This window comes from Helianthus annuus, chromosome 12, assembly GCF_002127325.2.
Source record: "Helianthus annuus cultivar XRQ/B chromosome 12, HanXRQr2.0-SUNRISE, whole genome shotgun sequence".
In the NCBI taxonomy this organism is placed as follows: domain Eukaryota; kingdom Viridiplantae; phylum Streptophyta; class Magnoliopsida; order Asterales; family Asteraceae; genus Helianthus; species Helianthus annuus.
In genome coordinates, this window is record NC_035444.2 from 19795207 (window position 1) to 19867295 (window position 72089).

General features: G+C 36.7%; 4 protein-coding genes and 2 long non-coding RNA genes across 6 annotated transcripts; 1 reads left to right on the plus strand and 5 right to left on the minus strand.

Moving 5' to 3' along the window:
- Positions 1–505: 505 nt before the first annotated feature.
- On the plus strand, positions 506–1834 carry LOC110892562. The gene is made up of 2 exons (XM_022139719.1): positions 506–751; positions 836–1834. The coding sequence occupies exons 1-2, from the start codon at positions 506–508 to the stop codon at positions 1832–1834; spliced, it is 1245 nt and encodes a 414-aa protein (XP_021995411.1).
- Positions 1835–19873: 18039 nt separating this feature from the next.
- Positions 19874–21004, minus strand: LOC110894316 (zinc-finger homeodomain protein 10). The gene has a single exon (XM_022141522.2). The coding sequence runs from the start codon at positions 20886–20888 to the stop codon at positions 20022–20024; it is 867 nt and encodes a 288-aa protein (XP_021997214.1). The 5' UTR covers positions 20889–21004; the 3' UTR covers positions 19874–20021.
- Positions 21005–35953: 14949 nt separating this feature from the next.
- Positions 35954–37141, minus strand: LOC110896470. Its single transcript, XR_002567930.2, has 3 exons — positions 37054–37141; positions 36451–36507; positions 35954–36008 (listed from the first exon to the last, which is right to left on the minus strand). It is a non-coding gene; the product is annotated as an uncharacterized LOC110896470 (long non-coding RNA).
- A 2934-nt stretch (positions 37142–40075) lies between these two features.
- LOC118485011 lies at positions 40076–41924 on the minus strand. Its single transcript, XM_035981211.1, has 2 exons — positions 40186–41924; positions 40076–40142 (listed from the first exon to the last, which is right to left on the minus strand). Exons 1-2 carry the CDS (start codon positions 41922–41924, stop codon positions 40076–40078), a joined length of 1806 nt encoding a protein of 601 aa, XP_035837104.1.
- Positions 41925–43104: 1180 nt separating this feature from the next.
- LOC110896469 lies at positions 43105–44397 on the minus strand. Its single transcript, XR_002567929.2, has 3 exons — positions 44266–44397; positions 43663–43719; positions 43105–43217 (listed from the first exon to the last, which is right to left on the minus strand). It is a non-coding gene; the product is annotated as an uncharacterized LOC110896469 (long non-coding RNA).
- Positions 44398–56592: 12195 nt separating this feature from the next.
- Positions 56593–58129, minus strand: LOC110892563. The gene is made up of 4 exons (XM_022139720.1): positions 57652–58129; positions 57545–57547; positions 57135–57371; positions 56593–56948 (listed from the first exon to the last, which is right to left on the minus strand). The coding sequence occupies exons 1-4, from the start codon at positions 58127–58129 to the stop codon at positions 56593–56595; spliced, it is 1074 nt and encodes a 357-aa protein (XP_021995412.1).
- Between the last annotated feature and the right edge of the window lie 13960 nt (positions 58130–72089).

Here is a 72089-nt window from a genome sequence, read left to right on the forward strand (position 1 = left end):
AGGGAGAAGAGGGGCAAAAAAGTAAATGCACCAAAGTAGGGCAAAAATACAAGCACCTTAAAAGACATACCAAGCCCACATGTCCTTGGGCAGTTCACATCTCAAGGAACACAGATAAGGATAAGTGGTGTGTGAAGACCATTCATAATGAACACAACTGTTTGACAACAAGGACCGTTTCTTTGTACACAATGAGTTCGATTGCCAGAGAGATCCAACCTATGATTGAAAGCAATCCAGACATGCCAATTCAAGCAATCCAAAGTCAACTGCTTCGGAAGCATCAACTTGAAGTATCACTACATAAGGTCTTCAGAGCCAATAGGATAGCAACTATGAAGATCTATGGTGATTACCAAGAACAGTATCACTGCTAAGGTCATACTGTGATGAACTTCTAAAAGCCAACCCAGGTAGTACAATTAAAATTGATGTGGAGCCATGTGGGAACTCAGCTAGTCCTACAAGGCAGTTTCGAAGGGTTTATTTTTGTTTTGCCTCTATGATGAGAGGATTTAAGATGATTGGAAGACCATTGCTGGGTGTGGATGGTTGTTTCATGAAAGGTCCATTTCCTGGACAGATCTTGAGTGCTGTTGGTATTGATGGGAACAATAGCATATATCCAGTTTGTTATGCCCTTGTTGAGGCAGAAACAACACAAACCTGGAAATGGTTTTTGCAACTGTTGAGAGATGACCTAGGGTGTACGGCTGAGTCTTGTTTCACCTTCATCAGTGACAGACAAAAGGTAATCAGTTCTTAAGTGTTAATTAATACATTGCAAATAACTTTGGTAGCAAAATATTGTGATTAATTGCATTTTGTATCACAGGGTCTGATTCCTGCTATGCTAGCTGTTTTTCCTAATGGTGAGCACAGATTTTGTTTGAGGCACATCCATGAGAACATGAAATCCAAGTGGCGTGGAGATCTTTACAAGAATTTGCTTTGGTCAGCCGGAAGGAAGACTTCTATTCCATACTTTAACAAAGCTATGGAAGAAATTAAGACAACAGAACGAGCTATGTATGACTGGCTGAATGAGATCCCATACACCGCTTGGTTAAGAGCATATTTTTCTGGAAGAGCTAAATGTGATATGTTGCTGAACAACATATGTGAGGTTTTTAATAGACAAATCGTAAGAGCAAGGGACAAGCCGATTATCACATACCTAGTGTTCATTCGGGAGTACATGACCAAGAGGATAGTGAATGTGAAGAAATTGCAAGCAAAGTGTATGGGGCCACTGACACCTCATGCCACTGAGGTCTTCGATGAGATCAAGAAACAGGCTGCTGAAATGTCTGTTTTAATGGTTGATTCAGACAAGTATCAAGTAACAGGTCTGAGATCACAGTGTGTTGTGAATGTTAAACATAAAACTTGTGCATGCAGGAAGTGGGATTTGACAGGGATGCCTTGCAAACATGCAGTTGCAGCCATATGGGATATGTCAAGGAATATCATTGATGCTGGCATACCAGAAGAGTGGGTGGATGATGTGTATTGGCTATCAACATGGAAGAAAGTCTATGACAATGTGATAGAGCCAATCAATGGGCCGGAGATGTGGACTCCTTCAGAGTGTCCAACAACACTTATCCCACCAAAGCATCATACACAAGTTGGAAGGCCAAAGAAGAAAAGAAAGAAGGCATTTGGTGAAAAAGAGCTTGAGAAGGAGTTCGACAAAGGAGGTAAAATGACCAGAAAGGGAACTACCATCAAGTGTGGTAAATGTGGGAACACGGGTCACAATGTCAGGAGCTGCAAAGGACAAGGGGGTGAACAATCCACTGCTTCACAGGAATCACACACTGCCACTTAAGGTGCACCAGTTTACAATCTTGATGAGTGATGGATGGTTTGTAAGTTTAGAGTATGTTTGTTTGTTTGTCAAGTTTGTTCAAGATAATGTTTGGTTTGTAACTTTAGACTATGTTTTATTTGTTTGTTTGTTCAAGACAATGTTTGGTTTGTCAAGTTTGTTCAAGACAATGTTTGGTTATGTTGTCAACTGTTTGGTTTACATATGGCTGCTTGTATTTTGCTTTACAATGTTTGGTTTGGTTTATTGTCATGGCTGCTTTATGTTTGGTTAGTATATGACTGCTATAGTACAAATAATTTGTTGAAACAGAATTTTGGCGGAAGGTGATTCGATTACATTGCAACATTTAGTACAAATAAGAGGTCCAAAATACAAACATACAACCAAACAAATCTAGCCTATTTCCAGTGGCAATCATCCAAACAAGACCAATCCGAATCAGAACCATGCTCCCCTTCATATGGGTCAAAGTACCAATCATCCTCTTCATCCCAATATGTGTAATCCCATGCATGTTCCAGCACTTCAGGGTCATAATCCTTTGTCGGATCTCCGAATATCTTTTCATAATCAGTTTCTTGCTCCATGTAAGGTCTGGGTATCTCAGAGTCTTGATCCTCAAAGTATACATAACTGTCTGGTTCTTCGGCTGCAACGACATCTTCATCCTTAGCAATATCTTTCTCATTCTCAACTTTATCATTCTCTTTGTCAGCCATACCTACAGAATTACAAGCAGGCTACAAACACAAACATATAAGAACTTGAAAAGGACCATTGCATAAACTTGAAAACACATAACTCAAATACAGTTACAGACAAAATACACAACCAAATCCAATTTCTCCACATTAAACTACTTAAGCAAAAAAAGTAGAACAATCAAGACCCAAGTAATCACAAAGTACATCTTCAGTTTGAACACATCACCATTCTTGTACCGAGCCAACTGTTCTTTGCACTTAGCCAACTCATCCTTATCTTTAATGCTTTGAATTAAAGCAGGCATTACCTCTCGACAAATCGGACATCCCTGTTCTTCACCAACATCAGCCCATCTGAGGAATCCACATCCTCCAACCTATTATAGGGCATCATAAGCAACAGAAGAAAGAAACTTGAGTTTCAATAACCATTAAACAAAAGAAACTTACACATCTAAGATACCATCGACCAGGATTAGCTTTGGATTGTGATTCTTTGAACACTGTTTTCGCACCACAAGGACATATGATGTCTGAAGCTTGACTTTTGGTCATGGTCTCCTTGGATCGCAACACAGATGAAGAAGATGAAGAAATGTTCAGCGAATTTGGGGGTCGATTGAAGAACACAATGAGAACAGGGGTTAGGCAGACAATTTAGGGTTTCAAGCTATTAAATGAGGAAGAGGAAGACGTTGGGGGGCAATTTGGACAATTCATCACTCACTAACGGAAACATTAACGGAAAAATGGCTCGGGGGGTAAAAATGAGACATAAGGGTGAACAGTGGGAGGTAAATTTGCAATTATTTCCTTAGGGGGGTAGACATGCCAATGACCCCTAACCTCAGGGGGTAAAATTGCAGTTTACTCTTTTATTAATTAATATACTAAATAACGAAATAAAAATAATATAAAATAAATAATAAATTAATTATCTTGTTATGAATTTTATTTTTTTCATGTTTTTAACATTTTAATAAAAAATAATTAAAATTATTAATTAAATAAATTATAAAAATTAGATATAGTTTAAATAAAAGGAAAAGTAGTTGATAAGATGGATAATGCGGTGAAGGTTTCGATGAGTTTAGTGTTGGAGGAAAAAGTGAGATTTGTAATGACGTATGCTAATGTGGCAAGTCTAGATTTTGGAACAACCCAACATTGTGGATGCTCCTAGCGAATAGGTTTTTTTTAAGGCAAATTCTATTAAGAAGACAGCGCGAAGCTGAAAGAGAACAAAAAAAAAAAAAACCCAAACAAAACAGAACATTAAGAAAAACAAGACATGGGAGACCAACACCATTTTTCCCAGCTAACCCCACTATAACTTGATCTGCTGGTAATCCAAAAGAAGAGCTGAGAAGTGCAGTCTTCAACAAAAGAATCAAGGGAGGTATTTTGCTTACGAAATGCCCAATTGTTTCGCGCCTTCCACAGAAACTACACCATAGAATAAAGGATAGTCACTTTCAACTTAAGTTGGTTCTTAGTGTCGCCTGGGTTATTCAGAAGATTGAAAAGCTCAGCCACATTGGCAGCCGTATACCATCTAACCCCGCTCCACCAAGATATCTGATTCCACACTTCCACTGCAAAAGGGCACTTCACGAACACGTGATCGGCATTTTCTTCCTCCATTCTGCATCGGGTGCATCAAGTATCTGAGATAGGGATGCCCCTTCTGACCAGATTCAAACAAACAGGAACTCTGTTTAAACTGAGCCTCCAGTTGAAACAAGCGACCTTAGACGACACCCATCTGACCCATTTGAAATTTTTCGTCTGCTCCACTTCTGGGATTTTTGAAAGCAGCAAAAGACGAGCCGCACTAACCGAAAACCCAACGTTTGACTCCTTACCCCCACTCCCACTTGTCGTTTCCCACCAAAAAGTTATAATGCCTCAGCATATCCACCAGATCCACTAGCTCAGCAAGAGCCGCATCCCCTATATTTTTTCTGTTCCACATCCAGTTGAAGGTGTTCAAGATGCCCCTGTCAATATCCAGCCTATCCGACACCCGATAGCTTTTAAGCGATTCCAACACACAGAGATTCGGAAAGAGATCTTAGCGAATAGGTGACGGACCAACATGATGCTTGGCTCAAAGTGTTAAAAAGGAGATATGGGAAGATTTTAGTAAAGATATTTGCTAGGCACAAACCAAAACGGGTCGAACAAGTAAAACGATAAGTAACCATGCTTTGGTGAAAAAACCAATGAAATTTTGAAATAGGACCCGACTCAAATGGGTAAGATGGTAAGTATGCACCTTTGGCCATAAAAAATACATGGTTAGTTGAAACGATAAATTGGTAAGCTATGAACGGGTCAAACAAATAGCTGGGTCAAATGGTGATGTCACCATTTGATTATGATATTTAGTACTGTTTTCTTATGTCTTATGCTAACAGGTAAGCATAGTATATGGGCTTGCATTGCCAAAAATTAGTAATAAGGAATTGCAAGGTATTTATAACGGGTCAACGTTTTGACCTGCACCAGGTATGTGTAAAGGATTATACCTTCAGTAAGGGCTTATGACCCGACTAAAAATGGTTGGGTCTTCCCTGATATTTGTACCACACTTTAGAGCAAATCATGTCCCCAATTAAGTAATCTAACTTTACATACTCACATTTTCAGTATCAATTAAAGCCAAGGATTGGTTTGTCTAACTTCTAATTGACTTAACACTTGACGAAATGACTTGGTCACTAAATATTCTAATGCAAGACTTTCCTCATTTAGCTAAGACAATTTTGAGGAATAACATCATCACATTCATTCATAATGCATGTTTGAGTATCAACATAAAGCATGAGATTTTAAGGAATTATAAAAATGACCTCATCATGACTTAAATCTAAACTTTTTACAATAGTCTTACCATGGTAACAAGGTTATCCCTAAATTCGACAACCTGATGAAATTTGATGAATAGGATACTAATGCTTACGATAAGCGATGAGCTGATTGCGAATACGACAATGCATTACTATTCATGTACGTCAGTTTTACTACACTTGAAGATATCAATGTATATGCAAACAAATTGAATGTTAGTGCATACAATTGAATTTCAAAATGGAAGCCCTTGGTAATTAAGAGTCTGAATAGTTTGCAAAAACCTCACCACCATGCAATGTGCTTGTAATCTCTATGGATGACCTCGTTTAGATTGATATTACCAATTTAAAAATGTCCATTAAGTACAATAGGAGATGTCTCTACCTTGAGAGATTAAGTCAACTAAAAAGTGCGTGTACATGTTATTAGTATTGTTTGTGTATCAGATATACAAATAGTGATCATCTAGGTTTTGTGGTGCGCTTTGTCATGTTAACGTTTACAAATCTTACATGATTTAATCACAATATGGAGAAAGTGTTTTAAAAGTTTGGATAATCATTTGTATTAAATACTCACATAATAAATTTATGAGTAAATTGCCAAAATCGTCCCAAAGGTTTAGGCATGTTTGCCAGTTTTATCAATGACAGATATCACCTTCTTTTCAAGAAACTTCACACAATCTTCTTGTACTAATAATCAAGTAACATTTACCACATTCCCCTCATCACTTTCCACCAAAGCAATATCACCACAACCACTTTCACCACCATGAGCCACAAACCCACTTCCCAAATCACCCTCAAAACATCCACAACAACCCTCTTCACAACCCTTTACCGGATCATCAAACTTCTCAAAGTTTCCCTCTTTTTCAATCTTTTCTTCAACCTTAATCGAAACCCTTGAATTCCCACTCGACCCAACTGAAAACAACTTGTCGATTAACAGAGACACGATGAGAGAAAATGAGATTGTAAAAACTAACTCTTGAACGAGCTCCATAGGTTTGAAATGGTAAAAGGGTTCGGCAAAATGGAAGATTTTATGGTGAATATTGTTTGTGTTTGGAACGATAAAAGGGAATTTTTGTTGCAACCCCTGTTCCCCTATACAAATATGCGAACGGGCGGCCGCGGCCAGTTTCGGTGGTATCTTGTATTGTCTAATTTTGGCAGCGGAAATTTCATCAGGACCGTAGTTAGGAAATATTGTTATCAAAGTAAAATACCACATTTTCATAATATTCAACACATGGGTTAAAACCCAAGTTTTAAGTACACAAAATTTTATAGGAATAAATCCCACGTTTATTTAATAAAAACATCTATTTCTTTTAGGTAACTTTATTGCCACTTTTCCAAGCCTTCGGTGCAGTCCAGATGGCTTTTATTTGGCTTTCACATTTTGTTACCTGAAACACGCTTAAAAATATTTTGTCAGTGGGAAATACTGGTGAGTGAATCCCAGTTCAATCAAGTTTAAATAAAAACCATTATACAGTATTGAGGGCAGTCTCGCAATTACATTTGTTTCCAAGTCATACCAATTACCACCCACGGTACTGTCAAACCCGACTTGTGGAAAAGTTACTCCTCGCAAGGCAGTAACTAATTTTGTATACAAAACCCCAACATACCGACGATAATTGTATCCTTACAAATACTCAATAACTGCTTAATATATAATTAATTGTGTGAGGTTTTGTAAAAACAATTTGCAAAAAGGAGATTACTCACATTGTTGTCTTGGGTTTTTAGTAAGGATTTCCTGGGAATAATCTATAATTTACACAAATGCGCATGTGTTAGTATAATAACCCATTTTAACATTAGTAATACCCTCCCCGAGACGGCATTCCAACGACTACGTGGGGCAGAACCATGACAGCCGTTACGGAACCCTAGATCAATCGGGCAGAGTATCTAATACGTATCCAGGGGTTATGATACTTACAACGGAGCAAAACCTCGTTATTTAGGGGGGGTATTATACCCGAGTATAGCTTCTACTATTAAGAAATTGAGAGAAAGAAAAGAAATTTGAGCGACGTAAACTGAAGGCCCGAGCTCCAGCTTTATAGGGGCTAAGTTCGGGTTTCTTGCGGCCCGCGTAAAATGAGACCAAGGACTACGCGGCCCGCGTAGTAGGTGGCCTAGGCTGTAGCTGATCCGGGTCACTTAGTAGGTTCAACACGTTGATAACACGTGTCGGCACCGGGTCTCGCCGCGTTTGACGATCGTTCGCGGCCCGTGTAAGCTAACGGGGTGGCTTACGCGCCCCGCGACAGCCCCAAAATTTTGATTTTTAATTAATCTTATTAATATCAAAGGTATTCAGGCCCGTTTTCATGTATGGGGGGTATTTTAGGACATATTGGGATATTTTAAAATATATTGAGGTGTCGAAAATATTTCGAGGGTGTCGGTTTACTTTAGGGTTGTTATATCCCCCCACCTTGTTTTTGAGCTCGTCCTGAGATCTACTGGAACAAGTGTGGATATTTCCTTTGCATTTCTGATTCAAGTTCCCATGTGTATTCTGGTCCTCTTTTGGAGTCCCACTTCACTTTGACTAGAACTAATCTCTTGTGCTTGAGATTTATAACCTTCCTGTCTTCAATCTGTAGAGGTCTTTCTACAAATTTGAGTTGTTCATTTACCTCTATATCCTTAAGAGGTACCACGAATGATTCATCAGCTAAGCATTTTTGAGATTAGATACATGAAATACATCATGTGTTCCTGCCATTTCTTCTGGCAGTTGTAGCTGATAGGCTATAGGTCCTATTTTTCTAATAATCTCAAAAGGTCCAACATACCTGGGACTTAGCTTTCCCCGTTTGATGAATCTTACCACTCCTTTCTAAGGAGAGATTTTTAACAATACCTTGTCACCTACCTGAAATTCTAACGGTTTCCGTCTGTTATCAGCGTAGCTTTTCTGTCGATCACGTGCTGCTTTCAGTCGTTCCTTGACTTGAGTGATCTTATCGGTTGTTTCTTGCACTATCTCAGGTCCAGATAGTTGCTTTTCCCCAATTTCTGCCCAACAGACTGGGGTTCGGCACTTTCGTCCATAAAATGCTTCGAATGGTGCAGCACTGATACTTGTGTGATAACTGTTATTATAAGAAAATTCTATTAAAGGTAAGTGATCGTCCCAATTACCTCTGAAATCAATTACACAAGCTCTAAGCATGTCTTCCATTGTCTGAATTGTCCTTTCGCTTTGTCCATCTGTTTGAGGATGATAAGTTGTGCTTAGATTCAACTTGGTTCCCATTGCCTTTTGGAAACTTGACCAAAAATGAGAGGTAAAACGACTGTCCTTATCAGAAACAATTGATAAAGGAATTCCATGTAGTGAAACTATTTCATTTACATACAATTTAGCTAACTGTTCCATACTGAAAGTTTCTTTCATTGGTAGAAAATGAGCTGACTTGGTTAGACTATCTACAATCACCCAGATTGTATCATTACCTTTCCTTGTTTTGTGTAATTTGGTAACAAAATCCATTGTTATCAATTCTCATTTCCAAACTGGCATTTCTAGTTGTTGTAATAAACCTGAGGGTTTCTGATGTTCAGCTTTGACTTGCGAACAGGTTAAACACTTAGAAACATAAGCTGCTATATCTTTCTTCATTCCTATCCACCAGAAATTTTTCCTTAAATCTTGGTACATCTTATCATTTCCTTGATGCATCGTATATTTGGACTTATGGGCTTCCTCTAATATACGATGACGCAGGTTCCCTAATTTAGGTATCCACATTCTCTTTTTATGAAATCTCCAATTTCCATCTGTTCCTTGTTCTAATTCCTTAATCATTCCTTTTAATTTTTCAGTATCATCCTTGATTACCGATTCTTGTGCTTTTCTAATTTGATCATTTAAATCTACTTGTAGATTTAATTTAAGAGAACGTACCATTTTTGGCTTTTCATAATATTTCCGGCTTAAAGCATCAGCCACTACATTGGCTTTCCCTGCATGATACTGGATATTACAATCATAATCACTAAGAATTTCCATCCAGCGTCTCTGTCTCACATTTAACTCTTTTTGCCCGAAAACATACCTTAAACTTTTATGATCAGTGAATATGGTGAACTTACTACCATAAAGGTAATGTCTCCAAATCTTAAAGGCAAAAATTATAGCTCCTAATTCCAAATCATGGGTTGAATAATTCTCTTCATGATTCTTAAGTTGTCTGGATGCGTAAGCTATAACCTTTTGACGTTGCATTAATACACATCCATAACCTAATTTAAAAGCGTTACAATAGACTACAAAGTCTTCAGTTACTTCTGGTAATGCTAATATGGGTGCATGGGTTAGTCTTTGCTTAAGAATTCTAAAAGCTTCTTCATGTTTTGGTTCGCATTCAAACTTAATGGATTTACAGGTTAGCTTGGTTAAGGGAATGACTATTCTAGAAAAGTCTCGAATAAATCTTCTATAATAACCGGCGAATCCTAAGAAACTTCTAACCTCGGTTGGTGATTCAGGGGTTTTCCATTTGGTAATCGCCTCGATTTTTGTTGGATCCACATGAATTCCTTCATGGTCGACTAAGTGTCCAAGAAACTGTACTTGCTCTAACCAAAACTCGCACTTTGAAAATTTAGCATAAAGCTTTTCCTTTCTTAATAGAGTTAGAAGTGCGTGCAAATGCTTTGCATGATCTTCTTTACTTTTAGAATAAATGAGAATATCATCTATGAAGACAATTATGAATTTATCCAAATATGGCTTACATATTCGGTTCATCATATTCATAAATGCAGCTGGGGCATTGGTTAAACCAAATGGCATGACAGTAAATTCATAATGGCCATATCTTGTTCTAAATGCGGTTTTAGGAATGTCCTCTTCCTGTACCTTTAATTGATGATATCCTGATCTTAAATCGATTTTAGAGAAGAATCGAGTTCCTTGCAATTGATCGAACAGATCATCGATTCTCGGTAATGGGTACCGGTTCTTAATCGTGACCGTGTTTAATTCACGGCAGTCAATGCACATACGCATTGATCCGTCCTTCTTTTTGACGAATAAAATAGGTGCTCCCCATGGCGATGAGCTTGGCTGTATGAATCCTTTCTCCAACAATTCGTCTATCTGTTTCTTCAGCTCCTGCATTTCAGCGGGTGCCAATCGGTAAGGTGCTTTGGCAATTGGTGCTGTTCCGGGTAGCAGATGGATTCTGAATTCGACTTCTCTGTCTGGTGGTAGTCCTGGCAATTCTTCTGGAAAAACATCTGAAAACTGGGACACTACTAGAACATCTTTCAGTTCTTTTCCTTTAGTGTTAGTGATTATAGAAATCAAATACACTATAGATCCTTTTCTTATATAACTTGCAGTTTTCATCATAGAGATGAATTTAGTGGATCTAGATGGTTTGTCACCTTTAATTGTGATCTTTTCACCCCTTGGTGAATTTACTTGGATTGACTTTTGATCACATAAAATACTGGCTTTATTGGCTATTAACAAATCCATTCCTTATATGACATCAAATCCTGCCAGATTCATTGGGTAAAGGTTTGCAATATACTTTTGATTTAAAATTTCTATTCTTGCTCCCTGCAAGATTTCAGAAATCCTAACCGTTTCCCCATTGGCTGTCTCTACTAGACAATCTTGTGTAAGTTTAGTTAATGATTGATTTAGAAGTTTACAAAACGAAGTATTAATAAAACTTTGGTTTGCACCAGAGTCAAATAATACTTTAGCAAAAACATCATTAACTACAAACGTACCGGCTATTACGTCCGGATTCATCTTGGCTTCATCTGCAGTCAGAACAAATGCTCTAGCATTTTTAGTGTTCTTGTTGTTTGTAGCTGGAGCTAGTCTCGGACAGTTCGGCTTGATGTGACCTTTTTCTCCACAATTGAAGCATAGTCCATTACTGGATTTTCTTCTGCAATCTTCTTCCTTGTGTCCTGGTGCCTTGTAGAAATTGCAGTGAGTGGAGCATTTTCCCGAATGCTTCTTCTTGCAGGCCTTGCAGTATGGTGCATAGGTAGAACCTATATTCCTACGGTTAGAATTCCCAGATCGGAATTCTTGGGTAAGCCTTTGAGCTAGGTTTCTCCTCTGGTCTTTTTCTCTAGTACGGATTAGTTCATCTATCAAGGTATTTACTAGTTTCTACAGCTTCTTCTATAGTTTGGGGTCTAGCTGCCTTGACTACATGTCTAATCTCTCCAATTAATCCCCAGATGTAACGGGAGATTAATACCAGTTCAGGTGATGCAAGGGTTGGTACTATTCTTGCTTATTCAAAGAATGTGGTAGTACAACCCTTACTATCTACCCCAGTCATCCTAAGGTTCAGAAACTTATTTGCTATCTGTTCTTTTTCATCGGGAGGGCAGAATTTCTTTTCTACCATATTCTTAAATTCCTCCCATTCCATGTTGTATACCCTATCTTCCTCTTGACTGGAGGATAGTGTTCCACCATTCTAAGGCTGATTTTTTTAACAGATTGGAAACAAAGATTATCTTGTCTTCTTCCGCACACTTGCTTATTTTTAAAACAGCCTCAGTCTTTTCTATCCAGTGTAGAGCTGCAATGGGTCCTTCATTGCCCGAGAATTCTATTGGTTTGCAGGATCAGAATTCTTTATAAGAACAACCATAAGACATGGTTCTTCTTCTTTTGGGAATGGGCACTTGAAGTACGGGTCCATTGTTTATGCTGTGTTCAGGTTCAGTTGGTCGCTTACTGCTATGTTTACTTTTATTATCAGCTTCACTAACAGTTTGGATAATAAATGGCATTGCATCTATGATTCCTTGTGCCACTATGTGTTGGATGGCACCATTATCCACTTGGTTTCCATTGTTACTGTTGTTCGGATTCTCATTATTCAGATTATCGTTATTCGGGTTGTTGTCATTCAGGTTTTCATTGTTAAGGTTTTCCTGTTTCACTTCGTTGTCCATCTGAATTTTAAACATTTACCACTCATTAATATCACAAAATAATATTTAATATAGTCAATCACATGTCACGCACTTTGGTCAAAAGCGTCGATCATTGCGACTTTACTCTATTCATATAATATGCATCTATTACACACCAGTACTGAAATTAAAATTACAATACCGATTGAAATTTAAAGTTACACTACTAGTAATAGGCATCCGTAGTTTTTTTTAATACACATACACACATATTTTTTTATTATATTATATTATTATTATTATAACCTTCTCCACCATCACTTCTATGGATATGGATTCATCCAGAAATCCATATTGCGCTCGTCATACTTCCAGACGAGTCGCTCTCCACCTGTCTCATCCTTTCACTATTCTCTAAAATTTCTTCACCAAATGTTCTAAGTTCTTGTACGTTTTCTGCACTCATTGGGGGTGCAGGTTCTAGGACTGGGTTCGGAATCTGGGGTGCGGGTTCCTAGTATGGAGGAGTAGGGGCCTGGTATGGGTAAGGATTTTCTAGAATCTCCCTAATGAATACATCATTATCGTAATAGGGATCTAGAGGGTCTAACCCTAGGTAGGCTCCTAGGTTCTACATAGGCATGTCTTCGTGTATCGGGTAACGTTGCACATAGTCCCTATTGTCATCCCACCATGGGTCATAATTTGGGTCTAAGGGATTTGGTGCGGGTACCCTAGGTATTCCCTCCGGATTAAAATCATGCATTTCTACTTGATTTTCAGGGTTTTCTATCTCCATGGGTTGGTCAGGAATTGGTGGCTGTGGTTGGGGTACTAACATTTGCTCCAGGTTAGGGTCAGCTGCAGTGGTTGCTAATATGTGGATGTTGGCTATACCCCTATTAAGCATGTCCTGGGTATAGGCATCGGTTTCTCTTTTGGCTGCGGCTAGTGCTCTATGTTCTTGTAACTTTTTCATACGCTTTCTACGCTCATGTGCTCCCCTACTGAACCATCCCTTCTTTTTCTGAGGAAATGGCTCTTCAAACTGAGCCTTAAATACGAATATTCCTTCTTCCGTATCAGCAGAGTACCCCGAGAGGGCAGGCTGAGAAGAGGCACCTTCGCTTCTAGGCGAACCAGACAATTGAAGGTACGCGTCAGATGGTCCTTGGTCGCTCAAACTGTAAACTAACAAATAGTCAAATAACACATAAGAAGAAAATACAATTATGCATGTATTCCCGTAATTTATTTCCTAACAATTTGAATTTTGGTGTCAGCAGAACACTTCTGTGGCTGAAACAGTGGCTTAGCTCTGATACCACCTTCTGTCGCAACCCCCGTTCCCCTATACAAATACGGGAACGGGCGGCCGCGGCCAGTTTCGGTGGTATCTGGTATTGTCTAATTTTGGCAGCGGAAATTTCATCAGGACCATAGTTAGGAAATATTGTTATCAAAGTAAAATACCACATTTTCATAATATTCAACACATGGGTTAAAACCCAAGTTTTAAGTACACAAAATTTTATAGGAATAAATCCTATGTTTATTTAATAAAAACATCTATTTCTTTTATGTAACTTTATTGCCACTTTTCCAAGCCTTCAGTGCTGTCCAGCTGGCTTATATTTGGCTTTCACATTTTGTTACCTGAAACGCGTTTAAAATATTTTGTCAGTGGGAAATACTGGTGAGTGAATCCTAGTTCAATCAAGTTTAAATAAAAACCATTGTACAGTATTGAGGGCGGTTTTGCAATTACATTTGTTTCCAAGTCATACCAATTACCACCCACGGTACTGTCAAACCCGACTTGTGGAAAAGTTACTCCTCGCAAGGCAGTAACTAATTTTGTATACAAAACCCCAACATACCGACGATAATTGTATCCTTACAAATACTCAATAACTGCTTAATATATAATTAATTGTGTGAGGTTTTGTAAAAACAATTTGCAAAAAGGAGATTACTCACATTGTTGTCTTAGGTTTTCAGTAAGGATTTCCTGGGAATAATTTATAATTTACACAAATGCGCACGTGTTAGTATAATAACGCATTTTAACATTAGTAATACCCTCCCCGAGACAGCATTCCAACGACTACGTCGGGCAGAACCACGACAGCCGTTACGGAACCCTAGATCAATCGGGCAGAATATCTAATACGTATCAAGGGGTTATGATACTTACAACGGAGCAGAACCTCGTTATTTAGGGGGATATTATACCCGAGTATAACTTCTACTATTAAGAAATTGAGAGAAAGAAAAGAAATTTGAGCGACGTAAACTGAAGGCCCGAGCTCCAGCTTTATAGGGGCTGAGTTCGGGTTTCTCGCGGCCCGCGTAAAATGAGACCAAGGCCTACGCGGCCCGCGTAGTAGGTGGCCTAGGCTGTAGCTGATCCGGGTCACTTAGTAAGTTCAACACGTTGATGACACGTGTCGACCCCGGGTCTCGCCGCGTTTGACGATCGCTCGCGGCCCGCGTAAGCTAACGGGGTGGCTTACGCGCCCCACGACAGCCCCAAAATTTTGATTTTTAATTAAGTTTATTAATATCAAAGGTATTCGGGGCCCGTTTTCAAGTATAAGGGGTATTTTAGGACATATTGAGATATTTTAAAATATATTGAGGTGTCGAAAATATTTCGAGAGTGTCGGTTTACTTTAGGGCTGTTATAATTTTGTAGAAGGGGGAAAGTATATACTATGTGGTTATGCAATTTCAATGATGTTGCTTACGTGTTGATGATTCTTAACCGAGTTAGACAAAAATACCCCCACTTAAGAATGTGGACGTTTAAAAAAAACCTCATTAAACGACACTTTTTAACTAGGTTAGACGTTTGGATGAATATGACAAAAAATGACAAAAATGAAGGGTAGTATGACACAAAAAAATCATTTTAGATGAAATTAGCAAAATAAATGCCCAAACCTCATGAATGACTTTTGCAATTTACTCTAAAGTTTTATAAAAGAAATCTCTCAAGTGATATTATAGTGAATTAAGTTTAATTTGTATTTAATAAGGTTGGGAAGGTTAAGACCCCCATCATAATCTTCTAATACTCTACTTCACTTAATTAGTCCATATAGCTCAAGCTTGATCAAACTTAATTTTTGATGGATCATAAAGGAGAATTCGACACCAATCTCACTAATGATAATTGGGTTGAATGACCTAAACAAGTCCAAGATCAAGTTATGATCCCCTATTCAACATATTTACAATCCATTTTTATTCAATTATCATCCCAAAGTCAAAACTAAATGACCTAAGTAAATACATTACTTAATCTCGAAGTAATATTCTACAATTAGGTAGTTATTAATTTCTTTGAGTTCGGCACTCGTTATTGTCTTTTTAAGTATATTCAACCGTCTAGTTATTTTTTAGAACGACAACTCATACATTCTCTAAGTCTACTACAAAACTACACATTTTTCATTATTGTTATGGGATTAAACCTTATCATTTGGAAATGCAAAACCTACTTGTTAATTGAAAAAATGCATGTTAGTTAATTTAGGGATAGATCCAATTCCAACCCAATCCACATATAACACCCTCAGGACTCCCTTCAACAAATCGCAAAACAAAAACTACACACACCATATTAATAAAAAGGGTGTTGTAAAATTCCCTTTAAATTTGTTAAATTAAATAAGAGTTAATTGTTAAAATCGCCCCTGAGGTTTGGGCACATTTGTCACTTTCGTCCAAAATGACACTTTTGTACCATTTTGCCCCCCACGTTTGTAACTTTTTGCCATTTTCATCCAAACCACTAACTTAGTTTATTTTTCTGTTAAGTTGAAGGATATTTGGATGAAAATGACAAATATAAACCACAGTGACGAAAATGGCAAAAGTGCTCAAACTCTTTTTAATTTCTTTTATTTAGTTAAATTTGTCACATATATAATAAAAAAGAATATACATGTATAATAGTTTTCTCACATATTTTTTATAAATTTCCATCCATCCACTAACTAAGTTAATTTTTTTCTATTAAGCTGAAAGATGTTTTAAATTTTATAAATAATTTTTTTCTATTAATTTTATAAATTAATACAGGATCTTTTATTTATTAAATTTCAAAAGAAATCTAAATACAATTATGAATATTTTTGTATTGTAACTTAGGTATAATATTCTTTTTAACGAGCACCGATACCATACTTCTTTGGTATTGGTACCAAACTGTACCATATCTGTACCAGTTCTCATTTTACATGTTATGGTTACCACTACTACAGAATGAAAGTTCAGACGCGGTCAACGTTTTTTTTAGACACGGTCAAAAAAAAACCCATCATCCAAAAGTGAGATAAATACTGTTTAAAATTTGTTTAAGAAACAACCAAACCCCGTCTAAAGGGTTTTATAATGAACTAATTTAAAATGCTTGCATCTTCCGAGCCATCCTACTTCATGATAAAAACAAGTTTGAGTTTTAAGTTGATTTTTTAAAAATGTATTTTATTTGTATCAAGGTTATTATATGTAGTCTTTTGTTCAATAGAACTTTGTTTTCTTTCTCTAAGTAACATGAATATTTCGATTCTGTTTTTGAGATTTTAACAAGAAAATAGCCCGTCGTGAAAAGTGTTTATCACAAAATATTAGATGGCATTATACTTACTATTTGGTGGGTAATTTTAAGGTTTGATAATGGTACGTTGTTTGATGGGGGGCACTGGCTTTTGTTTTTCGTTAGGAGCGAATTTAAAAGAGTAGAAGATGAATTACAAACTTGGTACATATGATAATATTTGTTTATTTGACATTTTTCTATAAGGTTACAAGCATTTTAGTTTTATAAAAATTAGAGGTTTAAGTAGATTTATTTTTATAAAACTGATCTATATAAACAATTGGAAATTAATTTCTGTATTAATTTATAAAATTTAAAACATCCTTCGCCTTAATAGAAAAAAATTAACTTAATTAGTGGTTGGATGAAAATTTATAAAAAATATGTGACAAAACTATTATTTTTTTTTTCATATAACAATTACATGTATATTCTTTTTTTATTATATATGTGACAAAATTAACTAAATAAAAGAAATTAAAAAGAGTTTGAGCACATTTGCCATTTTCGTCCCTGTGGTTTATAGTTACCATTTTCATCCAAATATTCTTCAACTTAACAGAAAAAATAAACTAAGTTAGTGATTTGGATGAAAATGGCAAAAAGTTACAAACGTGGGGGGCAAAATGGTACAAAAGTATCATTTTGAACGAAAATAGCAAATGTGCTCAAACTTCAGGGGCGATTTTGGCAATTAACTCATTAAATAATTAATTAAAGGATAGTCGTGACATCTAATAATTCACATGTTAAAATAGTTGATACTGAAATTTAGGCACATACTGTTCAATGAAATATATTAGTGAAAGAAACAAAAAATGCCTCCATCTACATCCAATCAAATGAAAAAAAGGTGTCAAAGATTACAATTTTCGAGGCTAATATTATAATTAGCCATACAAGAGAAGATCACAAGTACTCATTCACTCACTCTACTTACTCTTAAAAGTACAGATAAATATATTTTCAAATATTCACTCCTATCGCATGCCTTCCCCTTGAAATACCATTTATACCCTTCAAACTTTGATCTTCAATAGTAGCGAGTTTGAAGACTGAAGAGGACCAAAAAGGCAAAAACATTTCAACCTTAGTTCACAAACTAAGTTCAAAATTGTAAGTATAGACCAAAAACACTTAAATGAATGTGTGACATATGCCACTGAAAGGGCAATTTGGTAATTCAATAAGGAGCTGTTTGTTTATCTCTTAATAAGACTCTTAATGGTTCAGACCTCTTACTGGTTCAGCACTTAATGGTTCACCACTTAATGGTTCACCCTGTTTGTTTCGTGAGCAGATGTCTGAATGGTTCAGACATTTGTCTCTGAATGGTTAAGTATTATACAGAGTCTGAATGGTTAAGAACTCTAACCTGAATTAGTCAGACATTTGCCTCTGAAGGGTTAAGCATTATACTGGCTCTTAATGGTTCCGACCTCTTACTGCTTCATCACTTAATGGGGACCTCTTACTGGTTCAACACTTAACCATTCAGAAGTTGCCAGACAGCCACTTAGTTGGCAAAGTTTTATGATTTTAAGTATGAATGTCAATCTTTTATATGTTTGCACATATAGACTTTTTTAACTCTTTAAAACTTATTAGGATTTAGATAAGAACTAAAAAGGTTTAAACGCTCGTCATTAACCAAAGGCAAATTGGTACTTGACTAAGATGTTATTAAGACGAGTCTTATGAAATCTTGACCAGCAATCCAAATAAGGAGTTTTAATTAAACCTGCCGAAACAATGATTTGGAGGAGAATTAAGATATATTAGTGTTGAGATGTCTACTTCAATTATACAGTTATTAAGGTCCAATTACCCAAACTATCCCCAAGAATATGACTTTGGAACCCCTCAACCACATACATTAACAAGGTCAAATGGGTATTTCCCTTGGGTGTTCCCAATTATATAAGAATGAACCACTTAAGTTTCAAGTTAATGAAAAACAATGATGGAAAGAAGGATTAAAATAAAATTGTAGGGTTGAGGGGTTGCTTCAAACCAAATTCAAAAGTTGTGAATGCGAACTACCTAAACTACCCCTAAAATTTTGACGTTGAAACAAGTGTGAAAAGACCATATATTCTCAACAACCAAGTCACCAAGCACCAACAAGGAGTTTGAACCAACAAAACCCATGGCCAAAATGTCCTAAATGGCTAGTGAGACCAGTTGATCTATTCTATGTTTTAAGTATTTTGAAGACAATGATGTTAGATTTGTTTGTTGAAAATGGGTAACAAGATGTAATGATTAAGAATAAGACTACAAAAATCGATTAGGGTTGTGGGGTTTGCTTCAATCAAAATTCAAAGGTGTAAATGCCAACCACCACATTTAATTTGGTAGCAAGGCAAGTGTGTGCTGTGTGCTGCCCTGACATGCAAATAACTTCACTGCAAAAAAAAGGACCAAAGTCTCCATCAAGGAATCAAGATAGAAATTGGTTAATTCACTTCATTTTGGTTTCTTGAACATAGCTTTAAAACTTCATCTTACAAAACTTATTAACAATGCTTATTCCATATCTATAGGCGAAACTAGAGGGGTCGATGTCCATTTGACCAAATTTTATTTGTTAACAACATGACCCAGCATCGTTGTTTTCTTGTAATTTAACCACAAAAATTATCATAACAATATCGTCACATTTATTATTTTAAATCCACATAATGTTTGCATGATTGCATATTATAATTACAATAGGCATCAAGATTTATGTTTGCATGGATGAAGATTAAATATTAAAACCCTTTTAGGCCAATGCAAAGTTAATCCAATTATGCAAAATGTGAAGCTAATAAATTAGCAACAAAAAGAACCAAACAACATTTTGAGCCAGTGCAAATACATTCATCCAAAAACAAAATGCATTAGTAAGGAAACAATTAATTAATGGGTAACAACAATTTCTTCCTAATTGGATATAAAAAACTTTAGTTTTTATTAACCTTACTCTAAAGTTCTTAATTAGGGTTATGAAGACAAAAAAGGAAGATTACAAGTTAACAACTGTCTCCCTTTGAATACACATTACTCTCATAACACCAACACCAACAATATCAAAACTAACATGAACAAGAAGACCCATTATTAGAAGCTTGCAAATGAACATCACCACCACCACTACCACCACCTTTTTCTTGATCACTATCACTCATGTCATCACCTCCACTAACATTATCTATTCTACGATTGTTATAAATTTCAATGCTTTTATCGGTACCACCCGCGGTGGTGACTGTGGTGGCAACGGTGGCGGTGGCCGGAGAACTTGTCTCTTTATCTTTCTTCCCAAAAGTGTTCTTATTATTATGCATCCAAACTTTAAAAATCCCTCTTTTAATCCCAACTTCATTGCAGAAATCTGCCACCACTTTATCATCACATCTTTGCATCTTCCACCCAACTTTCTCTGCAAAAAGATACATTTTATCTTTCTGATCTTGACTGAACTTTGTCCGGAATCTCTTTCTCCCATTAGGGTTTTCAATCTTGATCTCCGCCGGTGTCCCCGGAGTCACCACCATCTGGGTTTGATCAGGTGAGTTAAAAGACAGCAACACATGTGGTGCATATGTGTACATGTCGTTAATATGTTCACGACGGTGGAAGTTACGGTGGCAGCCACAGGCAGCGCATTTTAGAGAGGTGGGTTCATGTGGGGCGGTGGTTAACGACGGCATGAACTCACCACAACCGTCCAAGGCGTGGCTGCCGATGGTGGCAGCATGGTTCTTAAGGCATTCTTTGTAGGAAACTATTGGAGACTGTGGTGGTGGTTGTTGGTGGCGGTGGTGGTGGTGGTTTTTTCCGTTGGGAAAGGAAGAAAAGGGTTTGATTAGTTGGGAATGAAGAGGGGTTTCGCCGTCGGTGTCCGGGCTATCGGCGGTGGTGTTGGTGGTTGTGGTGGTGGTTGTGTGTTTTAGGTCCATTTTGTTAGGGCTAAAACACAAAATTGTTGAAGATTTAAGTGTGTGGTGATTTATGATTTGAAATGTGAAGGCATGTTATTGAGGCTTTATATATGCTCAAAAATGAAAAGCACTTTGGATAATAGTAAAAGGGGTGTTGGACTCTTTGGAATTTTACACTTTTTCTCTCCCTTATCATATTATATCTTTTATCATATTATATCTTTTAGAATATATGTAAATCTGAATTTGTATGGATATTAGTTTTGAAAAAATAGAAAACTAATCTATACTATATTATAATGCATGAGACAAGAACATTTTAAAATATTCAAAAAATAAGAAGAACTCCTCCCCTATTTATAGAAAGACCCCTAAAACGAGGGTATTTTGATCTTTTAAACACTATGTATTTTTTAGCCCCTAAACTTATTACACTTACATCCCTAAAGTTTTAACAAAATTATAGATAATTAGTTACAATTCACCCCTCTACAACAAACTTATAATTTTTTTACTTATTCTTGACATATCTTATAAACTATATTGTTTAAAAAAATCCAAAGATAGCATGACGACCTACACATTTTTGTCGACGTTTCGATAGTTGTCTTGTTCAATATCGACGCAAGAATTAAAAGGTGCTGGTAGATAATACTTTAATGTACAAGTGATTAAAGAAGAATATAACAACTAATCTATACTATATAATCATTTAATAAGTTAAATAATAGGTTCTATAACATTTTCATTCTAAAATTTTAAAAACTAAAACTATTGTCAAATAATTGATTAAACAATTTCTTTATACTTTAGTCAAATTTTAACAAAACTTCCTAATTTTAAGGATAGATAGTATAACAAACCTTCTATAAAAAAGGATGGAAAAAACTAAGTGGGAAACAATTTTTAAAATTTAAAAACATATAGTTGTTATTTGTATTGTTTTATAAAGCACATAGGAAGATACTTCGTCGCCATCTCTCTCTCTCAAGATACTCTTCAGTCATCTTCCATCTTCTCCCATTGTTTCGTTTTCCTACTTCTGCTCCTCCGTCCGCCAGAGGCACCACCGGCTACTAATAACTCCATCTTTATTATTGTAGGTTTTGTATCAGGTACCTAAATTCACGAACCTTAATTCTCTATTGAGTTATTTTTGCTGATTGGTTATTTTAAGCATTTTTTTAGCTAGATCTGGTAAAATACTCTAGGTGGGCTATTGATTCTTTATGTTTCTGATTAAATTGATTAAATGTTGATTGTGTTTCAGAGATTTGTATAGTTTGTTGATGTCAGCCTTATTTGATCATGGTCAGATGCAACTTCGGTGGTGGATTTTTTAAGAGATTAGTCTTCCTCCTATCATGAGTCGACTCCTCTCTTATTGTTGACTCCCTTAACCCCAAGGTTTGTTAATTCATAACTTGATCTTATTTTTTTTTTACTTTTGTGACATGATTTTAGGATTGAGTCATTTTTCTTTAGTACTTCTAATGTTTGTTACTTTGTTTAATAGTATTGAGTCATGTTTTTTAAACTTGTAATTTTGGATTTTCTGAGGATGGTGAGTTTGAAATAATCAATCTCAAATTAGAACATTACATTTTGCCTTTAAACAAGTAGATAATAGGGTACACTTTTATTCATCAAAACATTTAAATTTGTTTTTTTACATAGGGATATGTTCGCAGTGGAACTTAGGTAACTCAATTTACATAGGGTTTGTTTAGGTATATATATTTAAACAGTTGTCAATTTAGAATCTTTTATAACTTTTGTATGAAATCAAATACCTTAATGTGCATCATTAAACTTGCAGTGTTTATTCCGTTGAACGAGCATGGCAGATCCTTGGTCAAATTCTTGAAGTGCTCCTGGTGCATATAGTCATAGTTAGGTAAAATTGTTATCTTTTGATACTTTGAAATGGATTTTTTTACATGGTATAGTCTATTATATGAGCTTGTGTTTCATAGTAGTATAATTTATATTATACGTAGGATATATTTAGGCCTCCATAAGTGGAATAAGCTTGCAAACATTGGTTGGCTTGCTTTCTCTTTCACATGCTTTGACGGTGAAATAAAAGAGTGGGAAGAAGGAACAGTAACTACCGATGGCGGTTTAGAAGAAGGCACGCAGATGATGTATTTCAGTAATATAGGACATTAATATATTTAACTTCAGTTATTTTGAAATTCTTTTGGGTCTATTTCAGAAGTTATATTGTTTTAAAGACATTCCATTATCTTTCTTGGCTGGCCCGTAGATGGAACAATGTTTAATTTTTTTAGTATTATTTATAGATATGGTGTATAGTTCTAATTCTACTTAATATCATTTTATAACTTTATTGATCTTTCATGTATAAACTAAATACAATAATAACTTACTAAAACCTTAAATAACAAATTCACAGATCTAACTTATGATGTATAGTACTGTAGTTTGTTGATGAAGAATATTAAAAGTTTGGTTATAGAATATGGGCAGTGTCTCTCTGATTCTAAACTTATTAAAAAACCAACTGCTGTAAAATCTGAAGGTCTAAAGTTAATATCTGAGGGTTGTGATTGAAAAAGGTACATTTTTTTTTTCTTTTCAAGAAATCTTGACATCGGTTTCTATTTTTAATTAGCTTAACGCTTTTGAGTTTTTGGATGAAGAAAAATGTTTATGCTTATTAATTTATTTTTGTTAGGGTAAAATATATTGTCTTTAAAACTGATAGTTCTAGATGAATATACAATTAGTTACAGATAGTTCTTGAAGTGATAAAATAGGCTTAACTCGGCAATCATGAAAAGCCAGTAAAATCTCTAAAATCCTTACCTCAAAGTTTACTAAACCATTTGATGTTGAAAGGTAACTGAGAAAAATATAAATGATTTACAAAATAAAGAGATGGAATTAGGAACTTGAAGTTATAAATAAACAGTAAATAAAATTCAAAGTGGAGTTATCTGCCACATCGATTCATAACTAACCGGGGTCTTGAATGAGGGAACCATCACAAGCATTCAAGAAGCCATCATTGGCATAATCAATTGAAACCATTTTGAGTTGTTTTAAGAAATTATTGCCTAAACTTTTGAAACTCATCATATTATTTGCTATATTATTTGCTGCCTCTCCATCTTTCTCTCTTTCTTTGTTTTTTTTCCGACGTCTACGACCACCGCAACCACCAAAATCAACATTCAAATGGTAACAGTTGTAATCAACAATCGAAGTTTGGTAGCTTGCCATCCTGGTCCATTTCGTTCGTCATCCTCGCATTACACGATAGCTTATAAACGTCACAAGTGTTGCGCACCATCACCACTCCTTACCACCAATTTTGCTTTGTTTTGAGTTCAAGGTAACAAATATAACTTTTAAATAATAGAACCTTCATACAAAACCTAAAACTCAATATCTGTTAACGAACCTCCAACCAGATGTTAAAACATTTTGAGTACCGCAATGCAAAGTGTTGCTCCCGCCGCATCGCGCGGGCACCCTACTAGTTATTTCTAATGAAAGTAACAGTGTTCATGTCACATATCCTTGTATAATTTCATTTTGAGTATTAATTTATGTTCGTGAACATTAAAATTTTCTTGTGATGTGTAAACCAGCACACTTTTTAACTAATATTTTGTTTGTATACGAGTATCAAATTTTGTTCGTGTTTAATATTTTATTTGTATGTATACTTTTTTTTGAAAGGCAAAAAATACAAAACCTGGAGAACCCAGGGATCGAACCCGGGTCTACCAGGTTAAAACAAGACCACACGCACCACTACACCACACAAGGTGTTTTTATTTGTATGTATACTAAGTGTTGAAAATATTAAGTTAATTCATATGCTATATGAGTTATAACATGTTAATATGTTGTATTGGCATTGTTATATAACATTGGTTCAAGGATGTGCAGGTTATGTATGTTGTGGGACTATTTATGAACAAATGAAGAAAGTGAATGGACTGCAATCATTTGGGGGAAGAGTTAGAGGGGCTGGATGTAAATATGAAAGATGCTAATATATAAGTGAAGTTAGAGTTCACTGTTGAGTTGTTAAGTTGTTAGTCTTAGGGTTGTTCTCCTTTGTCACTCCCATATCTTATTAGGGTTTGTTAAGATCATCTTTGATCTGTGTGGTCTCATACTATTCTTGAGATTTTATTGTTGATCAACTGATTTTCTATCAGTTGGTCTGTATTGTATTGTTGTTATATTCATAGATCTTACATTTGTAAGATTTAGGGTTTTGGGGGTATTTTTGGGTTGGATAATCAATAAAGTTTTCTGTCACCATTTTGTCACTGTATTATGTGTTATTATCACATATTTTTCTCATGGTATCAAAGCTTTATGGCTCTTGATCAATGTCTTCCACGTCGTGTTATTGTTGATTCTGGGGTTTTTAGGGTTTCCAAAGAGTTGATCGGAGCACTCTTGGAGTTTGTGCGAGATCTTGGAATTGAAACGCTAATTTAGGGTTTGTGGCTTGTTAAAAACGTATCTGTGGATCTTAGAGCTACTATCAAGATCAGTGTTGGTCTTTATAACCCTTGAAGGTTATAAAGCAAACTGACCAGATTTGGTTGCTATCTTTGATCTGTGACTTGTAACCCTAGAAGGTTACATTTCATATTTGCTTGGAGTTATATGCTTCTGTGAGATTGTTCCTTTCCCTGTCTCTTTTTATTTTCTGTTACACTTCATAGTTGTGTCTAGGCATTTACTGTTGCTAGGGTAGTTGGACCGGTGGTTGATCAAGTCTTGGTGGTTATTTGTTGCATTATTGTGTGTGCTACTTGTGTATATTTGTTTGTTGCATTCTTGTTGCTTCTTTGTTAGGATTGGCAACTATGTTAAGACTCGTCTAGGCACCTATTGAGTGATGAACCTGGAATCTGGCCCTTGACATAGTTCTGCCTAGTGTTTTTTTTTTTTTTTGAGAATTCTTCTGTGATTTGTTTGTTATTTGCTTGTTATAATTGTTGATTTACAATGTCTGATACTGCTAGTTCTTCTACTACACTCATTAGTAAGCTAGATATTGGGGTTCCTTTGTATTTACATCCCAGTGATTCAAGTGGTATAAAGTTGAAATGAACTGAGAATTACCCTGGTTGGTCTAGTGCAATGAAATTAGCTTTAAAGGCTAAAAATAAATTTAGTTTTATAAATGAAAAGTGTGAAAAATCTAAAGATGATGAAGTGTTAGCTAATCAATAGTATAGATGTAATTTTGTGGTCTTAACTTGGTTGTTAAATTCTGTATCAGAAGAGTTGTTTCTAGGATAAGTGTTTTCTAAACTTGCTTCAGAAGTGTGGGTTGATTTGAAAGAAATTTATGATAAGGTGGATGGTTCTGTTGTTTATGATCTTTATAAAAAGATAACTGTATTTCTCAAAGTGGTAGTTCTGTTGCTGAGTATTATAATAAACTGACAACAATGTGGAAGCAATTTGATGCCATGCTTCATTTGCCTTTATATTCTTGTCAGGCGGCTAAAGATTACAATGATTTTACACTTTAAAAAACTAATGCAGTTTCTTATGGGTCTTGATAATGTATATCAGCCTGTAAGAACAAATTTGTTGACGAGAGAACCATTCCTTTCTGTAAAAGTTGCATTTGCTATAATTTCAAGATAAGAGTCACATAGAAATGCTAATGCTGGTTCAAAAGGGGAAAATGTGTCTTTTATGTCTAAATCTAACAAACCTTTTGATACTAGAAGCAAATTTGATAGAGGTCATAATCCAAATTTAAAATGCACTATTACAGTATGATAGGACATACAGTTGATAGATGCTTTGAGATAATTGGATATCCTCCTGGTGTAAAAAGAAGACCAAGAGGACAGTTTATGAGAAAAATATATCTAGCAATAACAAGTCTAATTTGGTAGTTAGATCTTCTAGTTCTGTTGGTACTTCTTTACCCTTTACTTCTGAACAATTTCTAAGTTGTTAAGTCTTGTTGATGGAAAGTCTGAAACTGAGCAGTCTAGAACTAACATAGGAGGTTAATATTCAAGTGAGTGTAATTTTGTTAATAATTTTGTTAGTTGTTCTGGTATTAATAACTTTGAAAGTGGTTATTACTGGATAGTAGATTCAGATGCTACTCAACATATGGTTAAAACTGGCAAAGACATGTTTAATTGTATAGATATGTCTAGGTTTGATTTAAAAGTTAGTCACCAGAATGGAACTAGTGTTAAAGCTGTGAAAATCGGAGAACTAAAACTGTTAAATAATATATATTAAAGGATGTCTTCTTTGTGCCTAACTATAGTGTAAATTTGTTATATATTCATAGATTAGGCAAAGCTAATAGCATTATTGTTGTGTTTAATGAGAATAGTTGTGTTTTACAGGATTTGAAATAAAAAAAAAAAATCCTGGTGACTGGTAGTTAGGATAATGGCCTATATTTTGTAGGAAAAAATGGTAGTACTATGAATTCATGTTTCAATAGTGGTATAAAATATAATATGTGGCATAGTAGGTTGGTTTACCATTCTGATCAGGTCTAGGCTATTTTAAAAGACAATCTTGGTATAAAATCTGTTGAACATGACCCGTGTGAAATTTGTCATAAAGCAAAACAAGTTAGAGTCCCATTTCCACTTAGTGAACATAAGACTAAATTTATAGGTGAATTAATACATTTAGACTTGTGGGGTTCGTATAAAATCACTAGTTATGAAGATTTTAAATATTTTTTAACAGTTGTAGATGATTATTCTAGATCAATTTGGTGTTATCTTCTTAAAAGTAAAATGGAGGTGTTTGAAAACCTAAGTAGTTTTTATGAGTTGGTTTTAACACAGTTTAAAAGGAAAACTAAAACATTCAGAAGTGATAATGGAACCGAGTTTGTAAACAATCAAATGAGTAATTTCTGCAAGACTAAGGTATTTTACATCAAATTTCTTGTTCTTATATAGTGGAAAGGAAACATAAGCATCTTTTAAATATAGTCATGACTTTGATGTTTCAGGGTGGTCTACCGTTAAGATTTTGGCTAGATTGTGTTCTAATTGATGTTTATGTAATTAACAGGCTTCCATCTTCTATGTTAATAGGTAAAAGTCCTTATGAGGTTATGTTTGGTTTTAAACCTTCTCTTTTACATCTAAGAAACTTTAGGTGTTTATGTTTTAGTATAGTACTAAATGAATTAGATAAGTTTGCTTATCATGCTGATAAGTGAGTTGTAATTGGTTATTCAAATATTAAAAAAGGATATAAATTATGGAGTTTAGATGAAAAAAAGGTTTTTTCTCTAAGGATGTAAAGTTTTATGACAGTGTTTATCCTTTTAGTCCAAAAGCTAGGACAATTCAGATTCTTTAATTGATAAAAGTCTAAATCATGTTAACTTTTTTTACTGTTATGAAACATTTTCATCTGAACTTTCTCAAAATCCCAATGATGAAAAGAGGGATTCTGGTTCTCATGATATCCTTAGTGATGATCAGCAACCAGTTGATTCCTCTACATCTGCCACAAGTAGTCAGATAGATCAAAGTGGTTAATATTTAGAACCTAGGGGGTTGAGTAGTAGTAGTGTGAATCATGGTATGGTTGAGGACACATGGATGTCAAATGTTGAAACCAACCCATCTAAGGGAAATTTGACTAATGTTAGAAGGTCACATAGAAGTGTGCCTTTGCCTAAGAAACTGGATGGGTTTGTGTTATGAAACATTTTCATCTGAAGTTTCTCAAAATCCCAATGATGAAAAGAGGGATTTTGGTTCTCATGATATCCTTAGTGATGATCAGCAACCAGTTGATTCCTCTACATCTACCACAAGTAGTCAGATAGATCAAAGTGGTTAGTATTTAGAACCTAGGGGGTTGAGTAGTAGTGTGAATCATGGTATGGTTAAGGACACATGGATGTCAAATGTTGAAACCAACCCATCTAAGGGAAATTTGACTAATGTTAGAAGGTCACATAGAAGTGTGCCTTTGCCTAAGAAACTGGATGGGTTTGTGTTAGATGGTAAAGTAAAATATGGTATTGATAGAGTAGTTAATTACTCATGTCTGTTAGTTGATAATTTCTGCTTTGTTAGTAGTTTAAATAAAATTGTTGAACCAACTTCCTGTTTTGAGGCTGCTAAAGACCCTAGATGGGTTGAGTCGATGAATTATGAAATGGAAGCTTTGTTTAATAATAATATGTGGACATTAACCGATTTGCATGCTGGTAGAAAAGCCATAGGTGTATAAAGTGAGGTATAGGTCTAATGGTGATGTTGAAAGATTTAAGGCTAGGTTAGTTGCTAAAGGGTATAACCAAGGAGAAGATATAGATTTTGGTGAAACTTTTTCACTGGTTGTCAAGATGGTCACTGTTAGAATTGTTGTGAGTCTTGTAGTAAAAAATAGTTGGAAATTATTTCAACTTGACATTGATAATGATCTTCAATATGGGTCAGTATACGAGGATGTGTATATGTAATTACTTCAGGGGTATGACTCTAAAGATGAAACAAAAGTGTGCAAGTTAGTGAAGTCTTTGTATGGTTTAAAGCAAGTACCTAGAAAGTGGAATGAGAGACTAGTTGAAGTGTTGTTTGAAATAGGATTTAAACAAAGTGTTTGTGATCATTCTTTATTTGTGTTAAAATTGTCTTCTGTGTTTATTGTTTTGTTAGTATATGTGGATGACATTGTCATTACCGGAATGTTGAAGTTGAAATAAACAAGATAAAAAGGGTGTTGAGTGGAAGTTTTAAAATAAAGGATTTGGGAATCTTAAAGTATTTTCTGGGTATAGAAGTTTTACATGATAAAGAAAACAATATCTTAGTCAGTTTATGCATAGTCCTTTGGAATCGCATTTGAAAATAGCATTGAGAGTGCTTAGATATCTAAAGCATTCTCCTGGAAAAGGGTTGCTTTTTAGAAAAAGGTAAAACATTTGACTTGGTTAGTTATGCTGATTCTGATTGGGCTAAGTTTATAAACAATAGGAAATTTGTAATTGTTTTATGTATTTTTCTAGGAGAATCTTTGTTCTCCTGGAAAAGTAAGAAACAAATTGTTGTCTCTAGATCTACAGTAGAAGTTGAGTAGAGACCAATGTGCTCCACTGTTTGTGAGTTAATGTGGATAAGAAATGTTTTAAGTGAACTTGGTGTGCTGTGTAAATTGCCTTTGAAACTTTACTCTGATAGTAAATCAACCATATCAATCTCATTAAATCCTATGTTCCATGAAAGAAAAAAGCATTTTGTGATTGATTTACATTTTTAAGAGAAAAAAATAATGATGGATTGAATTTGCCTGAGAAAATTGACGCTGAAGAATAGTTGGCTGATGTTTTACAAAAGGACTCAGTTCTGTACAACCACGAGTTCTTATGTGAAAAACTTGGTTTAAAAGATTTGTATAACATATGAATAAAGGGGGTATGTTGAAAATATTAAGTTAATTCATATGTTGTATGAGTTATAACACGTTAAGTGTTTTATAACATTGCTTCAAGGATGTGCAGGTTATGTATGTTGAGGGACTATTTGTGAACAAATGAAGAAAGTGAATGGTTTGCGATCGTTTGGGAGAAGAGTTAGAGGGGCTAGACGCAAATATGAAAGATGCTGGTATATAAGTGAAGTTAGGGGTTCATTGTTGAGTTGTTAAGTTGTCAATCTATGGGTTGTTCTCCTTTGTCACTCCCATATCTTGTTAGGGTTTGTTACGATCATCTCTGATCTATTGTGATCTCATACTATTCTTGAGATTTTATTGTTGATCAACTGATTTTCTATCAGTTGATCTGTATTGTATTGTTGTTATATTCATAGATCTTAGAGCATTCACATCCTGGGAATCAAAATGTGTGTGTGGGGTTTTTAAAATATAAAGAGTATAAAAAGTGGTTGTGAGTGGAGGACAGAGAAAATGTTACTGTTCATCTGTATATTTGGAGGGACACTGTTCACCCACTATAATTTTTTAATATATATTGAAAATGGTTGTGAGTGAAGGGGAGAGAAAAATGTAATGATAAAGGTATAAAAATATTATTTAATTGAAAAGGAGAGAGAAAAAGTATTTGTTTTTAGTGGAAATATATTGATATAGGAGTTGTTTTTTAGTGGAATGTATGTATACTTTTAGAGAGCTGGATGTGAATGCTCTTACACTTGCAAGATATAGGGTTTTTGGGGTTGGATAATCAATAAAGTTTTTTATCACCAGTTTTTCACTAAATTATGTGTTATGTGTTATCACATATTTTTATCAACGAGTATCACATTTTGTTCGTGTATTTGTTTTTGGCGTAACTACTTTTTGCTTACATACTTTCTTTTTCTCCACATATACTTTATCTTTAGAAAAAAAATAGGTCACACTTGAACGTCTAAAGACATTTTTTTTACGATGGAATTTGCATATACCCTTCCCAAACGGCTAAACTTAAACATAAATTTTCAAGGCATAATATATAATTCTCTTTAAGCAAGTTTGAAGATAATACATGCAATTGCTCCTTGTATGATACATGAATATAAGTGAACAATTAAAAATTCTCATGTTCCTTAGGCCACCCGGGGTGGCTGCGTCATGAAGGAACTTCACGCGTGGAAGAAGCCCAAACACCACCGCCACCCCCTCTCCATCACACGTCAACATTAAATCGCGTTATATTTTTGACGCGTTAAACTTTTAAAATCCGACCGTTGCACATGTGTTTTGACCGTTTTTTGGAACGTTAGTTTAATAGAAAAAAGCGTTCAAAAAGTTGCAATAATCGGCAAGAAAAGATGTTGAGAGGAGTTTTGGTGTTTTAAAGGGTAGATGGGGCATTCTAAGCCGACCGGTTCGTGCGATGAATAAGAAATCAATACATAGCATAGTATATGCATGTATCATATTGCGCAAGAGTGACACACACAAAGTGTCATTAAAACCTAGATTAGTGGCATAAAAACTAAATGCCATTAAGTGTGTGTGTCACTAAATGACATTTTTTTAGTGATTTTACAAAAAAAATATTTTATTTGGTAAATATTAGTTTTATAAATACCGCATTTTACAAATATGGTATTTGGTCTGTTTTAAAGTTTTTATAAAGTATTTGTGGCATAAGTTATAGTACGAGAGGGAAATTTTAGGAAGAGTTTTTTGTGGCATAAGTTTTTTTATACATGTAATTTGACGTAGGATATAATGCAAAAGTTTCTAGTGGCATACGTAAAGTGCCACTACAAGCTTAAATTAATGGCATAAAAACTAAATTTCACTAAAAGTATGTGCTAAGCAATTATGACATACATAAAATGTCATTAAAAACTTAACTAATGGCACAAAACCTAAATACTATTAAAAGTGTGTGCCACTAAATGACATTTTTTGAAGTGAATAATTGCTATAGGAAATTAACCCTTATTTTTATATAATGTTTTTTTAGAACACTAAAAAAATGACACATAAAAATAGTTTCATAAATTTATTAAATTTTGTGCAACTATGACATTTTTTTCTTGACATACATTTAAATGTCATAAAATAAGCGTGTTTCATTAATCGCGTGTTAAGATAGATCTTGTTTTTTTTTTTTTTATTACGCTAAAAGGATCACACAAAAAAAAAACTGTGTCATAAATATATTGAATTTTGTAAAACCATGACATTTTTTTTCTTGACAGGCATTTTTGAATGTCATAAAATGAGCGTGTGTCATTATTTGCGTGTCAAGATAAATCTTGTTTTTTTAATGACGCTAAAAACATGACACACAAAAAAGAATGTCATAGATTTATTAAATTTTGTAAACCATGACATTTTTTTCTTGACATACGCTTTTGAATGTCATAAAATATGCGCGTGTCATTGTTTGCGTGTCAAGAGGAGTGTATTTTCTAGTAGTGTGCACAATATGTTAATCAAACAAGACGGACGTGCAATATCTCCAGATTGGGTGCCGGATCCTCCTACACAAGTTCACGTTCCCGAAAATATCCAACAAGAGTTGCGTGATGAAGAAACTCACTTTCGGTTGAGATACGATTTAATCGAACTAGTAGGTTCTTTAGGTTTGGAATTTCCTAATTCGGACGAGGAGTAGAGTTTCTTTATGTTTTTTTTTAAATTGTAGTCTAAAATATTTCTAGTATGTTTAATTGAACTAGTACGTTTTAATTTAAATGAAATTTATAATTTATAATTTAAGTGTTTTATTGTTAATTTATAATTAAAAAATAAATAAAAAATGTTGTGAGTGATGGAATTCCATCACAAGTGATGACCATTTTCACTAAAAAAGGTTGCGTGTGATGGAATAATGATTGATGAGAACTTCATTAGATGTTGTGAGTGATGGAATTTATACAAGTGATGACCACCCTACCCCTTATGATCATTTGTATAGTTAAAATTGGTTTTGTATTGCATGTGCTCTTTCTAATACATATACAAAAAATAATACTATTACCCTATATATTAAAATTTGGAAGGAATGAATAGTAATATCATGAGATGATCAAATGGTATTGGGTACCGGTATTAAATTTACCAAAACAATGTATTTTCGGTATCGGTTCGGCACCGATATTCATTGGTTCGGCACCCTCAAATACCGGTGCCATATCAGTACTTACCCTATATATTAAAATTTGGAAGGAATGAATAGTAATATCATGAGATGATCAAATGGTATCGGGTACCGGTACTAAATTTACCAAAACAATGTATTTTCGGTATCGGTTCCGCACCGATATTCACTGGTTCGGCACCCTCAAATACCGGTGCCATATCAGTACCGACCGGTACCGAACTGTACCGTACCAGGTATATTTGGTACCGGTATCCACTTTTGGAGATTTTGGTAACAGTACATTCGGTACCAGTTGGTACCAAACTCATCAAATCCTGTAGCAACGCAGCAATGCAAGTAATTGCACCGTTTAGATTATTTTTCATACACACAGTAAGTAAACGATATTTCGTTTGAATGAGTTTTTATATACACAACAATTTATTTTGCTCTCTTTTTTGTCTTTTTCTGTAATAAATGAATTATAGCATGTAAAATTAACTTAGATATTTAGAATATTGATGAGAAAATCTTAGCGAATCCTGTAATCAAACTGGTATCGTATCAGTACCAAATTTACTATACCAAATCATTTTCAGTACCAATTTGGTACTCACCTTTTGGCGTTTTCAGAATCGTTACTTTCGTTTCGACACCGGTCTAGCACCATATCTGTATTTATTGATTTTTACCTTCAAATATCATACCGTATTGTACCGAGCATTTTCGTTGCCGGTACCTAATTTCGATGATTTTCCGAATTGGTACTTTTGGTGCCATTATCGGTACCGAGCTCATCCATATTTTAACGTGTTAGCACCGTAATAACTGAACTGAAAACAACCGAATTTTCAACGTGTAGGACGTGTGGGTCCTATTATTATATATTAGGATATTTAAAATCGCTTTTTTAGAACAGAGTGACTATCCTTAACACGTCATTTTTTATGTTTTGATATTCGGTATCTGTTTGCCGTTGCTGGTACGTCTTTTGTAGTCATTGGGTTCCCGCCGCAGCACGCGGGCGGAAAATCAACTAGTTAATTTTATTTTATCTAGTAGATAATATGTTAGAGCACTCACAACGGTTGGTTGGGGGTTCGTCCGAAACCATGTGGCAGGCTAGCCGACGAGAACTGTCACACCCCCAAAATCCACTCGTGGAGTATCACCGCTTGGAGGCGTGACTGACTAGGATCAAGCCACCAATCATATTGAACATTATATATATAAATGTAACTCAACCAAACCAATATGAAAGGTGTTCAAAACATAAGTATAATCTCAACGTTTAGCGGAAGCATAAAAGTAAACCCAACATAAGTATAAGTATATAATGTCATAAATGTTTAACAAAGCATTCACGATCCTTGTCCACAACGACCGCGCCTCCCAGTGCAAGCTCCAAGTGTACCTAACGACCTGCAAGGCATGTAACAGAGAGTCAACAACTAGTTGAGCGAGTTCACAGTGGGTTGTTTAGTAATAGTGTTCATTTCATAAAACGTTTGCTTGTTTAGTAACCCATATATCGTTTATAATTACATCGCGGCCCTCCAGGCATGTTTGCGAAGATTAGTGGGGGTTTCCCATGTATTGTAGACTAGTTTTATTTGTATCGCGGCCCTCCAGGCATGTGTGCGATGTTTAGTATCAGTATCGCGGCCATTCCAGGCATGTGTGCGAAGATCAGTATCAGTATCGCGGCCATTACAGGTATGTGTGCGAAGATCAGTATCAGTATCGCGGCCATTACAGGCATGTGTGCAAAGAGTAGTGGGGGCTTCCCATGTAACACTAGTCTAGCAGTATCTATAAGTGACCTTTCCCAACCGAGGTCAGTAATCCATAATTCCCAATAACAACGTAAGTACAGATAATTGTCCAATCCCATTCCCTACCACGGGAATCCCATGCTTTGGTAAGAGTGTGAACTCACCTTGGTTTGCTCGGTATGCTAAGTTATGTGCTCACGTTAATCAATCAAGTCCTAAAGTACGCACGTGTGCGGAAATCAGTTTGTATTCACAAAGTTCGCATATAAGTACAATCACAGGGAACAATGCATCAATAATCACCGAGTAGCATATTGCATGTATTCATAGTCATACAAGTTATGCTCAACATATAAAGGCAGTTAATCAATCCAGTTAACACTTGACAGAGTTAAATCAGGTTACTGTGCAAATTACCCATTTGGCGAAACTGAAACGCCCACGTTTTCCTTTGCGATGTACAACATAATTTCATACAAATTATAAAAAAAATTCGACATGACCCGTTCGAAAATTTAATTTTTCCCTGCCTTTAACAACATCATCTTAGTTATAAACTACGACACCTTTCAAAACTACAAAGTTGTGACCATAAGATTTAACATGGACAATTTTGTACAAATGTACCAAAAGATTTAAAAGTTCTAACTACTTACTAACATACTAAACACAATTTAACATCATACGACAAAACATAGTTTTTGACCCATTCATCATTAACAACATAAACCGGAAGCGTGTATAGGTTGACAATTGTGTGTTCGCTCCGAATGCGCCGCAATCAAGCATGAGATTTACCTAACATTCATAACAACAAACACATGTTAGTTCATAACACATAACAATTACAATCCTTTAATTCCATATTCCTTTCACCCATTAACATTGCATGATACCCTACTAGCACATATGCCTTCATTCGGAAGCCTTCATCATTCCATTTTTTTTTAATTTGTTAGTGATGTATCATCGCATATCATTCCTTCATGTACTTACCCCATTTGACCCGTATGACAAATCAAATTCCTAAACATTCCAACTATCATTCTATTTCACATTTCATCCTAGTAGACGGATCCTCTAAATTTTACCACAATTTGGTCTTTCGGACATTTCTCCTTACAAACTCTTTGCATTTATTTAATCAAGATTCATAAAGGGAAATTATACTAAAATCATAGTTCTAAATAGTATCATTCATAATCTACGAATATAGTACATAAAGTTCATATGAACTTACCGCGATCTTGTGATGATTGTGCCTTTGAGTGACTTGCGCCTTCCTCCTTCTTTGTGCCTATATGTCATAATCCCATACTTTAGCTTTCTTTCAATATTAATTTCACAATCCTTATGGTATGTTATGGCGTTTAGTAGTTACATACATCATTATCATGAGAAAGTTGCATCATCTTAACAAGTATTCATGCAAAAGCCATAACTAACTCACTTAGGCATTTTGTCAAACACATGGTGTGCATATCACTAGATTAGCATAATGTACAAGCATTTTAAGCACAACTTCCATAGTTCATTCTTGAGAATCATAAACATACTACCATGTTAGGATCTATCATTCCAATCAAGAACATACAATTCTAAATCTACATTCATAACAATTTCATAGTTCAATCATCAATTTAACATACAAACTTCACAATTTCCAAGCATTATTTGACATGCAAGTGGGTTTTTGCCCTAATCATGTTCATACTAAAATTTAGCATCTAGTGATGTCTAAATCTCCTTAGAAACTGTTAATCATGCTGAATTTAGCAATACATTCACGAATTATACTAAACCCCTTAAATCAAACATCACCAAATTGCAAAATTTGACTTACTTGATACAAGAAACACTTAGGTGATCACCATTCTTATCTCATACATTTACCTAGACTCCAAATCCCCTTTCAATTTGATTGATTTGTGTTGATTAGGGTTTGTTCTTCTCTTGCCCCCTTCTGGTCGCACATACACGCACACACTCATCTGATGTGTGTGTTTTGTGTTGACAATTTTAATTAAATTGTCTTTCTAATTGTCCAATTTTGGTCCCTCAACTATTGAGCATTATATTTGATAGTTAAACTTTTATTCTCATACATTCTTAGTTAACCTATTCATAAATTTATATTTTAGGGTATAATGGTAAAAATTTATATTTACCATTCTTTGTCGTTAAATTCTCACTATTAATTTATTATATTAAGACATACGAAAACTGGGGTGTTACAAGTCCACCCCCCTTATATAAGGTTTCGTCCCCGAAACCTGACTACGTACCAAATAATTCCGGGTAGTGCTTTTGCATATCATCCTCCGCTTCCCAGGTGAGATCCGATCCCTTCCGATGTTGCCATTGAACCAACACTTGTCGAACAGATTTGTTTCGGAGGTGCTTCACTTTAAAATCCTTGATTGCTACGGGTTTTTCAACATAATTTAACTTCTTATCCACTTCAATGTCATCCATAGGCACGTATGCCGTCTCATCCGCAAGGCACTTTCGCAACTGAGACACGTGAAAGGTGTTATGAATCCCATCCAGCGCAGGTGGTAGTTCTAACCGATATGCCACCGCCCCAACCCGGGCGAGTATTTTGAATGGCCCAATGTATCGAGGGCCTAGCTTCCCGCGTTTACGAAAACGGATTATTCCTTTCCATGGAGAGACCTTTAGTAACACATGATCTCCCACTTGAAATTCTATTGGTCGCTTTCGTCGATCCGCATAAGACTTTTGTCTATCTTGCGCTGCTTTCAATCTTGACCTAACCATATCAATCTTTTCATTCGTTTTGGTCACTACTTCTTTTGGCGCGATCTCTCGTTGACCCACTTCCCCCCAACAAACCGGGGTCCTACATTTCCTTCCATAAAGCATTTCGTAGGGGGCCATTTTTATGCTGTTATGATAGCTATTATTATATGAGAATTCTACCAAAGGTAGTTGATCATCCCAGCTTCCTCCGAATTCTATAACACACGCCCTTAACATATCAACTAATGTTTGGATAGTTCGCTCTGTCTGACCATCGGTTTGTGGATGGTAGGCGGTGCTGATGTGTAATTGGGTTCCCAATTCATCGTTAAACTTCCTCCAATAACGAGAGGTGAACCGGGTGTCCCGATCGGACACTATAGACACCGGAACCCCATGTCGGGATATGATCTCGTTCATGTAGACTTCCGCCATCTTCTCTGATTTATAATTTTCCCGAATAGGTAGGAAATGTGCACTTTTGGTCAGTCGGTCAACGACCACCCATATTGCATCGTGCCCTTTTCTTGTCTTGGGAAGCTTAGTCACCAAATCCATCGTTATATGTTCCCACTTCCACACCGGGATCTCCAAGGGTTGTAACTTTCCATACGGCTTCTGGTGTTCAGCCTTTACTTGGGAACACGTCAAACACTTAGCAACATACTTGACAATGTCTCTTTTCATCCCCGGCCACCAATAATTTATCCTCAAGTCTCGATACATCTTTGTAGCCCCCGGATGAACGGAGTATCGAGACTTGTGAGCCTCATTCAACAGTAGTTCTTTCACTTCGCAATATCGGGGTATCCAAATTCGGTTGTACCTCGTTTTCATACCATTTGCATTCTCTTCCAATTCATGAATGAATCCTTTTGTCCTTTCTTTCTTTGGGTCAACAACATTTAAGGATTTCATTTGAGCTTCCCGAATTTCATCAAGTAGCTTAGGAGTAACTACCATCTTTATGGACTTTACCCGAATCGGGGGCGGGTATTCCTTTCGGCTAAGTGCGTCCGCTACTACGTTAGCTTTCCCGGGATGATAATGGATGTCACAGTCGTAATCCTTAATGAGTTCCAACCATCTTCGTTGCCTCATATTGAGATCTTTCTGTTCGAAAAAATATTTGAGGCTTTTATGATCCGAGAAGATAGTACATTTCACCCCATAAAGGTAGTGCCTCCATATTTTCAAGGCGAATACAACCGCCGCCAGTTCAAGATCATGAGTCGGGTAATTGCCTTCATGTTGCTTGAGTTGTCTCGAAGCGTAAGCAACGACTTTACCCCTTTGCATTAACACACAACCTAAACCTTGACGAGAGGCGTCCGTATACACCACCAAACCATCCGTTCCATCCGGTAATGTCAACACCGGAGAATTTGAGAGCTTTTCTTTTAAAGTTTGAAACGCTTTTTCTTGCTCTTCGCCCCATATAAACTTTTCACTCTTCTTTGTTAACTTCGTCATAGGAGAGGCTATCTTGGAGAAATCTTGGATAAATCTCCTATAATACCCAGCCAAGCCCAGAAAACTTTTTATTTCGCTTGGATTTTTCGGGGGTACCCAATTCATTACCGCGTCTACCTTGGACGGATCCACATGAACACCATTCGCATCGATCACATGGCCTAAAAATTGTACCTCTCTAAGCCAAAAGGCACACTTTGAGAACTTTGCGTATAACTTTTCCTTGCGAAGCGTTTCTAATACATCACGTAAATGGGAAGCATGCTCTGCTTCACTACGGGAGTATATTAGAATATCGTCGATAAAAACGATTACATACTTATCAAGCATATGTCGGCACACCCGATTCATTAAATCCATAAACGCCGCTGGCGCGTTTGTCAGCCCAAAGGACATTACTAAAAACTCATAATGTCCATACCGTGTTCGAAACGCGGTTTTTGGTACATCTTCTTCTCGCACACGCAGTTGGTGATATCCCGATCGCAAATCAATTTTTGAGAACCAACTCGCCCCTTGTAGCTGGTCAAAGAGATCGTCAATTCTGGGCAACGGGTATCGATTCTTCACCGTTAACTTGTTCAACTCTCGATAGTCGATGAACATTCGCATCGAGCCATCTTTCTTCTTCACGAATAATACGGGTGCTCCCCATGGCGAAACACTTGGTTTAATAAAACCCTTATCGAGCAACTCCTGAAGTTGCGTCATCAATTCTTTCATTTCGGTTGGAGCCAACCGATAAGGAGCTTTAGCTACCGGTTTTGCACCCGGGTTAAGCTCTATCTTAAATTCTACTTCTCGTTCAGGTGGGAGCCCGGGTAGGTCTTCCGGAAATACATCCGGATATTCATTCACCACGTTCACATCTTCAAGCTTTGGGACACCTTGACTAGTGTCAATCACATAAGATAGATAAGCCCTACCCCCGTTCCTCACATATTTGACAGCTTTGACTATAGAGCACAATTTCGGCTTGATGACCCTTTCCCCTTGAACACTTATCCGTTTCCCCCTCGAGGTTACTATATGAATGATTTTCTTTTCACATTGAATTTCAGCATGATTTTGGGCTAACCAATCCATTCCTACAACTACTTTAAATTCCCCCATATACATTGGAACAAGGTCTATACTAAATTCCTCATCTTCGATTATTATCTTACAGTTTTTGCAAATATCATGCAACAAATAGCTTTTACTATCAGCAACTTCAACTTCTAAGGGTATTGACATCTTTTCAAGCTTAAACGATGGGTGAGCTGACAATTCATTAGAAATGAATGACCTACTAGCCCCGGAATCAAATAAAACATTCATAGGCATAGAGTGAACCAAGAATATACCTGAAACCACATCCGGGCTAGCTTTAGCTTCATCCGTGGTTAGCTGAAACATCCTTCCGCGTGCCTTGGGGGGCTCGTCCTTCTTTCCGTCTCTCTTTGCTCCTTGTTGGAGTTTCGGACATTCCGCTTTAACGTGCCCCGGTTCATTGCAATTGTAACACGCCTTTGAGTTTTCGGGGCACCTATAAAACGGATGTCCTTCTCGCCCACATTTGTAGCACCCCTTCTTTCCCGACAAACATTCACCCGAATGATGCTTCCCACACGTCTTGCAAGTCGGAATTTCACCACTTGCTTTCCCTTTCTTGCTTTGGTCTTGATACCTTGCCTTTTTCGATGGGTTTGCGTTGGTAGGTTTCTCCGCTGCCCTTTTCTCTCCTCGTTCAACCTGCCTTTTTATCTCAATTTCTCTGTCTCTTGCCCATTCAATTAGTTCATTTAACGTCGCACACTTAGAGGGGTTTATAAATTCCCGATATTCAGCCTTTAACATTGCATGGTAACGTACAATCCTTTGCCTTTCAGTCCCCGCTATCTCCTCACAGAACTTCACCCTTTCAAGGAATTTGTTTGTTATCTCATCAATCGTTTCGTCCTTTTGCCTGAGACGTAAGAAGTCTTCCTGAATCTTATCAATTGCGGATTGTGGACTATAGTATTTCAGAAATGACTCCTTGAATTCTTGCCATGTTAACGATTGCACCTTATCATCCCCCAATTCTTTCGAGTATGCGTCCCACCAATCTTTTGCTCGAAGTTGTAGAAGGCCCGTGGCAAACATTACTTGATCCTCCGCTTCACATCTACTTCGTGTAAATACTGCCTCGGTACTGGAAATCCACCTTTGACAAGCTATCGGATCAACTTCCCCTTTGTATGGTAAAGGGTTGCATGCCATGAACTCCTTGTATGTGCATCGCCGAAAGCTTTTCTTCACTTGCAATTCGCTAATCATTTCTTTCAATCCTTCCACCTTGGTAGTTACCGAGGTATTAATTATTTCCAATACTTGCCCTTCGACTTCTTGAGCTAGTCGGGGAATACTAGCCTCAACTGCTTTCATTACTTCTTCCACAACCATAGCTTTTATTTCATTTCGGCGTGCTTCGTCGTCCTCATTCGCTAAAAACATTCGTTACTTCCATTAGAATTTTCATTTCATTCCTTCGACCATCATGTCTTAACATCACGTTATCATAACACATTTCATTCATCATTCATACTTCTTGCCTTATCGTCTTTGTATCGTATCGTTCTTATTTTAAACATTCATTAATCCTTTCTATCACATGACCATGCTAGTGCTACGTAGCTCTCACTCTTTCTAATATGTGAAAGAAATTACTCATAACTAAACCATGCTTAAACTTTCTTTGGAAACTCAACGTTTCCGACAACCAACTCCATAGTATTCTTTATCCCTTACATCTTGATACACTTTTCTTACCCATTATGATCGAATTATCTCATTCCAAGTACCTTCCGTATGAATAAAACAATAAACAGAACAATATAATTTGAAATAGGCTGAAATGGGCTCCACCGTAAGTTACGGTACCACCGTAACTTACGGTGACCCTTTTTCCTTTACGGTGCCAAGCTACTGATTTACGATGGCCATCATTTCTCCCAGGTGCTACCGTAAATTACGGTACCACCGTAACTTACGGTGACCCTTTTTCTTTTACGGTGCCAAGCTACTGACTTATGGTGGCCATCTTTTCTTCCAGGTGCTACCGTAAATTACGGTACCACCGTAACTCACGGTAGTGCCCAGCGTACTTTTATTGTTTTTTTTTTCATGTTTTTCTACTCCTTTTTGACCGTATTAATCCCCAAACTGATCTGATTCATCCTATATCTCCCACTACGTCACGTAATCATTTCATAACGTCTCACAACAACTTAAATTAAAATGCAAAAATATTTCATAACGTAATCATTTAGAACACTTACTTGCTTTGCGCCACGGATCGAACACACACTTCTCCCGAGCTTTCGGTTTGAGTTCAAGCAGTTGATGCTTAAATCCCTCAAACCTAGGCTCTGATACCAACTTAAAACGCCCACGTTTTCCTTTGCGATGTACAACATAATTTCATACAAATTATAAAAAAAATTCGACATGACCCGTTCGAAAATTTAATTTTTCCCTGCCTTTAACAACATCATCTTAGTTATAAACTACGACACCTTTCAAAACTACAAAGTTGTGACCATAAGATTTAACATGGACAATTTTGTACAAATGTACCAAAAGATTTAAAAGTTCTAACTACTTACTAACATACTAAACACAATTTAACATCATACGACAAAACAGAGTTTTTGACCCATTCATCATTAACAACATAAACCGGAAGCGTGTAAAGGTTGACAATTGTGTGTTCGCTCCGAATGCGCCGCAATCAAGCATGAGATTTACCTAACATTCATAACAACAAACACATGTTAGTTCATAACACATAACAATTACAATCCTTTAATTCCATATTCCTTTCACCCATTAACATTGCATGATACCCTACTAGCACATATGCCTTCATTCGGAAGCCTTCATCATTCCATTTTTTGTTTTTAATTTGTTAGTGATGTATCATCGCATATCATTCCTTCATGTACTTACCCCATTTGACCCGTATGACAAATCAAATTCCTAAACATTCCAACTATCATTCTATTTCACATTTCATCCTAGTAGACGGATCCTCTAAATTTTACCACAATTTGGTCTTTCGGACATTTCTCCTTACAAACTCTTTGCATTTATTTAATCAAGATTCATAAAGGGAAATTATACTAAAACCATAGTTCTAAATAGTATCATTCATAATCTACGAATATAGTACATAAAGTTCATATGAACTTACCGCGATCTTGTGATGATTGTGCCTTTGAGTGACTTGCGCCTTCCTCCTTCTTTGTGCCTATATGTCATAATCCCATACTTTAGCTTTCTTTCAATATTAATTTCACAATCCTTATGGTATGTTATGGCGTTTAGTAGTTACATACATCATTATCATGAGAAAGTTGCATCATCTTAACAAATATTCATGCAAAAGCCATAACTAACTCACTTAGGCATTTTGTCAAACACATGGTGTGCATATCACTAGATTAGCATAATGTACAAGCATTTTAAGCACAACTTCCATAGTTCATTCTTGAGAATCATAAACATACTACCATGTTAGGATCTATCATTCCAATCAAGAACATACAATTCTAAATCTACATTCATAACAATTTCATAGTTCAATCATCAATTTAACATACAAACTTCACAATTTCCAAGCATTATTTGACATGCAAGTGGGTTTTTGCCCTAATCATGTTCATACTAAAATTTAGCATCTAGTGATGTCTAAATCTCCTTAGAAACTGTTAATCATGCTGAATTTAGCAATACATTCACGAATTATACTAAACCCCTTAAATCAAACATCACCAAATTGCAAAATTTGACTTACTTGATACAAGAAACACTTAGGTGATCACCATTCTTATCTCATACATTCACCTAGACTCCAAATCCCCTTTCAATTTGATTGATTTGTGTTGATTAGGGTTTGTTCTTCTCTTGCCCCCTTCTGGTCGCACATACACGCACACACTCATCTGATGTGTGTGTTTTGTGTTGACAATTTTAATTAAATTGTCTTTCTAATTGTCCAATTTTGGTCCCTCAACTATTGAGCATTATATTTGATAGTTAAACTTTTATTCTCATACATTCTTAGTTAACCTATTCATAAATTTATATTTTAGGGTATAATGGTAAAAATTTATATTTACCATTCTTTGTCGTTAAATTCTCACTATTAATTTATTATATTAAGACATACGAAAACTGGGGTGTTACAGAAACACTCCCCTGTTTCGCCGTGAACCCTTGTCGACGAAACACTCGGTTTCGTCGTTTTTACCCATGACGAATCATCTTTTGTTTCGTCATTCCTAATCTCGGCGAAACACCCCCTTGTTTCGCGGTGTCTGATTCGTGGTGACTAATGTTGACGAAACACATCAGTGTTTCATCGGTATTTGCGTTTCGTAAAGTTATCAGTTTCGCCACATAACGGTTACGTACAGAAAACCCTAATTGCCGTCACACAGAATCATACAGTCTTCAACATACAGGAATCATCACACAGAAATCATACGGTATTCATTCAACAATTCAACAACATCATAGATTACCGATCATAATTTGATCATGCGTTAACCTTATGAAATCTAGCATAGGTGATAGTCATTATATGAAAGTGCATCACAGTTTCTACAATATTATCATCCTAATCCGATCATTGAGAACAACAATTCCAATCACATAATTGTAACCGATAATATAGATCATAACATAGTCAAATTCATCACTCAATCATGAACACAACCAAAATCTAGCATGATCCCTACTGATTTCAAGCAAGAACAATAATAGATGGTACAGAACAATTTATGAAGATCACTGAAATTAATTTACATAAACACTAACCGGAGAACTAAGCGATTAGTATGAACGAGATAGGTAGACTTTCGAAAGGGAAGAGGTTGCCGTCGGTGCACAGGAGAGCTCTAGGGTTTTTAATTGCTAAAAGTGACGAATGAAACATAATAACGTGACGTGTTGGGCCTTGAATGGGCCTCGGCGAAACTGGGCTCGGCGAAACACCTTTGTTTCGTCGAGGAGGTTGTGACGAAACAACCTTTGTTTCGTCGGGATGCACTTGGCGAAACACACTTGTTTCGTCGGGTTGGTTCGGGGTGTAACAGTTTAATGTTTTTAACTTTTGAACAGATTACATGTTAAGTCACCAAGCATATAAATGTAACAATCATATAATGTCACAACATATAACATATTACAAAGCAACAAGTCGTGTAAACAAGCAGTTTAACAATTAACGTGCAATTAATGTGAATAAGGAATCTTGGAAACTCGAGTTGTCACATTATCCCCAACTTGAAATAAATTTCGTCCCGAAATTTAGCATGCGGTTACTGAGGAAGCTAGGTAAGTTGTATCGTTTACTGGTTTTCCCGGGGTGTCACAAGAACCAATCGGACTCCCTGATGTGGCTTCGGTTTGTGAGTGAACTCCTAAAGGCTGTTAGTCTAAGAATTTGGACGGTGGTTCGAACGCATGTGCGCGGCCCTCCCACAAATTATACAGTATAAAATTTAATATTTTTAGTGATGGTTTGTGGGGAGGTTTGTTAATGTTGGAAAAATGAAGGGTTTCTAAAAGAGTTAGGAATCTAACTCAACACAAACACAAATTTACGAGGATTTGTTGTTAAAGATGGTGTTACAGTGCGAAATGTCTAGATACATATTTTTGGTTACAAAAGAGATAATCTTTTCAAATTTCTCGTTATAGATATTTTTTTTTGGAAAGCCATTTGTAATTTAGAAAATATAACTAGTATTAAGCTCCCCGTGTTGTGGCAAGGGCTATGAATACTAAAGTTGCGGCATGTTAAACTGTTAATGTGAAGTATTTAGACCACAACGTAAAACATAGAAAAGAATAACTAAGTCGATCTAGGACCCGTGCGTTGAGACGAACCTGTCAAACAGAAAAAAATTGACGACGTAAAAATGTTGAACCACATACGCACGTTGTGCCGCGTTAAGTGACAAAATTTAGAACGGAATGTAGAATGAAAAATTTGCGAAAGATGAAAAGTATTAAAGACCAAAATTGAAAGTAAAAAAGTTATGAGGTTAAATTTCAAAAATAAAAGTTTTTGAATTAAAAGTAAAAAAAAAATAGTTTTAAGTTAAAAATGATTTTTTTTAATAAAGTTTACAAAGCAAAAGGTACAACACCTCTATACACAAAACATTGTAAATTTAAGAGTTAAATGCTTGGTTGGTCCCTATGGTTTGCGAAAATTGCAGATTTGGTCCCAGTGGTTCACTAATTACACGCATGGTCCTAATAGTTGTAATTTTTGCACTCGGGTGGTCCTTGACACTAACATATGTTAAATTTCTCAGTTAAGTACGTATGAAATGACAAGATTACCCTTAACTAAAAAACAAAAATACCAATAAAATCATCATCCTCATCTTCTTCACTGTGAGTCCCACCCCATTCTTCCCCAAATCAACATAATCACGGGATGGAGTTGATAATTAACAGATTGCGAGATACGGGCGACACACTATAAAGCGAGTGATAGCGAATGCTATCCTCGCTATCGATAACTATGCGTGCCCAAGCAACAAAAATCATATATTCACCTCAATAATTTGGAGTTGTGGAATTCATCTGAAAGAAGAGGAGCTAAGATAAGCCCCGAATCCTTATCAAACTGAGTCAAAGATAACAATTGCATAAATTGTTGGAAATTTGGTGAATGGATATTAAATATATTTATAATTTAATGAAATTATAAATATTAATTAGAATATTCATGTGGTAAATAAAAGAGTAACTCTTGAGTATTTAATTAGTTTTATTAGAGTTTTTAAGTCACTAATTAAGTGACTAATTAAATGAATAATTAAGTGAATCCTTTCACTAGTCTTGTTCAAATAGTAGGCTATGTTTTTTTTTTTTTTTTTTTTTTTTGTTACAACAAGAATAGGATATTGCTTGAAACATCAATAATACTAGAAGTAGTATGAACACTTGAACACCAACTAGAGAGATGAGTACTCTCTAATTGTTTCCACCACATGAGTTCAAACACTACAATTACAGGATGTAACCTTGGGCCGGTGAGCCATCTCCGGCAGTACAGACTGCTTCGGCTGTTGTACCCTGGGAGACAGACGCGTCATCTTTAGTAGAGGCGCGAAATCTGTTTTAAGGGAAGCGTGTTGAACACGTGCCTCAACCAAAATCGTCAACGTTTTAGTGTGCTCTTTGTTGCAGTCAAGGAGTATTTTTCAAGACTCAAGATGATGAATACTCGAGTCTGGGATGCTATCAAGTGCGCGTGAAGCACCCACCAGAGATGCGGCTTGAATCAAGATTGGTATATATAATTATATTTATATTCTTTTATTTAGTTATTGCAACCGGTATTGTACAATGATATTTCCTACGAATAACGAGAGTCTCGTTATGATATATTTTGTAATTATATTTTACAAAAGGTGAACCTATTTCCTACAAACTTAAAACAGATTTCATGAGATTGTTGCTACAATCTTAAAACCTTATTTATAAGGATTTTGGGTTCACAAAAGGATTTATAATAAAAAAAATATTTTAAAGATTATGATCTTGTAAATATTTTCTTTTGGGAAATATGTATGTGGTACAACTTGTTGTGTTTGGATTTCTTGAGATTGAGATACAATCTTAAATCCTATACCGTGGTACAAAACGAATGTTTTTGGTTCAACCGTTTGGTTTTTAAACGATTTTGGGAATCGTTAATTTTTTCTAACTTTTGTGTTAGATCGGGTTTATTAGTGTAAACCATACGTTTTTTGTAAACGTTAAATTCTCTAACATGTGTGTTAGACCGGAATTATTGGTGTCAACCATACGTTTTTTGTAAACGTTAAATTCTCTAACATGTGTGTTAGACTGGAATTATTGGTGTAAACCATATGTTTTTTGTAAACGTTAAACTCTCCTAAGTAGAGTTTTTTATTACTTTAAATAAGAGTTTTATGTTACTTGATTAGAGTTTTATGTCTCTAATTAAGTCTCTATTTAAAGTAGACTCTTCATCCACCCATGGATTGATATGAACAAATAAGTCTTATAATGATTTTTGTAATCATTTGTCTTCTAACATGTGTGTTAGAAACGTTCATGAAACGCGTTAGTTTGGAAGCAATTTTTTAATTGTTTAGTTTCTAACGTGTGCATTAGAAATGACTTATTTATTTGAACCATATATGTGTTTTTAGCAAGTCGAATTAACATTTTGTGAAAATGTTAATATTTCTAACGTGCGCGTTAGAATTTCTTTCATTTTAACATGATTGTTAAAAATGGTTAAAATACAAATGCTTTGAAATGTTTTATGTAAACATTTTATATAAGTAATTTGTTGTAGCATTGATTTTAATGCTTTGTATGATTTAGAAATAAAAGGTCATACATTGAAGTTGATATTTGATTGACTTCAAGAATTAAATCACTATATAAAGTGATAGTGTAGTTGTGTGGGATTCATCACCAACTTTAATTTGTGATTTCTAAATCAATTTGAGTGAAATTTTAATTACTAATTAAACTCTTCATATAGTGAAACTCTTGAGTAGAGTTTTAATGGTGACATTTGATGAGTTTTATTAGAGTTTAAATATATAATTATGGAGACTCTTAACTCTTCATATGTGAAACTCTTGAGTAGAGTTTTAATGGTGACATTTGATGAGTTTTATTAGAGTTTAAATATATAATTATGGAGACTCTTAACTCTTCATATGTGAAACTCTTGAGTAGAGTTTTAATGGTGACATTTGATGAGTTTTATTAGAGTTTAAATATATCATTATTGAGACTCTTAGGGTGTCCGGGGCGTACAGCGGGGACCCCATCGGTGACCACATCCACCGATCGGGAACACCGCCGCCAACGTTGCGGGGACCCGAATCGGTGAGTGGATTCGGTGGTTGTTCAACGCGAGCGGTGAGGGAGAAAGATGATGGGCCCTATTTTTCCATCCAATGAAACCATTTTGTTTTTTTTTTTTGAATAAAAAAACAAGGGTAGTTAAGAGGGGAGTGGCACCATCAAATTGGGGTGTTAGGGGAGTTTAAGAGGGGAGTTGACGTGGCACACGAGGATTGGTTTGGCGTAAGAGAGGGGACTCACCTATTAGGTGAGCACCCCTTACACCCTTAACTCTTCATATGTGAAACTTTTGAGTAGAGTTTTAATGGTGACATTTGATGAGTTTTATTAGAGTTTAAATATATAATTATGGAGACTCTTAACTCTTCATATGTAAACTCTTGAGTAGAGTTTTAATGGTGACATTTGATGAGTTTTATTAGAGTTTAAATATATAATTATTGAGACTCTTAACTCTTCATATGTGAAACTCTTGAGTAGAGTTTTAATGATGACATTTGATGAGTTTTATTGATGACATTTAATGCTCTAATTTGGTCATGTTTTGTATATATAAAATGACTTAAATTTTCTAACATGTGTGTTAGAAAATGTGTATCACGAATACGAGGTTAGAGATTGTTCATAATGAACAGAAATGTTTTATGTAAACATTTAATTGCCTATGTGAGCATTAAAGATGATGAGAAATGGTTTATTTTATAGACTATATCTTTGGAAAACGTTTTATGTAAACATTCGATTCTATAATGTGCTTGTTATAACGTTTTTTTTCTAACATGCGTGTTAGAAAATGTTATTTGGTGAAAAACAACTTGGTGTTGTTGTGAACAAATTTAATTGTTCAAGTTTACTACTTAAATGTAGTATTTGTAACAACTTGGTGTTGTTTTGAGCATAATTGTCCAAGTTTAAAGTTTAAACACGAAATGGGGAACTTGTACTTACAAGTGCATGGAGTCTTATTGAGGGAGTACCTCAAGACATGCCATGGGACGATATTGTTGAAAAGATTTCGGTCAGTTTATAAAGTGTTGAAGATAAAAGCACTTTGCTATTTGATGTCTACATATTGTCTATGCTTTCGTTTAAATTTCAAAAGTGATTGGCACTTATGATTTAGTTTCCAATGTATTTTATTGTTTTGTGTTCAATATCTTCGGATAACACATGCAATTTTTTACAAAGAAATAAATCACTAATGGTTGTGACGTATAAATTATTTTTGTGGAAAATAATTATAACGTCGGTTATACATTGTTTAAAATAATATGGTTTTAAACATATAGTACATGAAATACTTAGACATAAACAACTTGAGAGTTGTTACATTGACTAAAAGTCAAAGACGAAACATCAAATGTATAACCACATCATGAATGAGCAATGAAAGAACGTAGTGAGTGTATTGAGATGAAATACACTAACGACATTCATATCGCATACTTCATTAGAAGTCATTGAAAAATTCACAAGTGTGAATTCTAACATATGAAAGTAAAAGTACTATATGTTATTGTATACCTTTAATAAATCTTGCGAGATTTATAAGTAGATGCGTCTACCACTTGATTATTGTTAGATCTATATGGAAATTTTACCTTCATTTGGGAGAGCATCCTAAATATACATATCTCCTAATGAATAACAATAGATGTGTGCAAATCACTTATGGCAAAATTATGAATGCCATGTTGTTGAGTGTCGATCTAGTTGATTCTATCTCACACATAATAGTGAGTGTAGACAAGGAACATTCATCTTGTTGGTGATGAATGTGTTTACCAAGTGACTTGGATTAAGACTTATGTTAAAGTACTTATGAGTCAATGGTAGATTGTTGGAGATCAAAGGTAATCAAGTTATGTTCCTTAAATGAATGATGAAATTTAGCTATGTGCTATATATAATAATTTGTGAGACCTTCCTAAATATTGATGTTTAAGGATTATGAGTAAGTCTCATTATTTTGTCTTAACAAGGGATGAATGTTGCAAAGTGATATTATGATATCCTTAGGGCTGTGAAGAATCAGAATGATGCATCTTCTGTTCACATGCTAAAGTATTGTAGTCTAAAGCATGCTAGACTAGTACTTGGTTAATTATGGGTCTTGACGGAGACTAATTAACTCTAAACATTCAAATGTGTATGAACACAAAAAGAATTTGTGTATGGAAAAAGTTGAGAGAGAATTTTCATTCATTATAAGGAAATGACATGTAACTTTTAAGAGTTTATTCGAAAAGCTAATGAGAAGAACTCATTGTCTAAGCTTATTCTAGAAGCTAAATTAGAATTATTCTAAGTTGGTGACAAACTTATGACAATGGCATGTGTTGCTTTGGTCAGCTCGGAAGCTTGTGTAAGCTAATGCAATATGAGTTGAATTCACTGATACAATAAGGTTGATCTTGTTCAATCATATGTGTATAAATGTCACCATAAGTGGTGTTACGGAAATGTTGATCAAATGGCAAGAAATGTGAGGGAGGAACCATTTAAGAAACAACCCTATAAGGGTATGTAGAAATGGTTCTCATTAACACATCTAAATGTTATCCAATAACACTTAAATGTGGGGGGTGTCTTGCATTTCTTTTTAGCAATAAGGATTTTGTAATCCAATCTAACATTGCAAATAGACGACTAAGTGGAGGACACAAAGGTCGTAGTGTATAATGGAGATGTGTTTGCCTTAAATGATACACGTATCTTACAAAGACATATGTTATAACCAGATTCAAATGGCCACTGAGGTTATAGTCTTAGAAGTTGACAATAGGCAAAATTAACTTACGAGTTAAGAACACATCATGGCAACTGATCTCAAATACGCAAAGTTATTTGCTAATGTTATGGATCCAACAACCTGAGGGTTTATTAGAGATCAAATTGTGGAATGGGACTAAAGCCCTTGAAAAATGAAGTTCATATGATGGAAACCTAACTCAGTAGACTGGAGATCCCAAGAATTGAGTTCAATAGGAAAACCTAATTGTATGAATAAGCGAGGTCACTGTGGGGGAATAACCCTACACATTTAATAAGGTAGTTTATTATAAAGATTAATAAACTTCCTAGTCCATTCCTAAAAGTGACAAGTGTGAGGCTAAGCATAATATGTGGTAAATGATTTGGATAGATCATGATAACCACAATGCTTTTAATGATCTAAGGAGAATCACCTATGTTAGAGAGAAGTGGGGTCACTTCGAATGGAATTGAGGGCACAATTCCTAGAGCTCTCGCAGAACCAGGAAAGTGTTCCACGACCATTATTGGACATGACTATGAGGAGATGACCCGGCTAGAGAGAGTCTTGTGTGAAGTGTATTGTCGTCTACACAAACGGCAGACGAGTTCAAAGATATCGAGATCTACTCAGAGCTAGTGGGCTAAGTGCATTTCATGAGCGAAGGTTCAAAGGGTAACACCTACCTATCGTATGCAAAACTCAATTGTCGAGGTTACATTGGAAATTTTAAGTGTTTTGAATGATCTCCATTCATGTGGGGGATTGTTGGAAATTTGGTGAATGAATATTAAATATATTTATAATTTAATGAAATTATAAATATTAATTAGAATATTCATGTGGTAAATAAAAGAGTAACTCTTGAGTATTTAATTAGTTTTATTAGAGTTTTTAAGTCTCTAATTAAGTGACTAATTAAATGAATAATTAAGTGAATCCTTTCACTAGTCTTGTTCAAATAGTAGGCTATGTGTTTTTTTTTTGTTACAACAAGAATAGGATATTGCTTGAAACATCAAGAATACTAGAAGTAGTATGAACACTTGAACACCAACTAGAGAGATGAGTACTCTCTAATTGTTTCCACCACATGAGTTCAAACACTACAATTACCGGATGTAACCTTGGGCCGGTGAGCCATCTCCGGCAGTACAGACTGCTTCGGCTGTTGTACCCTGGGAGACAGACGCGTCATCTTTAGTAGAGGCGCGAAATCTGTTTTAAGGGAAGCGTGTTGAACACGTGCCTCAACCAAAATCATCAATGTTTTAGTGTGCTCTTTGTTGCAGTCAAGGAGTATTTTTCAAGACTCAAGATAATGAATACTCGAGTCTAGGATGCTATCAAGTGCGCGTGAAGCACCCACCAGAGATGCGGCTTGAATCAAGATTAGTATATATAATTATATTTATATTCTTTTATTTAGTTATTGCAACCGGTATTGTACAATGATATTTCCTACGAATAACGAGAGTCTCGTTATGATATATGTTGTAATTATATTTTACAAAAGGTGAACCTATTTCCTACATAATTGAATCCACATGTTTAGAAAGGGCTTCAGATTTATTAAGAAACAACAATACATCCTGAACATAGTCAGCGGTTTGCAGAGAGGCATGAGTAGCACAAATTTCCTCAATCCGCCTCATACAGAAGTTTCTTCCTGCAATCAGCAATATAATTATCATATGTGCACAAACATAGAGCGTTAAGAAGAACATGAATCAATAAGATAGCTCACCAGCCGTTCTGATGTCATTATTTTCAGAATCTGTCAAAGCAAGACCAAATCCAAGTTTCTCATGTGTCGTTAACTGTAGAGAGGCATGCAGAAGAGACGATCGGAGAAGAGAGATGATGGTGATTTCGACAAAGAGTTAAATCTCCGGCGAGCAGAAGAGACGATCACAGTAGAGAGAGAGATCTGGTTAGAGATGATGGTGATTTGGGGAAGAAGGGGGGTGGGACTCACATTGACGAAGATGAGGATGATGATTATATTGGTATTTTTGTTTTTTAGTTAAGGGTAATTTTGTCATTTCACATGCACTTAACTGAGAAATTTAACATAGGTTAGCACTAAGGACCACCCGAGTGCAAAAATTACAACTATTAGGATCACACGTGTAATTAGTGAACCACTGGGACCATGTCTGCAATTTTCGCAAACCACAAGGACCAACCAAGCATTTAACTCTAAATTTAAAGTATGTAAATACTTTACTATTTAATGTAAAATGTTTTACAGTACCGTAATGATAAAATGGTAAAACTTGAATCCACAATGAAGTTTTTAACCAGGTATGATGAAGAAAAGTCCACCGGCAAAAATCCTTTTTAACTTCATGCCCATTTTAGACATGTTATTCATTTTTGGTTTAGAAATTTGGTATCGAATAATGGTATTGTACCGATAATGTACCATATTGGTACCGTTATAATAATACCGATAGTGTATCATATCGGTACCGTATTATAGTGGTACCGAATGAACATATATAGTATGATATCCACTTTAGAATTTAGCTTAATTTTGGTATTTGTACTATGAGGTATGGTATCGATTTGTGACTTTTGATGGTACCATATCATACTAGTACTAACCAAACATATATAGTACGATATTCAATTTTGGTATTAGCTAGATACCGGTATCGATATTGTACGGTACGGTACCGGTTTTCTGTTGTACCAATACTAGTCTCATCCTTTTTTTTGAAAGGTAAACTTTATTAAAAACGACCAAACCTCAAATCGAGGGGCCCAAAACAACAAACGACATAACATAATTACAAATTTACACCAATTGTGCCAAGAAATATCTTTAAACTTCGACCTAATTTTGAACCATAAAAAACAGGACGCCTTAATATATCTCATAATGTCGCAGATCTTAACATCTTTGCTGTCAAATCTGGCTTTGTTCCTGGCCTTCCAAATACACCAACACCCAATCCTAATGATCCCTTTGAGCGCCTCCTTCTTTGCATCTTTTAGCCCCACTTGATTATGAATCTCGGAAATATCTTTGAAATAAAAAAAGAACAAATTCTGGATATTACACCACTTACTGATAAGAAACCAAATCGCCGAAGCCACGTAACAGGAGGAGAACATGTGTTCGACCGAATCTTCTTCATCTCTACACAAGATGCAACCACGGATCCAACCAGAAAGAAGTATCTTCCCCATTACCAACTTTGCTTTTGAAAAAATTCCTTAAAAGGAATTCTGTCGATAGTTGATCTAGAGAGCACGTTAGCTATGTTACACCACACCCCACCTATCGACTTTCTGGCAGGAATAAACTCCCAGCACAACCTCGTATTATGAATAGGTTCGACGACTCTCGTCCACAATTTGTTTTTATCCGATTTAAATCTCCATCCTCATCCCTAATTCATTCTTTCAAAAATTTCAAATTTAAAATATTCAATAAACGTTTGATGCATCTTGAGGCAACTAAAGTAGTAATGCACTTGGGGTGTTTATGGTACGGTGTTTGGGTGTTAAAACTTGAGCCAACCGTTAATAACGATTTTTGAGTATTTAAAAAAAATACAAGTTGTTGAAAGTTAAAATGAAACCGTTACTGAACTGTTAGCTTCGATTTGTCTCACGGTTTGACTTATTAGGCTACAAGGTATGGTGATGATCCTGTAAGGGAGGATGATCCGTCACGTAGGCGCCACGTCATAGTCCTCCCAAGGATGCTCCATCCCCCAAAAGTAGAGGGTATGGGAGGATGATCCTAGTCATAGTCCTCCCCACCATTTTTATGTTTTTTTTAATCTTCTACTTTTTTTAACAAATAAATAAACTAACAAAATATTTTCATTAATATTAAAACCACATTACATAAATTTAAAACAAGGGAAATTGGCCTGTAATAATCCCACCTAGACCTTATTGGCCATTAATAATCCCACCTCAGAATATTCCCCCCACCAGTCCCACCTTTCACCTATTTTTCCTACAATGGTCCCCCGTTAAAAAAACTTAACGGAGTTAAGCTTTTTTCCAAATTACAAACATATTTTTTAGGGCTTTTGATTAGAACGACGATACGAGTCCATTGATGTAAAACTTGCCTGGAAACGGTACTCCAAACGATGAAAACGACGCTTTAATTCGGGTGTTTAAATTTCCAATTAACCAAAATCAAGTCACTTGGAGCACCATTTCGAAGTAAGTTTTATATCAATGGACTCGTATCATCGTTCTGTTCAAAAGCCCTAAAAAATCTGTTTGCAATTTGGAAAAAAGCTTAACTCCGTTAAGTTTTTTTAACGGGGGACCATTGTAGGAAAAATAGGTAAAAAGGTGGGACTAGTGGGGGGAATATTCTGAGATGGGATTATTAATGGCCAATAAGGTCTAGGTGGGATTATTACAGGCCAATTCCCCTTAAAACAAAACATAAACTTAATAAAAAAAAACATAAACTTAATAAAAAAACATAGACTTAAATAATATCATGCTTCTTCATGATGTCGGTTTGTAGTTTTTCAACATCGAACGTTTCGGCTCGGGATACTGATCGACATCCATCGTAATTATTTCCCATTCCTTTAGCCGAATTTTTTCATCGGAAATTCGGATTTTCTCATTCGACAATCGGACCTTCTCGCGTAACTTTTCTTCCGCTACACGAGTTTTTTCTTCGACGGCCCGCTCCTTCACCTTCGTCTTTTGGGCCGAGACGTCATTGTACATTTTTAATTGTTCCATAAACTCGAGCATCTTCGGGTCCACCTTTTCCTTTTCTTTCCCCTTGGCCCGCTCCTTCTTTAATTTGTCTCGGCCCGGTGGACGCTCCGCTTCATGTACGGCATACTCATCTTCGTCAAACTCGGCGTCATCATTTAAGTTTATGTGACACCTCGCGTCCGATCCACCGGCGCTAAAACTACCCGTTTCCGATGTTTTTTGGCGTTTCGCCATCTCCACCTCGTTGGGAATCGGCGCCCATTTTGGTTCGTCTTTTAGAATTGCCCACGCGCGAACATGAGCAAAGTTGGTATTACCATTGTTCGCCTTATACTTGTCCAACGCTTTTTTAAACACATCGCCGTCGCTCATGCCGCTACGACGCTCACTTGTATAAATTTTATTATATTCCTCGCAAAACCTATTGACGGACGCGTTCATTTTCCGCCACTTTGATGAGACCGAGTCGATATCTCGATACGGGCCCTGGTCCATAAGACCGAGGAACTTCGCCAAAACTTTGGACCAAAACCCGTCACCCGTTTGGTTATTACCTATAAAAAACAAACAAAATATATAAAGTGTTAACAAAAATAAAAAACCTTTAAAAAAATACAAACTGTTAAAAAAATTATATTTTAAAAAAAAAATCAACAAACTTTAAAACAAATATACACCAACTGTTAAGAAAATAATAAACAAAAAAAATTAAACTTTAGAAAAAAACCAACTGTTAAGAAAAAAAAAACAAAAAAAAAACTTAAACTTTAAAAAAAAAAACTGTTAAGAAAAAATAAACAAAAAAATGTATAAACTTAAAAAAAAAAAGATAACGTTTTGTCGGGTGTGTAGATGTGCCTATGTAAGCCTTGGCTAAGGTTTCTTCTTCGATTGGCGTCCACTTAATCGACTTCCATTTGGACGGTTGCTCACCTACCACTTGCTTGCCTTTTTTCCGTTTGCCTTTTTCGTTAGACGCTTGGGTTTCGGGAACAACCTCGATATCATCGTCGGGTTGGGATTGTTGAACGGGTTGCATAGGGATCGGTTGGGGTTGAACGGGTGGTGTCGGGTTCGGTGGGAAATTCCAAGCACCCCGCATCATCATTTGTTGAAGGGCTTGATTTTGAGAGAATTGAGCGAATTGGTTTGGCGAGTGTTGGAATGATGCAAACACATTTGATGAATATTGCGACAATTGGTTCGGTTCTAGCGTCGGATAATATCCCGGAACCGAGAAAACATTAGCTTGGGTCGGGTTGTTGGGATTGTTCGGGTTGTTCGGATTGTTCGGGTTGTTGAAGGGATCCATGATATAGTAAGGTTTATAAAAGTGGAAGAAGATTTATAAAAATTATATGAGAGAGATGAAATTTTGGGGTTAACTGTGTGAATGGAAGTGAAAATGGAATGGAAATATATATATTTTTAAATTATGACCGTTTGTTTGTAATTTTAAAATGAAAATTAATTTTTTTTAATAATGGTCACTTTTCGAGATTGGGCCCCACTTTTCGGACTGTGGCAAACGGCGAGAAAACGACGAAGAGGACGGGACGACAGGGGGGCGGTTTGGTGTAGCTCCCGTCGCCGGAGCAGGACGGGTGGGTCGACGGACCCATACCGTGTAACCTTAACCTTTTATAATAAAAAAATGATAACGTTTTAACAATTAATTACACTTAAAAAACACACTGCTTGAATGGTGTTGTATGTTACAGAACACAATCATGTGTATAGTGCAATCTAAAATAGTTAAAAGTCCAAATAAAAATCATATTTTATCCCTTTTAAAAATTTTATAATTAAGTTATATAACATAAATTTGAAAAAAAAAAGCAAAATAAACTCACTAAAAGGACTTTTACAAGTAACTAGTTGATTTTTCGCCTGCGCGTTGCGGCGGTGATTCAATGACTGTAAAACGTGTGTCAATAACGGCAAGCAGATACCGAATATCAAAACATAAATAAAAAAGACGTGAAAAGTATAGTCACTCCGTCCTATAAAAAAAGATTTTAAATAACCTAATATATAATAATAGGACCCACACGTCCTATAAGTTGGAAATTCGGTTGTTTTCAGTTCAATTATTACGGTGCTAACACGTTTGAAGGGGTATGGTCCCAGATCTCGCGTCAGCATCGACCGCGAGTGACCATTACCCTTATCAAAACCCCCACTAGCTAACAACCTACTTATGTCCGTGCGGGAACGCATCGACACAGTGGTTGAATCCAATCTGTCCAGTGATGGAGGAGGACTTACCTGGAATATGAGAACGGTATAGCGATGCGGCTGGCACCGCATCTGGTGTATGAAAACGGAAGTATTCACAGCGATGCGGCCCCGCACCACATCCAGTGAACACTTCTATCAATACAGAGAAGCTGGATAACAGCAACAGTCACCACAGCCGACGATGCGGCATGGCACCGCATCTCGCGTATTTCTTGATCAGAAGAGTAGGATGCGGGAACATCTACAGTTACCGCAGACAGCGATGCGGCTTGCACCGCACCCTGTCTACTCATCAAGTGGGCCTGACACCACAGAGCAAGTAGCACCAATGGCAGCCGCCTGTCAGGACTACGTAAGCGACAGACTGACGTGGCGTCGCCTCCCCGGCCAACATGTCTGACACACCTGCAAAGGTGCAGCATGCCGTCAGTCTATCCATCCACCTCCTCCTTCACTCCTCGGCTATAAATACCAACCCCAAACCAGGTTTGAGGTATCTCTTCACAACTCTCTCACTACTACTACTATCATACTTTGCTTCCCAAGCAGACTACTGATTCTCACGCCGGAGAGTGGTAACAAGGAGCACCCCCCACCCCATCCTCCTTGTTATGAGTCACGGCTTGTTTCCTTGTGCAGGAGATCAACCCACCGATGACCAGCCAGCGATCCTCGAGAGGAAGGGATTAACCCTTCTTGACGAGACCAGTGAGTTAACCCTGCCCGGTTAACCATTGTTTCATCGTTGGCGCCCACCGTTACTCTTAGCACTTTTTCAACCATCCTTCCCCCTCTCAAAAAATCATGACTGATCACCAAAACAACACTACCGGGGATAATCTACTCCCCACCAACCCAGGGAATGCGGGGACGGCTCCCCCAGACCCAAATCCGGGCCACATTGGCACCTCCACGCAAAGGGGTCCATCCCCAACATTCGGACACGACCTATCACAGTACGCATCTGTGATTCCTCCGGACATGGACCCTCACACCTGGTATGACCAGCAGGCCGCCTGCTGGCCGCAACATATAACCGAGCTTGCGCTGAGGCGCAAATACATGTCGTGCCTACCCCGGCACCGCACACACCTACTGGTCGTATTTTACAATACGACGGCAGAGCACCCTCACGTCTAGCTTCCAGAAGCAGACATGAGGACCGCGGATCCTCTTACTGTGAGGTCCGCACAATAAATGAGGACGATTCCTCATATGGGTCCCGCACCAGGGGCCCATTACAGAGCCGCCTGGTCCCTCAAGGCGTTAACAGGCGACAATCCACAGTCCACCGCAGTTCCGGCATCCAAAGCCGACTGGGACCGCTGCCCCAGTATGAGGGGTATGACCGCACCGACCCGGACGACCATACATACTGCGGAGATTCGCACGACACCAGCAGCAGACCGGGAGGACACAACTATATACCTCCCACTCATCCACGCAACACATACCTCAGGGCTGCAAAACGCCCTGAGAACCAGCCCTACAGGCCGAAAGCTGCGGCCGAAAACTCCAAATTCGCCCCGCGAATTGCCCACGCCCATGTCACCACAACAAAAATCCCATTCAACGTTGGGAAATACAACGGTTCGTCCGACCCAGACGACCACATGAACGTTTTCATGGGCGCAGGGTGCAACGGCCTATGAGATGAACCCACTTGGTGCAATTTTTCCCCCAGACCCTTACGGGTCTGGCCAGGGCTTGGTTCGATTCTTTGCCAGTGGGATCACTGGCCTCATTCGAGGACCTGCATGCAAAGTTCCTCGCTCACTTCAGCCAGCAACGACGTCACGTACGTGATTCGTTAGACGTCATGAATATCTGGCGCAGGGACGACGAATCTCTAGAAGCATTCGTCGTCTGGTACACTAAAGAGTGCCTAGAGATAGGTGACGTGCAAGACCAAATGGCACGGAACCATTTCATCAAGGCCGTTAGGGACAGGCAAATGGTTATGACCATCTCTAGCAAGGAGGGCTTGCCTAAAAAATGGGAAGATGTCATGGCCGCAGTCAAGACATACGCCCAGACGCAGCGGTCCCTCGAACCGCATGTGGCAAAGGCACAGCCCCAAGCCGAAACCTCCCATCAGGGGTCCAAGCGTAACAATAAACGCAACCGGGACGTTGGAAATCGCGACATTTCCAAACCATACTTCCCACGGACCAACCCGTTTGACCCAAGGAACTACAATCCCCAACGGGACAACCGAGCGCCAAAGAAAGATTCTCGGGACCGCAACTGAACCGAAATCACTGCGTCGCCAAGCGAAGTCCTTCTTACGGACGCACAGCTCTTGCGACCGGCCCAACCAATGAAGTCCAAGAAAAATCAGGATCTCACACTCTATTGTGAGTACCACAAGGACTCGGGCCACACCACAAACAACTGCATCAGTCTCCGGCTGGAGATTGAGCGAGCCTTAAAAGAGGGGAAACTGCAACATCTTTTGCCAGGTTGACAAAAACCCACCAAGCGCATCACCCCTCATGGCGAAGGCACCTCCTCAGGGAAGAGGACCATGTACGTGGCCTCCACCCACATGATCAATGGAGGTAAAGGTAGGCCACGCAAGGCGGCAAAAAGACCGGACAATGACTGGAAAGACGAGCAAGTCGTCTTTTCAAAAGTCCGAGGTGGCCCGCGCGACAGACGCGCCGTCGTTATTACAGGCCAACTGGCTCATTATTGCACCGAGCGTCTATTCATCGACCCGGGCAGTACTTCCGATATCATCTATGAGCAATGCTTCAACCAGTTCGATCAGGAGGACAAAGATCGGTTGCAAGCAGTGGACTACCCCTTGGCTGGGTTCGCAGGGGAAACTGTCTTTCCCCTCGGCCAAATCACGTTTCCTGTGCGCCTTACCAGCGGAAGGCACACACGAACAGAAGAGGTAAACTTCATGGTTTTACCTCATACCTCCAAATATGACGTGCTACTTGCGAGAGAATCCCAAGGTGATTTCAATATGATTACGTCCGTACCCCACTCTGCAGTCGGTTTTCAACCGAAACGGGGGTCGCGATAATCTACGCACGCAGAGACGTCATGATGTCGGACGAAATACGTCCGACCAAGATAGCAAGGCCTACCCCCAACAACCAACCAGAAAAATGGGTTCTCAACGCGAGATACCCAGAACAAAAGGTTACGTTGGGCTACGCCTTGTCACCTAACACCAAAGCTCACCTGAAGCAGCTTCTCTTCAGGAACCAAAACATTTTCGCGTGGACACCCGCAGACATGACTGGGGTCCCGCGTGAAATTGCGCAACATTGCTTAAATACCATGCCAGGTATTAAGCCAGTGATCCAAGGCCAACGCCACCTTGGATCCGCTAAAAACCAGGCGATGCATGAGCAGGTGGAAGAACTGCTCTCCTGTCACACCCCTAATTTCCACGTGTCACCGGTGGGCCCGGTGGGGAGTATAGTGACGTAGTTGGCATCATCATAGACAAACAACACAATATATATAAATGCACAGCGGAAGCAAAGATAGATTCATTTCAACTTTAATAGAATGTAATATTAAATATCACTAGTAGTTGAAACGGATCCACAGGCGGATCAAAATAAAATAAGATATTGTTCAACAGTTTTATTGTCATCCAAGCTTGCGAGACTTATTGTGGACGCTCTAGAAGACAGCCAGCCTATTACGTGTAGTACCTGCACTTAACCTTTTGGGAAAATACGTCAGTTTACACTGGTAAATACAATTTAACTGACTCATTTTGAAAATGATTAAAAATTGATTTAAATGCACATGGCATAAAATATTTTTATAACTTGGGATAATTATACAATATAATCTTGTAAGGGATTTACATGTTACTCCGCGTTCAGTAGCCCGATCTGTAGACCGGGTTAAAGATTAATAGACACACCACAATATAGAGTTATACACTGACGGGTGTACGCCTACACCCCGTGCTCAGGTCGTGGCCATCTCGTAAGATGATGCCAAGGATATCCGGGACATGGTCATTAACCCCCCAAAGGCTTTAAGTAATAAAACACATTCAAAACAAGGTCATCTCAATGAATTTAACCACTATTCGATTAAAGAATTCGATGCCGGACCAAGCGGTATATTATATACCGTACCCCAAGCCCGTATAGGGAAAATAAGTTAAAAGTATTTACCTTGGTAAGTATGAATCACAATTAGCAAGTGAAGGTAGCTTTTACTGGGTCTCCGATTCTAGAACAAAGGTTTATAATAAGCTATTAGATTTCTAACGGGTCTTTATTTAAGCCTAAGCTCAGACCGGTTAGTTTTAAGGACGATACGGTTCAAGCGCACGATTAAGCGAAGACCGGATAGAATGTGATTTAGACCCGACAAGTTTGAATACTTGTATAATATGGGGATGCTAAATACATTCTGGATTTTGAGACAAAAATGATAATGTTTGACCCGTTTCGGTCAATTTATGCAAACTAGTTACATAAACCGAACCGAACGCTAAAAGAGCATTACGGGTAACCACAAGAGTCATATGCAAGTTCCCTGAGATAATATGCTTTAAATATGTTATAATATCAGCAAGTTATGTTCTATTATGCCCCGAGTGGATTTAAATTCAATTTATGCCTTATAAGGGCATTTTGGTCATTTAAAAGATTATAAAAGAGTTAAATTGGAAATCTGAGTTACATGTCTGATTTATACAGTAAATATACTTAATTTGACATATTATAACAGTAGGGTATGACCCATATACAAAACTTATCATTTAAAATCGAACTATGCACCTTTGGGGTATTTCGGTAATTTCACAAGGGCTAAAACGGTCAAAACTGGAAACCTGAGTTCAAAAGCTTATACTTATTGTTATTATATAAAAATATGCTAAATACATCAGTAGGTATAACCCTTATACGCTTAACATGGTTATAGTACATACTAGGCGTTAAAAACGCTTAAAAATGCGATTTAGAGCCGTTTCCGGGTTTTCAAAAGAAAGCTGATATTTTTATATTTCCAGAATACTCAAAATAATTTATTTAACAAATAAAATCAGTAGAAAAAGGTTCGGGGTCGAAAAGATTTATAAAACTCATTTTATGGCCAAAAAGGTCAAAACCGGAATTAACCGAATTAAACTTAGAGACCTAGGATACGATCAGCCAAAAATTAAATAAAAATCTTCAAAAATCCCAAAATATTATATAACATCAGTTGGTAAAAAGTTTGGTATCAAAAAGTGGGCTTAAATAGGTTATGCGCTAATTACGCCGTTTATTTAACATAAAGCTTTAGATTTACGATATCGGACATAACTCTAAATCTGCACCTCCAACTGATATCAAATTTTCGGTGCAAGTTTATAAATCAGTAATAAAGGTCTCTACCTTTTCATTTTTCCAAAAAATCGCGTTTTATAGCAAAAAGGGCAAAATAGTCATATTTAAGCATAAACCGGTAACATGCAAATGAATCGGACAAGTGTTGAACCAAGTCTTAAAATCTCAGAGAGTTGCACATAAATAAAAATGGTTCAAAATAAGCTCTAAGGCAGATCCCAAACATGCATGCGCGGATCCGAGTCGAGAGTCAAAGAAAAAGTCATTTTATAAGACTTTCGGTTCCGATCCGGGTTTATACTAAAAATTGTCGAGTTGATTATGATAAAACATATTCTTACATTCATTACAAAGTTATTTTGATGATCAAACTGATTGCATGTCATCTACATTACTATTTATGCTAGATTTTGCAAAAACACGTTCTGTTGACTTTTTAAGAACAACTTTGACTCGACAATAATCATGCTTAGAGTGGGAATCAGAAAATACCCTTTTGGGGTTTGTTTCCCACATAAATACCAACTTGTAGGTACTTTCAATTTGAGAAATGACTGAGCCATTTTCGTTTAATCAAAAAGTCAAACTAGAGTTACGACGGATTGGCTTTCGGCTAATAATCTAAACTAGAACGAATTAGAGAAGATTATGAATGCTTACAAGAGTCCTAATGAAGCTTAGAGATCACTATGAAGCAGCCTTGCCGACCAGAAAGCTCCAGAATCCTTCTTGTGAATTTTTGAAAGTTGTAAGTGTTCTTGGTTACTACTCAAGGCCCAAATTGTGGTGATTTTGATCTGAATATAAGGTGATTCAGGAGTGGTAAGAGTGTTACAGGTGTCCTAGCATGCATGAGAGTCGATTGGTGGAATTGGGAGGTGATAAAAGCTGTAACCAACTCAAAATTTGATCAACTGGCAGCTGTCCTTATGTTTCTGTCGCTGGGCAGGCCTCGCGTCACGCCTAGGGCCCTAGGTGTGACACCTAGCCCCATCTGATCCTCAAATCTCTTTTAATGTTGAAGTTTTGGTCCTTGGTCCTTTATTACGTGGTTTTGGCTATCAATCTTGCTCATTAGACCCTCAAACTTGGTTTTTATGGACCTTGGGACATTACCAACATGGTAAAGTCCTCGGTTAACTTTGCGCTCACCCGAAAAGTCATGAAATTCGACGTTGACGCTTTTAACCCTTCATGTACGGTTTTGGCCGTAACTTTCTCATACGATAACGAAACATCATGAAATTTTTACCACATATTCTAGTGAGTATATTTTATCATTACAAAGCTTCGGGTCTGCCAAAAGATCACTCAGAGGTATAAATTCAACATGTTGACACTTTTAGCCCCTGTAGTTTGAAATTCCTCACTTTCGTGCATTTTCCGCTTCGTATGATCCATGATCTATCCGTTTAGGGTTATACACACCATGTAGGGTTATTGTAGAGTCTATTTATCCATTGTTGACACTTTGGACCCTTATATTCCATAGTTTTCACAGTTTGTCAACTTTAGTCCCTCTAAAGTATGTTTCTTCATGTTCAAAGCCCATGACACGTGTCAATGCATTATTGGACGTAAATTTTCGAGGTGTTAGATCCTCACCCCCTTAAAAGAAATCTCGACCTCGAGATTTACTGGAACAAATGAGGGTATTTTTCTTTCATCGTGGATTCTACCTCCCATGTGTATTCGGGACCTCTACGGGCATCCCATTTGACCTTAACAATAGGTATGTACTTTCTTCGAAGCTTCTTCACCTGTCGATCTTCAATTGACAATGGTTTTTCCACAAACTTCAAGCTCTCATCAATGTGTATATCTGTATGTGGTATGACCAGTGATTCGTCAGCGAAACACTTCTTCAGATTACAGATGTGGAACACATTATGTATACTACTAAGCTCTTCCGGTAAGTTTAGCTTATAAGCAACTGATCCGACGCGTTCGATAACCTCAAAAGGTCCTATGTATCTCGGGCTTAGCTTGCCTTTCTTACCAAATCGCATCACTCCCTTCCAGGGTGATACCTTAAGCAATACTTTGTTACCTAGTTCGAAGTGAAAAGGCTTACGCTTTGGATCAGCGTAGCTTTTCTGCCTATCTTGGGCAGCTTTCAAGCGATCGTGAATCTGGACAATTTTGTCCGTTGTTTCAAAAACCAAATCTGGTCCTGATAATTGAACTTCTCCTACTTCTGCCCAACAGATGGGTGTTCTGCATTTTCTACCATATAATGCCTCGAAAGGCGCAGCCTTAATACTAGTATGGTAGCTATTGTTATAGGAGAACTCTATCAAGGGTAGGTGGTTATCCCAACTGCCACCTAAATCAATCACACATGCTCGAAGCATGTCTTCCAATGTTTGGATGGTACGCTCACTCTGTCCGTCTGTCTGCCAACCGTTATGTGATAGTGCTTCTTGACTTATTGGCAAAACATATCCTTTAATCCTTAGGGTGTAATACATTGCGAGCTCCACCAAGCTCCTTAAATAGGTCTTAGCTCATAAGTTAATTGATCTTTGATACATTCGATTCCTTCGAATGATTTTATATATTCAGAGCTTAACTAGTCTGGTAATTAACAAATTGGCACACTCTTCCAGAGTGATATCTTTGTTGAACCTTATTCCTTAACAAGGACTTAGGAGGGTTGCTATTTTCATTAATCTTTGATTTTTCTGCCAAAACTGGCAATCTTACAGATGATCATGGATTTGTATAATACTATTCGTTGTTTCCAAGGAAATTTTCAGATCCCGATGATTTGACGTACCAATCTTATATTTAACAATAGGTATTCAACATTCCATCTAAGCAAGGTCTCCAAAGGAGCAGCCTTGATACTTATACATCAACTATTATAGAAAAGCTTATCTTAATGTGAAATGGTTATTCCAACCATTACTTAAAACTAATGTTAAGGGATAGTTAATCCTCACAGTTAGTCGAACAAATCGACGATCCTGGGCAGCTGATGGAAATTCTTAATTGTTGCCTAATTTGGGTTGCGGTATTCAATGCATAAGCAAAATGAACCGTCTTTCTTAATTAACAATACCGAATTCTTAGAATATAGGGTTAGGCTATATGAATTCTCTATTCTCAAAACTTATTTAATTGGGGTTTGGATTCTTCCAATAATGGCACTAGCCGTCTTGGAGATTTCGTAAAAATGCAACCCTAAATGGGATACAAATCTTAATTCTACCTGCCTCTCAGGAGGTAAACAGGGTAATCAAGATACAATGAGGTTACAGAGATTTTCCAAATCTCAGGCTCCAGTTCATCTGTCATATTCTGTGTCAGATAAGTGACACATTTATGTCACAAGTCCATGAATTCCTTAATCGGGAACATTTACTTTGGCAAATCCATCCTGGATATCTTCCTTGAATACCATTAGTTGACTTTAGTACCATATGACTATTAGAATATCCTTGCGGTTCCATGCATTAAACCTCCATACTGATCAGGCATGGAAGCAATCTATGGAACATATTAAGATACACCAATCCTCATGTGGCGCTTTTATCATACTATCTGGTATTCGCAATCGATAGAGATCAAAGAGATATCAACTATATATGCTGACGCACTTCTTCTAGAGAGAGGATACTTCTAGAATTCCATAATTAGAGATTTCTAACAGAAACAGAAGAAATGGTTCTTATAATTTCGCCTGTAAGTTTTACCTTACACTTAATATCTGGGGTTCTTACGGTAAAATTTCTAAAAGTTTGCTAAGCTTAAAATCTTATGAGAGACTTAGCAGTACCTGAATCCAAACGTAACCCTTAGCCAAAAGAATCACAATAAGGGTTTATCTGGCGTCATTATTAATGTGAACCGCCTCTAATTATTGATCAGGAAGGCTAAACGCCTCTATTCTTAATCCTTTTAAACTTAGCTATAAGATCTTTGACAATTTGTAGGGCAGTTTCGACCTTGACTGGTTATTCCTTAATCTATAAAACGTGAGTAGCTGAGGTGGATCCATAATGGATTCATAGTAAGCAGGCTTTGAAACCTTAATGTGCCCTCTTATTGCTGATGCTAAATCATAATATATATATATAGTGCATTATGCTTAAATTCTAGGTTAACCGAATAAGAGCACTATTTCAACCAATGAATCAATGTTTGCAACCTACTGCCGATAGTTTATAGCTCTTATGGGGGTCGGAAAAATTCTTATTCCATCTTTTCCACTTCGCAAAGCGGATACCAAGTTTTTCTAATAAGGTCCTTAAAATTTGGACCATCCCATACTGTATAAGGGGACTCCATTAGTGTCCTCACAAATCAAGGGTATTACCACCGAATGATTGGGACGCACACCTTACCGCGTGCTTTCCAGCATAACCACTGTTATACCTAATGGTTTCTACTTCTTTTAACAATTCCTTGCAATCAATGGCCCCTTTTAACTATTGAAATCTCTTGACTTCCAAGAGACGAAGTACTTTTTTTTTAAGTACATCCTAAAAAGAATGGGCTCCTTGCCACATATGATTTTATTTGGGTCATTCTTCGCATATGGAGTATGAATAAAACTCTTATTTTGAGTAGCGACATGTGTTTTAGAGTAAACAACATTTGGCTTCTTGAGCCATTTCATGTGTTTTCTTATAACCTTTCTAACAACTGCGTTAACTTTGGTTTTGGAGATTAACTCCTTTAACATTGAGGTTCACTCTTGATACACCGTTAACATTTGTCGCATCTCTAGCATTGCAACTGTTGTTTGTCTTATATGAGTTTTCCATACTCGAATCTTTTGGTATTAAATACCAAATGTAACAATTTATTGTGTGCATTTCAACAGCTAGTCATCGTTCTGATGACTTATCATACATTAACCATGGTATTATTAAACCATATAAACATTCCTAAGGAGTGTTATTTGATTGTACATCAATCATATTCAGCCTAAGACACAAAAGGATCATTAATGGCCTTTAGGGTTTTGACCGAGTCCGTTACCCTTTTAACAGGGGATCAAAATGTCCCAGCTGTCTTTGGCATATAGATGATTTTAGATAGCTCGAAGGCTTGCCATAATGGCTTTCTAAAATATGAAACATTAGTCTGTCAGGAAGGACATAAATAATCATATGGCACGGAGGCCTTGTTGCATAGGACGTTATAAGACATGGCAACAAATGCCTGTCATAGAGGACATTAATTTATAATCCGTAATCTTATTAGATTAGGGGTTTTAAGATTTGAATCTAGTTCTTCACCATTGGACGGGAGTCATAGGCTACCATTGTCATCGTCTTGAAAGGCGATTTATTTTGGCACATAGGCAAATCCTAGGACATCATTAATGGATGTTTACATATATACATATATGTATATATATGATTATCATCATTGAGTATATTAGTCATGATCTTATCGATCTCATAGACTTTAAGGCTTGGGCATTGCCCATCACCTTCGACGATGTACCACAATGGTCATATCTGACAAAGTCTCTAATGAACAATATAATATATAACCCGTGGGTGATATAGATCTTATCGGTGATTCAGGATAACACCACGAAGGGTAGTACAATAAACACACTTATATATAGGAAGTACCAGCAGCGTATCCACCATGTGTTTATTGTATTACTCTAGTTTCGTTATCTAAATCACCGTCAAGATGCATATAATCATAACCACTGAGTCGGAAAGTACTTCTTGAAATCTCCTGATGAAGATAGGAAGGCCCAAGACTGTACTTCCAATATCCTATAAAATAATATGATCATCGTATCAGATGATATTAGTCAAGATCGCACTGATCATATAGACTGTTAGGGTTTGAGCATAGCTCACCCCCTTGGGCAAAGAATTATAAAAGATTACAATTGCCTTGTCACTATTGGACAATATATTATATCCCGTAGGCAAAATATCACTAAGGGATGTTAAATAACATGATCATCATATTAGATGATATTAGTCATGATCGCATTGATTTTATAGACTATTATGTTTGGACCTAGTCCAATATATTTTTTTTAGACAGGGAGTCGTAGACCACAACCGTCGTGTTGTCTTATTGGACAACAAGTTTAGCCCGTAGGCACTTCATCACTAACGGATGTTTATAATATGATCATCTTATAGAATGACATAAGCCATGATTCCTAATTGCTAGGCTAGACAAGAGAATTGGAAGAATCCAATATAAGGATGACTGTTGTGATTTTTCGAATCACATTTGTCAAGAGTGCTAACACGTTCTTAGGTGTTAACAAGGATCTGAATCCCTTGAGTAGATTTCACCATCTTGGCCACGTAGGCTAGGTCTCACCTTTAAGATTCTTTTTAAAATGCATACTGACAGGGAAGGAAGGATATTTATTTTATTCAGGATTTTTGTCATAAACCCTAATTTATAAGTTAATAATAGCACAAATGGCCTAGTCGCGTAGACAAGTTAGATTTTTAAGCCATGATTTCAGAGAATCGTGGCATTAAGGTTTGAATCAAAGTTCATTACCTTTTCCTGACAGGGAGCTGTAGGCTACCACTGCCTTTAGTCTTATAGGACATTAACTATAGCCCGTAGGCACTTCCCTTATAAGGGATGTTTATTATGGGATTGCCCCTTAGGGAAATTCATTAATCATGGTAAGCAGAGACCATATTTGATTAATTTATCAATGATTTTTAAGATTTCTATAATAATTTATCCTAATTATAAAACAATAACAGTTTTATTTGTGGCACAAAAGGCCTAGTCACATGGACAATTTAATTTATAAGTTATGATTTCAGAGAATCAAAACATGAAGGTTTGAACCTAGTTCATTACCTTTCTCTGACAGGGAGTCATCGCTACCACTGTCTCTTGGCTCATATGGAAATAAGCAGGGCCCGTAGGCACTATATTACCACGTATGGTAAAATTATGATCATCTTAATTGATGACCTAAACCCATGATTCAGAGATCATAAGATTGGGTTAGGAATCTTCAGAAAGATCCTTTTATATAAAAGTGACGTGTGCGATTTTAATGGATCATGTCTGCCAGGAGTGTTAACATGGTTTCAGATGTTAACAGGGATACGAATCTTTTAAAGGTCTTACCATCTTGGCCCGGTCTTATAATTGACCCGTAGGCTAGGTTTCACTCTTAAGATTCTTAGTTTATAATTAACGCAGAACAAATTTTAAATTGAAATGTTAATAAGGATCTGAATCTAAATTGAGGAACTGCCATCTTGGCCGAGTCTTAATATGACACGAGGCTAGGTCTTGTCCTTTTAGATTTTGTCATTTTATTATAATGGTAGATCTTGCAAAAGGAATGTTATTTTAATTTATTTCATATATTATATTCATATATATTGAATAAAGGAAATTTTGATAAAGCATTCCAATGATTCTAAAAATACTGAGTTGCCCTAAAAGGGACTTAAAAGAAATGATGTTGTCCTCAAAGAGACTGAAAGATAAAAATGTCCTTACAAGGACTTACTAAGGAAACGAACTTCAGCAAAACGAGTTTCTTCTTTATTTCATTTCTGAATGCCTTCTTCTCGGTTGTACATTAATCCTAGTCGCAATAAGAAGCTCGGCCTTTCCTAGGCTTCAAATGGGGAGAAATTTCACTGCAGCTCCTTGCTTGGAGACATGTTAAAATATATATAATTGAAAGTAACAATCCTCTGAATAGAGTCGAGAGTATTTCTATGTTAAGTC

Bases quoted from the DNA above. Each gene is read 5' to 3' on its own strand.
- LOC110892562 (XM_022139719.1), top strand. From the start codon at position 506: ATGAGAGGATTTAAGATGATTGGAAGACCATTGCTGGGTGTGGATGGT. The intron at 752-835 runs GTAATCAGTTCT...TTTGTATCACAG, and splicing joins TCATCAGTGACAGACAAAAG to GGTCTGATTCCTGCTATGCT.
- LOC110894316 (XM_022141522.2), bottom strand. From the start codon at position 20,888: ATGGACCTAAAACACACAACCACCACCACAACCACCAACACCACCGCC.
- LOC118485011 (XM_035981211.1), bottom strand. From the start codon at position 41,924: ATGTTTTTAGCGAATGAGGACGACGAAGCACGCCGAAATGAAATAAAA. The intron at 40,143-40,185 runs GTTGGCTCCAAC...ACGCAACTTCAG, and splicing joins GTAGCTAAAGCTCCTTATCG to GAGTTGCTCGATAAGGGTTT.
- LOC110892563 (XM_022139720.1), bottom strand. From the start codon at position 58,129: ATGGATCCCTTCAACAACCCGAACAATCCGAACAACCCGAACAATCCC. The intron at 56,949-57,134 runs GTAATACCAACT...AGTTTGACGAAG, and splicing joins CAAGTATAAGGCGAACAATG to ATGAGTATGCCGTACATGAA.